Below are 72,089 nucleotides of genomic sequence, written 5' to 3'. Positions count from 1 at the left end.
GAAACCTAATTCTCTAATTAAAACCTTTCTACTTGACTTATATTCAACCTGTACATATCAAGTAAGGTAACTGGGAATTAAAATAAGGAATAGAAAAGACACAATGACTTACTCGATAAGTCGATTCGAATTTCCCAACTCAACAATATGGTAGAAATAACATTTCTTATAGAAACTCACTCTCACAAATTAACAAAGTTAATTGTAAAAAATAAAAACTGGATTTTATTGAATGAACTAAATTATTGTGTTTAGAGCCTAAGGTGAGGCCTTTACATAGGTAGTCACCGAATTAATTCTATATAAACTCAAATACTTGAATTAAACTCAAACTTTATCTAAATTCTTTGTTTATCATAATCTTAGGATTAAAATAATAATAAAAATACATTAAAATAATCACTAGATAATAAAATAATGCCTAAAATATTTAAATAGATAATTGTCTTCTCCTTAGTCAATCCTTGTGAATTATCCCATGTGAATTTAGATGTCTTTTAGTTGCAAAACATGAGAAACATATGATAAAATAATATAGAAGTCTCCTCCTTGAATTCCACTTCAATCCACACGGATATGGCCTTCAGGATTGTCTTGTCGCATGTTTGTTTTGTGTTAGGACTCTCCCTTCTTATTTGATCTACAAATCCATGTAAACTTTATCTTTAGGATGAATTATATCTGAAAAAGAAAAATTAATCATAAAAATCATATGGGGAAAAAGAATAAGGAAGTATTCCTCTTCTATATTTTCTCCCACAAGGGTGGGAGCTTTATCTGCATGGCCTAGTCTTTCTATGTGTGTGAAGAAGCTTGCAGGTGCAGGCTTCCCTTCATGCATAGGTGCGTTCCTGCACATATGAGCAAAGGGGCTCACATGTGCGACTTCTCTTATTCGCAGCATCCTAAGGCTATATGGCCTTGAGCCTGTTGCTTATTGGTCCAGAATTTGGCCCTCCTTCATATTAAGTTCCCCCTTAAGCTCGCGAGCTACTGCAAGCTTTTCACTTTCGTGACCTTGAGTCCTTCTTAGGCCTGGTTAGGTAGACCTTTCTTTTGTTGTTGAGTTGGATTAGGAGGCCCGTTGGGAAAAGACTTCACTCCTTCTTAGGAAAGGAAAGTTTTGAATTCCTGGTGGGGGAAGGAATCCTTCTCCTCGTGGGAAAAGGTTTCCATTCACAAGAATTTCCTAACACACCCTTGGGGTGTGTTGCTGCGTGCGCATGATATGTGATGTGATCACAGACGAGAAAAATTCCTATGATAGATAGGAATTCTAAATAAGGGAATATTCATGATCCAAGCACTCGCGGATGTGCAATAACAAGAAGCCATAACCAATCACGTAGTAGCGTGCCTCAGGAGTGTGTTAGAAAGTGCCCCTGAACGAAGGTTGTTCGCAAGGAACCTCACCAAGGCCACATCAAGAAGGAAAGAAACTTTGGGTATATCTCATTTCTTAAATGAAATCATCCCAAATAGGAATGTAAAGCCAACCCTAGATACTTTCCTAAATAGGGTTGTCCACAAAGCAAGCCTAAAATAAATCAAGGAGGTGGGCTAGTGGCCCAAGAAGAAATTCGTGGTTTAGAGACTTGCCTTGAAGGAAAAGGATCAAACATTGGTAAAAAACAAGGATAAACCAAGGTCTCAAGGCCAAGGAGCACCTTAGCCCAAGAATACCGTGCTAAAGGGAGGAAGGCTAAGACATATTGCGAACTTGGAGGCCCATTGGGAGCACCCACGATTGTGTATATATGCAAGAAAAATAGCTCGCATTCATTGGCCACCTGCCCACATGGAAGAAGCTTGAGCATGCGGGAGAAGTTGTGTTGCATGCTAGGAATATGTGCTTGTATAGGATAAACAACATACACACCCAGGCATGCACATGCATATGTTGCAAGTCGCAGGAAACTTTACATGTGTGGCTGAAGCATGTGGGCAAAGGGAATTATAATCCAAGATGGACTCCTATCATTTTTCCTTTCTCTTATGTGATTCTTATGCTGAAATTCAAGAGGAATTCTACGTAAAGTTGGAATCCAAAAGTGGATAAGATCACATGGAGTTCGACCAAGAGAGAAAGAGTCCTCCTCAAGCAATTATCTTAATTATTTTAATTTTTCTATTTGAGTTGATATTAGGATTAGAATATTTTAATATTTAATTTTTTATTTCCTAGTCTAATTAAGATTAAGAATTCAAGTAGGAATTAGTAATCCTACTTTTAGTATCATCAGAAATTTAAAGCTTATATAAATGCTTCTCTATTAGGCTTGTAAACATAACTTCTAATTTTGAGATTAATAAAATTTTCAGTTTATCTTTAAGTTAGTTTTTGTTAATTTTGTGAGTATGTGTTCTGCAAGTGCCTTTAAGCGAGGGAGCTTTAGACCGTCTTGTTGAGCTAAAGAGTTAGAATCAACTTATCGGTTAAGCCGTTGCATCTTTTCTAGTCCTTAAGTTTTTTTCAGTTGCGTTGCTTTAATTCAATTCATTGAGTGTGGTTCAAGTAGGGAGGGTTAATTAGGTGATTAAGCTTTATGATTGTAACATTGTGTGAGGTTTCGAGAGTCAAAATGATTATTCCATATCCCTCCCATGTCAATTTGCCTATTACATGCCTTCATGTGTAACTTCTTATTATCACATACTTGTAGGTGCCTCTTCCATGGGATTTTTTCCCTCTATAGAAATACCACTTACTGCGGGAATGTCTTTCATCTGGGGTCACATCATAGTATGTATAATAAAATATATAAACAAGCTTTTAATGATCTCATGGAAAAAAAAAATATAGCAATGGTCTTAGCCTTATTCAATTTAAGTAACAGCTACTGTTGGAATCTAATGATTCTCTAGAAGGCATATGAATGTTTTTTATGTAGAAAAGAAACCTAGTTATATCCATTAGTTAAACCTTTTTAGGTCGAAACCTTTTACTTTTCATGTATGAAAAAAAAAATTGATGTCTCTTGTGTTTGCTTTCAAATGGCAATACCATTTGATGGAACAAAAACTTATAATACTAGCGAATCATCATAGTCTAAACTACTTGTTGGAGCAGAAAATGGCAGCAAGAACTGAACTAAGGTGGTTATCTAAGCTAATGTCTTTAATTATGGGTTAGCATAAAAGAAAGGCAAAGAATATGTAGTTATATATGCACTTTCCAAGCGAGTTACCATTTAGAAAATGTGAATACAAGTTTCTTTTGTTACACTAACACTAATGCAAAGCATTCAACAAAATTGGCAACAAGACTCGAACATATAAAAACTATGTGCCAGTTACAACAAAAAAAATAGTAGAAAACATGATTCACTCTCAATGAGGAGTTCTCAAATAATAGAAAGCATTCAAAAGGAAGAATAATTGTATGTTCTAATACAAATTTGAGGTAGAAAATTATGAAGGAAATTCATGCAAAACTAGTGATTAGTTAGTAAGTAGTGCAGATAACTTTTGAATTACTCTCACTATTACTTTGCTAAAAAGGAATAGAAAGACATCCAAAATTTTATTAGAAAGTGTGATGTATGTCAAAGATACAAGGCTCACTTGGTAACCTATCCTAACTAATCTCAACATCTAATAATTCCTTATAATCCTTAGTCTAGAATTTCTATGAATTTCAAAAAAAGATTAACTAAGTCGTATAAGTAAAGGCTTTATTTGGGTTGTGGTTCATCGTTTAAAAAAATATGCTCATTTCACTCATCCATTTATAATGAATATAGTGGCCAAAAATTGTCTATGGATATTGTCTTTAATTTCATGATTTTCCAAAAACAATAGTGAATGATTGAGACCCAATTTTTGTTAACTCATTTCAGTAAGAGTTATTCCAATTAAAAGGAATAGAAATTGTTGTTTCCACTACCTATCACCCACTAACTAAATGGATAAATAAAAACGGTTAATTGATATTTAGAAACTTATTTGAGGCGTATGTGCCACGGAAAACCTTCTACTTAGTCCCACTAGCTTTTTTTGGTTAAATATTAATATAACACTAATTTTTTTATACCTTAATTCAAACTACATCATTCGAGGCTTTATATAGGTATCAACTCTTATTCACATTCCTTACATTTAAGATGATTCTAAATTCTAAATTTAGACATGTTTTTACAAGAAAGAAGAGCAATGCATAACATAAAGTTTCATATTTCCTTAGGACAACGTATGATGAAACAACAAGCAAGTAAGCATCATCTAGAATGTGGAGTTTCAAATGAGAGACCACATTTATCTCAAACTTCAACCTTACAAGTAGTAAATAATGGCACTTCATTTTAATCCTAAGTTGGATTCTCTATACAAATATGCCTTCTAATATTAATGAAAGCAACAAAAATGGTGTACAAATTATATATGCCCTCATGAAGTAAATGTCATCCAATCTTTCATGTCTCTAAAATGAAGCGTGCACTTGATAATGAACTTTTTCCAAACATTCTTACTATTGAAAGACTATTCAGAAAGAAAACTTATTGCTATTTTCTACATGAAATTAGTCAAATACCAAAATAAGCATCTTGTTCAACTACGGGCTCAGTGGTTTTATAGTCTTAATCCATTGTAGGAAGATGAATCCAAATTTACATATTTCTAATTTTTCCTTTCAAAACTAGGGATCTTAAGATGGGAGAGGGCGTTATGACATGTTTGTCATGACAGAATAAACAAATGAAGTGTGTTTGGGAATAAATTATTAGAGTAATCATAGTCAGCAAACTATAGTTAAAGATTAACCATAGTCAATTGAGTAGTTAGTAGTTAACTGTAGTTAGTTATAATTACTCTATAATTAAGAGATTAGTTATTATTAGTTAGTTAATCAAGCTCATTAATTATGTTTTATAAATACCAAAATGTCATTAATAAAAAATAGAGCTTTTAGTATGATTTCATCAAACCTGAAGAGCTCTATTTCTCTATACTCTCTTGAGCGTCTCTTTAGCTTCATAGCTCATCTAGATTTTCTACAAATCTTTAATTGTTTCCCATTTAGTTTTTCAATACGGTGTCAAAGCAATCTCTATATTCGATCGTTCAAGAATATTTTTGTTCATTCAAATATGATTATGAGGAACCTAGATTGATGTATTTCCTTACTCTTCAACAAACGCATAGAAACAAAATCTTTTGTTATAGATTCTTTAAGGAATGAAGAAACCTTTTCCAACCCCTTCTATCTCTACTCGAATAAAAACTCATCGTTACAGCTCACATTAGAGCTATTAATAGGAAAAAAAATTTATTTGTGGTCGAGATCAATGAAGATGACACTAATCTCGAAAAACAAGCTCAAGTTTATTGATAGAACTATCCATGTTCTATATAAGAATGATCCTTTGTAAGAGGCCTGGAGGAGTTGTAACACAATCATCCTCTCCTAGATCATGAAGATGTTGTCTCCGTCGATAGCTCAAACCGTATAAGGAGATTTAGTAAGAATATATAACCTACAAGAAGACATAATTTCGCTTGCACACCATTTCCAACGAACGAAACTAATAAGTATTACATATGCAGCGGAACTACACATTAATATGCATCCCATGTAATGAAATAATAATTTATTTGTAGATATATGAGACATCTAAATTAATTACAAATCTAAAGTAGAAACTAATAAGATTTTTTTCACAATCTTTTTTTAATCTTGGATTTGTTTTTTGTCTTCTCTGATATGAAATGAGGTGAATTGGGATGAGATTCACGAGCTTAGTAAGAAAAAATTCTATAACAGAGACTTATATACATACAATCATGTAAAATATAAAATATAATAATATTTATAATCGATAAAATATCCAACAAGACATCATAATCAAAATATATGACAAAATAAATCAGCACACGAAATATATTCTAATCATCTCTCAACTGGTCTAACTCTTGTTCCCATTTTAAATCACGCATTCATTTTCTTGCTTATCACTATTTTCTTTTACATACATCCTACATATACAAATTTTACACACACACATGGATTCACATCTTTCTCAAAACAAAACAGATTTGTTCACACACACAAAACTCTCTACTCGAATTTTATTCAAATTTCTCACCCAAACATATCACTCTACTTGAACTTATAATTTCACATTATTTAGTCTTTTAAACTTTATTTAGGTTACCATCACATGGTGACATTATATCACAATTGAGGAGAGGTGAAAAAGATCCCTCATCGCATGGATAACAGACACACAATCTCACATTAGCCACAACAGGTACGTTTGCTAGGTGGCCATACGCTCACAAATATTTATCCATATCTGGACTAAGTTTCACAAAACTATCCATGTGCAGGTTCACCATACCCGTTGAACTACAGCCACACATGCACCCTACCCTCCTTGAGTCACGATTAACGAATTAAGTATCTTATTAATTCTTTATAGTTTTCTTATTCTATTATAAAAAATTTCTCTTGTTCTTTTATCTACTTGCTATGTGATTTATTTCTAAATTTTCCTAAATTCTCTATTTCTAGAACTATTTTATATGGTTACCTTCTTAGTGGCTTATTCAATCTATTTCTCTAGCTAACTTACATTTCTCTATTTTTTTGTGTTAGTTTTTCAGATCTTTTCAACTTATTCAATTTCTTATTTCATAATCTAAAATTTATATTAATTTAAGATCTTAATTTCTAGATATGATTTAATACACATACGTATACAACATATACACGTGCACAATCTCCACAACGACATATTCAGATTAAACGGGTAAGGTTCTTAGGGTTCTCACACTCTACCCTCTTACCAAATCTCTCTCCTTTTCAATTCACTTATCTTATACTTAAGATCTTAATTTCTACACAATTAAACACAAATAGATATATTGTTACATACACACGAATTACACGTTGACACGCATAACATGTATATACACACATATATAATATAATACAGACATGTACCTTCACTACATGTCTCGCATAAAATATATATTTATATTCACTCACATACATAATCTCTACCGATAATAGACACCCATTTATACTTAAACACATACACGCACACACAATACACACAACATACCATACATAGTTATTCACACATTTATCCATACCAATTATGTTCTTATCAATCCATACTCTCTCCCTTATATATTCTTACACATACACACACATGCATAATAACATATATATACATCTACCTTTTCATACATACTAGCACACGTATATATACACACACATGCGTATAATAATTCATACATATTTACAAATATAATTTATATATGCAAATTATACATATATGCATGCATATAAATATTTATGCATTACATTGCACATACATTTAGACATTCACATGCACTACACCATATATATGCTTACATAAACACATACAACATGATCAGAAAAGCTTTGAGAATCTTTTTAATGCGGCCTACAGTTATTTCTCAATCCTAGCTACCGCTCCAATGTTTTTCTTGTTCATAAACGGAATACACATTTCATTAAATGATGAGTAACAATAAAAAACAATATAAAATGAAAAGAAACTAATTTTACCTTTGGACACGCAATCCCCGAACACTGGAGCCACCATATCCCACCACATGTGTCTCACAGGAACTGCCATGCACTTATGCATGCAGTATCGCCAGCACCACCGTGCACCATAGGTTCTCACTGAACAGTACCACCATGCGCGGTGCACTAGTAGTGGATCAGGTTACACGCTGTTTTTTTCTTATTCCCTCTTTTTTTTTCTTTTTTTTCTTTTCTTTTTTCTTTTTACTTCTTTCTTATTCTCTCTTTTTTTTTCTTTTTTTCCCTTTTTTTAAAATTTTTTTCCTCTTCTTTTTTCCTTTCCCGTGGCCTTGGGCTATTTCCTAAGGCCTTCTTCTTCTTCTTCTTTTTTTTTTTTCTTATTCTTATTCTTATTCTTCTTCTCCTCCTTCTTTTTCTCCTTCTCCTCCTCCTCCTCCTTCTTTTTCTTCTTCTTTTTCTTATTATTATTATTCTTCTTCTCCTTCTATTTTTTCTTCTTCTTCTTTTTCTTCTTCTTTTTTTCTTTTTCTCCTTCTTCTCCTTCTTCTTCTTCTTCTCCTTCTTCTCATTCTTCTCTTTCTCCTTCTTCTCATTCTTCTCTTTCTCCTTCTTCTTATTCTTTTTCTTTTTCTCTTTTTGTTGCTTCTCCTCCTCCTCTTCTTCTCCTTCTTCATCTTCTTCTTTTTCTCCTTCTTTTTCTTTTTTTTTTATTTTTTTTTTTTTCTTCTTCTTCTTCTTCTTCTCCTCCTCCTTCTTATTCTACTTATTATTATTATTATTATTTCTTTTTTTCTTTTTTTTCTTCTCCTTCTTCTTTTTTTTCTTCTTCTGCTTCTTCTACTTCTTCTTCTTCTCCTTCTTCTCCTCATCTTTCTCATTCTACTTCTTCTTTTTCTTGTCCGTTTTTCTTTTTCTTCTTTTCTTCTTCTTATTTTTTTTTCTTATTATTGTTCTTTTTCTTCTTCTTCTTCTTATCATTCTTCTTCTTCTTCTTCTTCTCCTTCTTCTTTTTCTCCTTCTTCTTTTTCTCCTTCTTCTCCTTCTTCTTTTTCTCCTTCTTCTCCTTCTTCTCCTTCTTCTGTTTCTTCTACTTCTTCTTCTTCTTTTCCTTCTCCTCCTCCTCCTCCTCCTTCTCTTTCTCCTCCACCTCATCCTCCTCCTCCTCCTCCTTCTTCTTCTTCTCCTTCTCCTTCTTCTTCTTCTCCTTCTTCTTCTTTTTCTTCTCCTTTGCTGCTTCTCCTGCTTCTTCATCTTCTCCTTCTCCTTCTTCTTCTTCTCATTTTTCTTCTCCTTCTTCTTCTCCTTCTTCTCATTCTCCTCCTCCTTATTGTTATTATTATTATTATTTTTCTTATTTTTATTCTTATTCTTCTTATTCTTCTCTTCCTCTTCCTCATCCTCCTCTCTCTCTCTCTCTCTCTCTCTCTCTCTCTCTCTCTCTCTCTCTGCTCGACTACATCTCTTCTCTCTCTCATTATCTTTTCTTTTTGCCTCTGCCACGCGTGTGGGTCTCTCTCTTTCGCTTTTTGCATGACCACATCTCTTCTCTCTCTCATTCTCTTTTCTTTTTACCTCTACCACGTGTGTGGGTTTGAGAGTTTCTTGTCAATCGTGTAATGTGCAGATCTAGGGCTACACACCGACAGCCGTTCGTCGTGCACCTTGGGCCGCCACTCGATCTTCACTTTCTTCTTCTCCGTATCTCTCTGTTTTTTCTTTATTTATTTTTTTCTTTTATTTAATTATATAAAAACATAAATATATTTGCCATATGTCTTTTTCTTCTACTCCTAGAGTGCACGCTTTTGAGTTCTTCTTTTCTTTTTACTTTTATTTTATTTTATTTAATTATATATATATATGTTACATGGGTCTCATTCTTTTGCTCTCAAAGGCATGCACGCCTCTTGACTCTTCTTTTTTTTCTTTCTTTTCTTTTATTTTTTTATTTAATTATATACATATGTGCACATATATATGTACCTGGCATTATAAATATCCCCCTTAAAATAATTTAGTTCTCCAAAATGCATGTCAAGCAATTGGAATCACTCACTTCCTTACTTATGGAATTTTCTTATTAGTATGGGATTTTTCTCCACTAGGGAGATACTTATCTTTGTTGGGAGAATTTCTGTCACTTGGAAAAATTTCTCTCTTGTGGCAATCTCCCTCCAATAACAAGGCACAAACGTACTCATATCATTTTTCAGCTAATGGGGTCCACAAAACATACATATGCGCAGCTCAAAAGTTTAAAACAAAACATCCCTTGTGATATATATAATATTTATATATATAAACATGAGATCAAAATATAGAGTTTAATAAAACGATGTAATGATCAAAATAAGAACAAAATGTACACTTATTAGGACACCCTCGTGTGTCCTTCACTCATCTGACAGCTGCTCCAAATCTTCTTGCTTTGAAAATATTCGGGTGAAATTTAATGAGTTTCACCAACTCAGTATGTATTCCTATTATTTTAAGACCCAAATCCAACATCATGCAAACACATTCAAACATGTAACTGATACAATATTAATATTTTTCAAATGAAAACTTATTTATAATTTTCACAATATTTTTAACTTCACAATCTTATATTTAGAAATTCACTTATCATTTACAATTAATTCTTATATCAAAATTTCATACATTTCAATCGAATATCTCAATTATACTCGGATATCATTTCAACGCTCGAATATCACTTATACATTCGAAATATCACAAATACACTCAAAATATCATAAATACACTCAGAAATATCACATATACACTCGAAATATTACAAATATACTCAAGATAAAATCTTTACACTCGATATGTCATTCATCTCACAATACCATTTATATCGTCATCGAGGAGAGGCGAAAAGGATCCTTTCATTACAGGGATAACACACATACACAATCTCATATTAGTCACAGCAAGTAATTTGATAAGTGACTCACATACTTATAACTACTTATCCACATCTGGATTAGGTTTCACAAAGTTATCAACGTGCATATTCACCATACCCATTGAACTTTAGCCACACATGCACCATCTCTTCTTGGATTCAAGGTAACGAGTAAGGTATCCAGGGTCCATACTCTCTTCAGTCACATCCACTCCTTTAACTTGATTCCCTCATTCAATTTAATTCATTAATTCTTATTTTAATCATTTTAATTATTTCTTAAAGTATTTATTTATTTTTCTTTTTCTTTTATTATTTTCTAATTAAACATCTCTTTTCTCATACTAATTTCACTCACTAATTTTCTCAAATATAATAACTTTCATTTTACAATCTTATTTTGTTCTTATCGCAATTCTCAAATTCTCAGTCCTTTTCATGCCAAGTCACATCACAGTCATGCAATTCTACAATTGTCAAGGCAATAATATAGGCAAACAACCAACACATATCAAATGTCTAATCTCCCTCCTGGCAGGTTCACATTGCCTGGATAGTTTTCAGATTTCTATTCTTCTTAGTTCATCAATGAAGTATCTATTTTATGTTCAAACAAACACAAAATCAATAATATGCATGCGTAGAATTTAAAATCCCAATTTAGGTTCAGAATATAGAATACTTATAAACTCCTTGTGTAACGACCTTTTTGAATCTACTTGAACGTCTTGATTCACTACACACACAGGACGCAGATTAGTTAATTTAATCTGAATATTAGACGAAGGCTAAAACTTGACAAGAATCATGGGTTCTGGTGATAACCCGACAGAGATGCTCAGGTCACCATGTAAGGGTGAATAGTATACACCCTTTCAATTCTCGATATCAAACTCGGTAGTAGTGGGTTCCCATACTCAAGGAAAAACTCCTCGACTTCTAAGTAGGCGAGTGGCCAAGCCAAGCTAGCACGGGTAGTGCGACATCTACTACCCATCCCTATCAACTTTATAGCAGAAAAATTATAAAAAAGGATTCACCTGTGCTGACGTTGGTGCGGTTCAACTTCAGGAACCACTGGTATTGCAGCTGTCCCCCCAATCGTGACTCTTCTTCTTCTTTCCTCCTCTGGCTTTACCTTTGCGACATTTCACTTCTTCTTCTTTGATCACGTTTCTGTTTCTTCTTCTGGTCGGGTGCCTCTGCAATGTTCGTCTCCTCCTCCCTCTCATACTATCATTTTCTATCTCTCCCTCACTCTCCCGGTCGATCACTCACTCTCCTTCTCTTTCTTTCCTTCTTTTTCTCCTCCTTCTTGGCTCAACGCTCCCTTTCTCCCTCTTGTTCAACTCGACTACTCTCTCTCTCTCTCTCTCTTTTGATTTTAGTGTTCTCTCTCTCAATGTTGGCTCTTCTTCTTCAAAATAAAAGAAACCCTAAATTGGTTTTTGTAAATATCAAATTTCCCAACCATTCAATCTCATTAGATCTAATCTAAGCCATTTAAATGGATTTGAGTTGTGAGCCATTGAATCGGCTTCAGACAGTGCAATCTTGGCCATCCATTTCTTGCCACCTATTCAATACTTCAATAATTGTGATTTTTGCCCATTCAGGGTAACAATTCTATAAATGAATATTTTACCAAATTGAAAATATTTTGGGACAAACTATTAAACTTGAGTCCATTACGTGCATACAATTATCAATGTGTGAGTAGAAAGTATCAAGATGAAGAAAATGTTATTATATTCCTTAAGGGATTAAACGATTCATTTTCTATAGTTAAATAAAAAATGTTAATTTTATAGCCATTTCTGTATATAAATAAGTGTTTGCAATGGTTCTTCAACATGAATGAAGTCTTGATGAAATTGTTTTTTCAGTAAATTGAATTTAATATATTGTATGCCAGTAGTAGTAGGAGTGTGTCTAGTGAAAATTTAAAAAACATGAATCCTCTTATTAGTCAAGGGAATCTTAGAAAACCTTATACAAATGGAAATGGGAAAAAGGTTACTTACGCACATTGTGGTTTGAATGACCACATTATAGATAAATGTCACAAAAAGCATGGGTACCACCATATTATAAAACTAGGCCAAGAAATTATACTAATGTGAATTAATCAAGTACGTATAGGAGAAGACAAGTTCCTAGATGTGCCTAATTCTCATAGAAGATCTAATTCTCAATGGAATGTTTTTCATGCATTATCCTTTCCATTTATTAAAGATCAGTACAAGAAGTTACTAGCTTTGATTCAACTATAAAACCCTTCAATGAAACCAACATCTAGAGCACCTAGTGGGATAACCAAATCACCGCAGATAAATACCATTTCAAAAACTTTCCAACCCATAATAGAATCAAGTAATACCTATTCTTATACTTACAATTACTGTACAAATAGATTAGATGTTTATAATAATAATCCAAATACTTGGATAATAGATTTAGGGGCTACAGACCATATAACAAATTCTCTTGAGTTGTTTGCTTCTTGTAGACCTATAAAAGGGATGTATACTAGACTACCTAATTCACAAATAGCAAAAGTAACCCACATAGGAGAAGTACATATATCTCTTGATTTTATTCTTTAGAATGTCTTATATGTACTTTCTTTTACTTTTAAACTCATATATGCTAGTAGCTTATTAGAACATTCACCCTATTACTTAATTTTCAATAATGAATATTATCTCATTCAGGATGTTCAAAATTGGAGGATGATTAGTTTAGCTAGGTAGAAGCATGGATATATCACCTCATGATACAAGAAAACAAAACTCAATACACTGTTAATTCTATTGTAAAATCAAACTTTTTAAACTCATAAATTCCTTATAAGAACATTAGTAAATAATCTTTGTGGCACTTCTATCTTGGGCATTTTCCTTTTCCAAGACAGTTATTACTTCAATAAATAAATAACTTGATCACTTCTTTTTCTTCTTCATTTGTTTGTAATATCTGCCAATATGCTAAACAAAAATTATTATCTTTTTCAGTCAATACTTTAGTATCAAAACAATGTTTTAACCTTATAAACATTGTATTTAGGGCCTTATATCTACTGTTTCCATATATGGTCACTATTATTTTCTTACAGTTGTTGATGATAAGAATAGGTTTTCATGAATTTTTCTTATGAAGACCAAAGGAGAAGCACGAAGTATTATAATCAATTTTTCCCATGAAGACCAAGGACTAAGAGAGACACAATTTAACAAAAGTATTAAGTGTGTTAGATTAGATAATGGCAAGAAGTTTATTATACTAGATTTCTATGCAAATAAAAGGGTTATACCTTAGACAACATGCCCATATACACCACAACAAAATAGTGTGGTGGAATGGAAACATCAACACATTATAAACATAATGTGAGCCATGAAGTTTCAAACAAGTATGCCCAACAAATTTTGTGCTGACTGTGTGCTTTATGCAGTTTACTTAATTAATTGAATACCTTCTCTTGCTACCAACAACAAAACTACTTTTGAGATCATATATGGTAAAACCCCAAAATTTACTCATTTAAAAGTCTTTGGTTGTTAGTGTTATGCTTCTAATACTTCTCATGTTTCAAAATTGGATCCTAAAGCCACAAAGTGTGCATTCCTAGGATATCATTATAATGTTAAAGGATATCGTACTTATGATTTAAACTCTCAAAAAGTATATGTTTCCAGAGATGCCATCTTTGTAAAGAACATCTTCCCTTTCTTAATATCCTTTACTCACAATTCAAAAAACTTTGTATACCCACATATTAATGATTTTATAACAGAGTAATACAGTGATCCTACGCAATGTTCAAATCATCAAGATGATGTTGATCATGCTGACAATGCTGAGGCAATAAATTCTGGTAATATATCTACTATTGATTTCATACAACAAATACATTCTAACCATGCATTTGAATCTAATCATACTCACACAAATACCCATATTGACCAAAATAATATCTCATAAATTCCACCAATGCAAGTACAATATACTAATCTAACCACCACTACACAAAATACATCATTACCCAGACGTTCCAATAGGGTTGTTGAGCAACATGCTCACTTATATGACAACTATATATATGGTCTTTAGTCCTAACAGTTCAAAAGCATCTACACCATATTCCATACTCAATGTCTTATCATATAACTACATTAGTCTAAAACATAAGCCTTTTCTCTTAGATATCTGAAATGATAAAGAACCAACTTCTTATAATGAAGCCATTAAACATCCTTGTTGCAAAGTGACAATGCTTAATGAACTAAAAGCATTAGAAAAAAATCAAACATAGGAGTTAACCATTATGTCTCTTAACAAAAGGCCTATAGGATATAAATGGGTATATAAAATTAAAAGAAAAATAAATGTTTCAATAGATATTAGAGATTCTAGGCATAATCATGATCATAATCTTCTCCTTGAGTTTTGGATTGTGATATTTTCTATGATTTTAGACGTTGGAATATATTATTTTATTAACGATAAATATTATCTCGGTGTACCTCTTCTCTATATATATTCACAACTCATGGGAATAAAATGAGAAGAAAAAATTTTGGCCCTAGATTATTTAGATTTTTTCATGGTATCAAAGCCATTAAATGTAAATCGTCATGGCTAGTGATGGGAAGAAAATATATGAAGGGGGACTACTCGAGCCAACGCAGTTTAAACGATGGTGGGAGAAGTCTTGTGACTAATTCTGATATAATGAGAATTAGTGAATTGAGTGACGAACAATGAGCCATTGCTCAGCATGTTAAACTCACACAAAGGTGATGTTAATGAGAGGTTAGTGGTAAGCAAATTTTTTTGCCTTGAATTATTGATACAGTTGCTTTGCATCACATGACCAAGACATATGAATGTTTGAGTGACTTGCGCAATATTACGCCATGTTTAGTTAGGTTGCCAGATGGAACTGAAATCATAGCTTTAAAAGAGGGAACAGTGATTATTACAGAGAAATTAAACTTATGACATGCTTTATTTGTGCCTAAGTTGAACTGCAATTTGATTTTTGTGTCACAGTTTCTTAATGATTCCAATTTTGTTATCCAATTTACTAATAAAATTTATGCTATACAAGACTGTAGTTCAAGGATGCTGATTGGAGTGGGTGAACAATGCGAAGGTCAAAGAAGTGACTCTTGTTCATGTTTACAAAATAAAAGGTACTGCACCGTTTAAACTCTAGCATAGTAGAATGAATCATCCCTCCTCTAGGATAGTAGAATTAATTTCTGAAGTTAATAGTAGCAGTAAAAGTGATAATGTTAAAAATAAGTTCTGCAACATCTGTTTTAGAGCTAAGCAAACAAAAATATGTTATTTCTTAGTAATAATAATGCTAAAAAAAGTTTTGACTTGATTTATTGTGATTTATAGGAGCTTATAGAGCTCTTGCTTCTTGTGGAGTTATTTATTTCTTAATAATCATTGATGGCTATTTTTATGCGGTGTTGATATATTTATTAAATAGAAAAGCTGAGGTTGCTTGTGTTCTTAAAAACTTCATCGTAATAGTTAGACAACAACTTGAGAAAGATGTAAAAATTTTTAGGAGTAATAATAGTATTGAGTTTTTGTGTTTGAACATAGAATTTTACATCAAACTTCTTACATTAGGACACCCCAACATAATGGACATTTAGTCAAAAAATATCGTCACATTCTAAAGGTGGCAAGAGCCTTGAATTTTCAAACACATTTACTTATTGAGTTTTGGGGTAAATGTATTCTTACAGCTGGATATTTGATTAATAGAACATTATCTATTCTATTGGATGCTAAAACACTATAAGATCCTATATGGACAGACACCTTTCTACAAACACATTTGCACTTTTTTAAGTGTTTGTGTTATTCACATAACCAAAATTGAGATAAGGATAAATTTACTAGCCGGAGCCAAAAGTGTATTTTTTTTGGGTATCCGTTTGGGAAGAAAGTTTGAAGGTTGCATGATTTAGAAAGTGTAGAATATTTTATTTCAAGAGACATTATCTTCATTGAAATGAAGTTCCTATACGCCAACAGTATTATAGATTCTTCCTTGACTAAGAATGGGGTTGCAAATTACTCCGTAGATGATGAGAACTCTTATATAAAGGATGACATAAAAGAGTAGGAAGCTTCAACCTCGAGTGGGGAACACGAGGTGAATACTAAGATAAGTCATGATAAGGAGATGCCTACTGATATGAATGCTGGAGTAGGAGACAGGGGGGCACCAACATAGGAGGACCTATGGTGTTTGATAAATAACTTGTGAAGGAAAAAAAGGTTAAACAACCTTCTGTTTGTTTGAAGGACTACTTAACACATACCATTTAAGTAAGCCCCTTAGCAAGTTCATCGTTCCAATAGAAGTCCTCATATACACCCTATCCTATAGCACATTATGTGAATTGTGATAAATTTTATGTGCGACATTGATTTTTTTTACAACTGTAACCACATAGTTTGAACCTAATACTTACGTTGAGGCAGAAAGGATAAACGTTGGAGAAAAATAATGAGAAATGAGATACAGACTCTTGAGGACAACGGAACATGGATAATAAAAGATTTTCCTCACGGAAAGAAAGCAATCAGGAGCAAAAAGGGTCTACAAGATTAAATATAATTCAAATGGAAGTATCGAGAGATGCAAAGAACACTTAGTGATCCTTGAAAACAATCAAGTAGAAGGCATAGCTTACAATGAGACTTTCTCCCCAACAACAAAGATGGTCATTGTACAAACTTTTTTTTTGCAGTTGCAGCTGTGAGGAATTAAGAATTGATGGATGTATATAATGCATTTCTGCACTAGTGAGTTGGATGAAGAGGTGTCTATGAAAATGCCACTTGGTTCTACTTCTCCTATGCCAGGTAAGGTATACAAACTTCAAAAGTCATTGTATGGTTTATGGTAAGCACACAAGTGTTGGTTTGCCAAGTTAGTAATGACCCTAAGAACTTATGAAACAAAACAGTCATATTCTTATTACTCACTTTTTACTTATAAAGATTGACATATTTTACTCAACGTTCTTGTCTTTGTTGATGATCTAATTATATTTGGGAATGATGGAACAGTTGTGCAAAAGTTTAAAAATTATTTGAGTAGGTGTTTTTATATGAAAAATTTAGGAAAATAAAATATTTCTTGGGGATTGAAGTAACACAAAATCAGAAGGTTTCTTCTTGTATCAGTGTAAATATGCACTAAACATTATTTTTGAGACCGGTCTATTGGGAGCTAAGTCGGCTGACACTCCTATTGAACAAAATTATAAATTAACACTTGCTGAGAATGCTGATTTAAAAGATATTAGACAGTATAAATGCTTGGTAGGACACTTAATTTGCTAGATAATTACTCAGTCCAAATTGTCTTACTGTGTGTATATTCTTGTACATTTCTACAACAACCAAAGATGAACATTGGGAAACAGCTTTGAGAATTGTTTGATATTTGAAAAGAAATCGAATTCAAGGTATCCTCCTGCGTGCTAATTACGACTTGAAACTGTACGTTTATTGTGAATCTAATTAGGTAAGTTGTCATTTAACGTGATGATCCTTGACCAGTTATTTTGTTCTTTTGGACAATTCACCAATCTCTTGGAAAACCAAGAAGCAATAGACAATGTCCACTCTTTGGCTAAAACAGAATATAGGTCCATGACAACTACTACTTATGAATTAAATTTGCTGAAAAGATTGTTATTTCTTGGTATGATGCATTCAAGATCTATACATCTGTATTGTAGTAGTTAGATGATTTTACACATAGCTACTACTCTAGTTTTTCATGAACGAATAAAACATATTGAATTTGATTTCTATTTTGTATGTGATGAAATACAAAATGATAGTATTCGAAGCAAATATGTGCATACTTATATGCAGCTTGCAGACATCTTTACGAAGGCTTTAGACAAGTGATAGTTTGATTTTCTTCTTTGCAAGTTAGGCGTTCAGGATCCTCATGCCTCAATTTAGGCGATGGGGGAGAATATTGGATATTCTAGGCACGGTCAAGATCATGATCTTTTTGTTGATTTTTGGATCATGGACGATCATGATCTTATCTTCTCCTTGATTTTTAGATCATGATATTTTCCTTAATTTTAGGCGTTAGTATATATTATATTATTAATTGTAAATATTATCTTGGTATACTTCTTTTCTATATATATTCATAACTCATAGGAATAAAACAACAAGAAAAACTTTTGGCCCCAAATTACTTAGATTGTTTTTAATAGAACGTTACAAAACTAGATTAGTTATTAAGGATCATACATAAAATTTGGTATAGATTATATTGACACTTTTTCTCCAGTTGCAAAATTAACCACATTTATATCTTTACTAGATATTGTAGCCTCTATAAGCTGGTTTCTACACCAACTACATCTAAATAATGCATTTTTACATGTGTCTTGTTTGAAGAATTTTATATGACTATTTCCCTTAGATTTCATGTTTCTCAATCTAATTAACTAATGCAAGTTGAAGAAACGTTTATACAGATTAAAGCAGGCCAGCCGAGAATGGCATTTTAAATTAACAAAAATATTAAAAAGCTAAGGATATATTCAATCTCATTCAGATTCATCTCTTTTCTTGAAATCCAGTAAGAATTACTTCATTGCACTTTTGATATACGTTGAGGATGTTATTATTTCTAGTGATGACATGTATCAAGTGCAAGCAATTAAGGATTTTCTACACCAAACATTTAGGATAAAGGATCTAGGTAAACTAAATTTTTTTCTAAGCTTAGAAATAACTAGTTCACAATATGGAATTAATGTTTGTTAAAGGAAATATACACTTGATCTCCTATAAGAGACTAGTTTTTGGGCTGTAAACCTACTTCCACTCTTATGGTATCTTCTGTTAGACTAACCTAACGGGATGGTACATCTCTTACAGACTTAAAAGGATACATAAAGCTTATTGGTAAAGTAATATACCTTACTAATACTAGACTAAATATTTATTATGCTGTGTAACAACTTTCTCAATTCCTAAAATCACCAATACAACATCTTTAAGCTACACACTAGGTCTTGAGATATCTCAAAGGTACACCAGTACAAGGAGTCTTTTATCCCTCTTAAAATTTTCATATTTTAAAAGCATTTAGTGGTTTCAGCTTGGCTACTTGTCCATACTCAGGTAAATCAATAATTGATTTTTGTTTATTTTTAGGTGATGCCTTTATATCATAGAAGTCTAAAAAATAATAAACAATTTCACGGTCTTCATTGAAAGCTTATCGAGCACTTGTAGTAGTTATATGCGAAATTCAAAGATTACTACACCCGTTGAATGTTTTGCAGCTTGCTCCATCGACCACTACATTTTATTGCGCTAATCTCTTAACAATTAAAATTGTAAAAAAATCATTTTTCCACGAACGCACCAACTACATAGAAATTAATTGCCAAATTGTTAAATGTAAAGTATCTAATGGACTAATCCACCTTTTACTTGTACTATGAACCTGCCAACTTGCAGATGGCTTCATAAAGGCATTACAACATTCTGTATTTTAACAAGCCATCAATAAGATGGGTCTATAAAACTTGTATACTCCACATTAAAGGGGTTTATTAGAGTAACTATAGTTAAGAAACTATAATTAGAGATTAATCATAACAGTTGAATAATTAGCAATTAATTTGATTAGTTATAATTACTATGTAATTAAGAGATTTCGTGTAATTAGTTAGCTAATTAAACTCATTAATTGTATATGTATAAATATTAAGATATTGATTATAGAGCTTTCATTCTGATTTTATCAAACCGGAAGACCTCTCTCTCTATGCTCTCATGACTCTCTCAGCTCTCTCGAGGGTCACTCCAACTTCTTCTTCTTGAGCTTCACAGCTCATTTAGATTTTCTACAAATCTTTAATTGCTTCCCGTTTAGTTTCTCAATAGAAATAGAAATTGAGGGTACAATTTGTAAAGAACTGACCTTTGTAAACGGGATAGGAAAAACCACGAGGCAGTTATGCACTTAAAAGGTGAAGACAACATGCAATAGTGAAGCGGTCCCTTTTTCAATCCTCTCTTTTTGTCGTCTTTAGTTTCTTTTGTCTCTCTCTCTGAATTTAATTTGCTTCTCAGTCTTCTGTTCTTCTTAACGGAAGCCGAGAGGAAAGAGGTGATTTAGAAAGAGAAAGCCGATTGGCAAGGAGGTGGGAGGCATCGAGGAGCCGAGGGAAAGTAGGAGTTAGGGTTTTTTTTTTCTTTATTTCTTCTAGCTTGTCAGGAAGAGAACAGCTTTGAGGGGTTTAGGGAATGCTAGTTGAAAGAGAGATTAAGAAAGAAGAGATTAGGAAACAATTTGGGGGGTGAATGAGAGCTTTTAAGAGAGGCTTGTGGGTTTTGTCAGAGAGTGAACCGAGGAGAAACCGGCGTTTGAGAAAACATAAAAGGAGCTGTGGAATCTGGGGAGCACTCTGTTCTCAGTTTCTGGGAAGGGTAAAAACTTTTACCTTTCACTTTCACTATGTAATTCACGTTTTCTGTCAGTACTTAATGATTTCTAGAATTTTGATTCTGAGATTAATTTGGAATATGTAAATTTCTGCATGTGATTTATTTCTTGGTGATAATCGGTATTGTTGGTTATTTTAGAGAGTTTTATGGGCTAGACGTTGTCGTCTATGAAGGCTGCTTATAGCGTGCTCGATGAAATGCTTCAAAGAGTCCTGATGTACCTGTATTGTGTTTTTTTTTTTTTTTTGTGTCGAGTTACATGAATGAATTCAGACGGTCCTCCCTGGCTAAAATTGCATATCTGCATTTGGTGAGGAAAGCTTCTCTTTTATGCTAGTGCCCTTCCTTTCTATTGCTTTGTCATACTAATTGGAATTGAATGGACTCAATGTGTCGATTTTATTTTGTTTCTTCATAACAGATTACGTAGTGGTATTTAATGAAGAATGCCATGGAATTTTCAATCTATGCACTAATGGATGAACATGATAGAGTGATGTCAAGAACTCATTTAGGGTGTAATAAATGAAGGGTAAGTTAGGAAATTCACACAAAAAGACAAAATAATAAGAAAACTAAAGTTAGGGCTTGTCAATCCTAGTCAGCTCATCAATCTCGCAGCCGACGCCTCAGCCATCCTCATCTCATCCTGTGGCAGACGCCGTGCTCACGACACCACGCAATTCCAGGTAAATGATTCCGCTAACAAGAATGTTTCCTTTATTGCATTTAGGCCTATAAATGGCTATTTTCCATCGTTTGTAAACATAATGGAAATTAATCAATAAAAATCCTCAATTTTCCCTCTCTTCAATATTCTTCATCTTCTTCCCTATTTTCTCTTCAGATTGGACCCATGTCTAAGGTGTCTGACAAGGTGGTATCAGAGCCTGAACCGAGGAATCCGACGCTGGGGTCGCACACCACACTCGGTCCAAAGGGAAGGTAGTGGCGGTCGAACCGGAAAAACCCGAAAAAACCGAACTCTCCGTGAAGAACGTCGATCGAAAACTTACCTTCCTCATGGAAGAAATGTGCGAGATGAAGCGCGAATTTCAACATCAGTTTGAGTACTTGGCAGTGCTGATACGTGGCTGAGTGCCGCACCAGGAGAAACCTAAAGAAGGCTCGGTGCATATGGCAACTGAAACCCGCTAGGCGAATGATCCACTTCTCCTTCCAAGCAACGCGAACGGGTTAGGGGCTTCGACATCCTCGGAGGATCAGCCGAAGCCAATGGATTTGCGCAGAGAGGGAGGTCTGCTTCCTCTCCCGAGCGGCGGCCATCTCCCTGCTGCTCCCCCGAGCGGCATGCACGACATAGAAGGGTTTCAACCCTCATTTAGGCTCGGTTCACTGGACCGAACCGGACTAGTGGAGGAAGTGGATTGGCCCGATCCGACCCGATCCTGTTTGGACTAGCCGATCCGATTCGACCCGACCCTATTTGGGCCAGTTCGACCTGACCCGATCTGGTTTGAACCGAATAAGGTCTGTTCTAGCTTGAACCGACCCAATGGATCCTATGCCTAGAAACAGTTCTCAACGTGGAGATTCCACTTTCCAAAGGAATAAACCCTTGTGGATGGGTTTGAAGGTGCAAGAAATATTTTTATGATTCACAATATTCCTGATGAGTAGAAGGTGGCGATTGCATCATTGTACTTAAGAGAAGTTGTCGATATATGGTATTGTGGATGACAAGTCAAAATTAATGTCATAAATTGGGAGTATTTTGTGGAAGAGTTCTGTCGTAGATTTGGGGGACCATTGCGAAAGTATTTCATAGAGGAATTTACCAAACTATCCCAAACAGGTACTGTTCTTGATTATCTAGAACAATTTGAACACTTACGTTCTCTCATGGATGTAAATAACCCATCACTTTCAGAAAGATTTTTTATATCTATTTTTATTAATGGTCTCAGATCATAATTACCGCCCATGCTAAGACTCCTCAAGCCACAAACGCTTAATCAAGCATTCGAACAAGCTTTACTGCAAGAATAATCTGTTATAAAACTGTCCCGAAGTTCATATCCTATTGATAAAGTTTTTAAATTCGCGGAAGTATTTGAAACAGAAACAATGATCAAACATTTCGAAAGGATATGGAACCTAGAAGGGCAACAACTACTTGCTACAAGTGTGGAGACTGGTACTTTTTAGGACACTATTGTGCAAATAAATCCGTAATGGTCATGGAGGAAAATTTCATAGAAGGGTCTCTAGAAGAAAAAGTTTTCACAAATCTACATTGAGGACAAGGTTGATACTCAAGGGGAGAGTATTGTCAGGAATCCATTTAGAGTGTAATAAAATGAAGGGTAAGTTAGGAAATTTACACAAAAAGACAAAATAATAAGAAAACTAAAGTTAGGGTTTGTCAATCCTTATTAGCTCATCAATCTCGCAGCGGACGCCTAAGCCATTCTCATCTCATCCCGCGGCGGACGCTGTGCTCACCACACTGCGCAATTTCAACAAGCTGATTCCACCAACAATAACATTTCCTTTATTGCATTTAGGCCTATAAATGGCCGTCTTCCATTGTTTGTAAACACAATGGAAATTAATCAATAAAAATCATCTGTTTTCCCTCTCTTTAATATTCTTCATCTTCTTCTCTGTTCTTCTTCTTCTTCCCTATTTTCTCTTAAGATCAGACCCATGTCTAAGATGTCTGATGAGTGGTTCATCTTTCTCTTGCTTTCCTTTTTGTCATGTCTAATTTTATGCTGGTTTCGTATTTACTGAGAAATGATTGGGAGTAAAAAGATGTCATATCTTGGTACACTATCTGTTTGGTTTTGATTCCCAAATCTACATATCCATGTTATATGATGGAGGTGTATCCAAGAGGGATACGTGGTTGAAGTTGCTGAGAAAGGATAGTGTTTTGTTGTTTGTTGATTTGCACTACTAAATTTTCATTCAATCTCTTTTGAAAATAGCCTTAAGGACACATCTAAATTTAAAGCATGGTTGCCATGATGTCTAATTAAATAGGCTTGAGTAGGATGCAAAAATAGCTTGCCTAGATTGGATAGACATGACGCAGTCTTGCTTCCCTACAATGAGTTAGTTTCGGTGGAGGTCTATTAGCATGTGTTCCAAACCTTTTTTTACTTTGATGACAAATTGATTATAGGGCTATCCGAATCCTAAGCATGGTCTTGGCTTAGTCTTTCTTTGTTAAGCATATAACGATCATCTTCTTGTTCCTTCACTAATATTTTCCTATGTTTTTAATTTTCTTTCATTCACTATAAGATTTATGGTCATTTATATATATTGTAACCGTATATTCTGGTAGAATTTAATGGATGCCACTGATTGCACTCTTCACATCGATTAGGACACTAAATAATGCATGCAAGAATAATTAGTTACACTAGAGAGTAGGTGTCATACACATTCTTATCCTGTACAATTTAGGATCTTGAATTTCTGATTTAGACTGTTTCCAACTTGATGCAGAATGGGCTAGCATTAGATTTCCTAAATAAATTAGAAATTGTAATTATATTAAATGTAAAAAAACAATATTATTTAAGAGTATATATTATAATAGTTAAGAGTGTTATTATAGTTTTTGTAATTTAGTATTTTATTCTTATTAGTATTTTTCTTATTTGGATAAGTATTCCTATTTCTACTATTTACTATTTTTAGTTTCGTTCTATCGAGGAAAGACTACTTAGATATCATAAATAATAGTTTTGTGATTTCTCCTATTGGAGCATTCAGTTATTTAATAATACATTTTCAAAATTTTTCAATTTCTGATTGTATAATGCAATCAAACCTTTAAATGTGATGCTTAAAACTTGTTAAATGTGATGTTTAAGAAACTCTGGGTGTGATATCTATCTTTTTATCCCTTAATCTCTGATTGAAAAAATTAATGTTATTTGTCCTACATTAGTATCGGAGTTAAAAGAATCTTATGATCAAGTTCTCAGAACACTACATCCAAACAACCCTGACCCTTTTTGAAAGTAGAAAACCAAAAATAACCGCTAGCACCATTCAGCAGCCACCTGCTAGAGATGGTTGACACTGCCACTATCACTAACTCCAGAAGGTCCCGATCAGCCAACCCCCAAAGACTCGCTGCGAAACTCCAATAGAAACTGCCACACTTGCATGCACATACTCCCCCAGCCGCTGCCTCTCACAAATCTGGACTTCAGCACTGTCATGTTCTATGCCGGCCTTTGATCTGAGACCAACACCTCTAGTTGAGTCGATTGCCAAATGGCCGCCACCTTTTGATGACCGGAAACCAGCATGTGGACCTAGCACACACTTTATTTTGACTTTTTGAATCGGGTTTGGGCAGATTAGTTCACCTAGATTGACTCATCCTCACCAAGACCAGTTTTTGACAGTTCAAAAAGAAGTATTCTTGTCTACTCCATTTGTTTTTTAGTCTCTTTTGCAAAAATGTGCTATGGTTTAAAAGATTAAAAGCATGTGGAATCGTAAAGAAGAGAATGAGTCATCCCTCAAGAATAATAGGATTGTTAAGTCTTTCTTGATAGTAGTTAAGTACGATTATGCAGTTAACATAGAAAAAATCCAAATTATTCTTCAATTTTCCATACACACTATGAAAATAAATATAACAAACTTGTCGTTCACGAAGAATGTTGTGGAAATCTTGTTTCAATACTTATAGTTGAACAATTCAATATTTGTATGCAACCATATTCCCAATCCTACAAACTAGCTTGGAGGAATAAATTGAGCATTTTATAACTCAACAAAGTCTTTTCTCTATCCATTATGGTACCTGCAGTGATCCAGTCTTAATTGATGTAGTTTTTATGATATCTACACATATTCTTCAAGGTCAGCCTTGACTTTATGATCGATACTTGGCATGATAAGACTACTAACAGTTATTATTTTATGTGCGACATAAAAATGTAGTTTTGAAGTCTCTAATTATAGGAAAGATGAACAATACATGCCAAAAAGTACTTGCAGTCAGTGGAAAATATAAAGAGAAGGAGCCTATCAAAGTTGAGAAACGAGAAGAACAGTCATGTCTTCCTAAAAGTAAATGTATTTAGGTTCTTCAAGATTTTTCACTATGTACAGAAAGTTCTATACTTTTTTTTGAAAGAAAAGAGAAGAAATATTATTCACATAAATACTAAGGGGGTATCACCTAAGTACAAAAACTAGTTGTAAGTCAATTAAGTGGTTCATGATCATTTCAAGATTCTCCCAAATATTAATGTCATGACCTAATAAAATAGAACCAGAAGTATGTATCCGTCTGTCTCTAACATATATAAAGTTAGTCTCATTGTTCTCAAAGGCTCTCGCGTTCTTTTCCTTCTACACAATCCAAAAAATGATAAGTGAAATAAGAAATAAATTCCTATTCTTTTTACAAAAACCAACCTAGGCCCACAATTCAGTTCTCACATTTTCAGCCATAACCCAATTCAGCCCCAATCAGCCTAAAGCAGAATTCCATAAGCTATAAATCTTCGAGCACCGCAACAGTAAGTGGTTACAATTTTCCTCATCAGATTTGCACAAATAACATCTGTTAACCATAGCGATTCCTCTTCTTTTAAGCATATCTATAGTCAAAATACATTCTTTCGCAGCTTCCCAAGTAAAAAAACCACTCTAGATGGAGCTCTACTCTTCCAGATCTGTTTAAAGGGGGCAACTTTGCTAAAACTATTGCTGTCCCTCTTATACAGGACCGTGAAGATAGACTTCATGGAAAAGCCTTTCTTCTCATATGGTTTCCACACTCTCATATCTCTTGTATCATTCAGTTTTTTGCTGTCAGGGCACTGTAACAGATTGCAAAACTCGTCAATTTCCCACTCCTTCAAATTTCTTACAAGTTTCACATTTCAGATCCACCCCTCCCCCACCTTAATATAACTATCCCTCACCTTAGCCTCGTTATCACAAGCAATTCCATAAATTCTAGGATAGCGATCTTTAAGCTTATAACAGCCCACCCATTCATAATGCCAAAAATTGATATCCTCCCCCTGCCCTGCCCAGCTGCCACCTGACAGAATCCATAAAAGAAACACTGTAATCACTAATTTCTTCCAAAGGTTCAATCCTTGCAATTTGAATCTTCCCCTCCTACCTCTCTCCTTCTCCCAGTTGCCCCACCTCGCCCTCACCAATTCCCTCCACAGCCTCCCTTCTTCTACAAGCGACCTCCATAATCATTTCCCTTGAAAAGCACGGTTTAACTCCCTAATAGATCTCAAACCCAGCCTCCCCTCACAAACCAGTTTCTTCACCTGCTCCCACCTAACTAGATGGTATTTTATGCTTCTCTCATCTTCAGTCCAAAGAAATCTACATTGGATTTTTTCAAGCTTATTAGCAATGCTGATCGGGATGGTTAAAATAGATAGATAGTAAATAGGTAATCAACGTGCTTTTTATCAAAGTAAGTTTTCCCCCTTTCGAAAGAAAATTTCTCTTCCACCTCGTCAATTTTTTATCAAACAACTCCACAATAGGCTCCCACGTTTTCACATCTTTGAATTTGGCTCCAAGAGGTAACCCAAGCATTTGATCGGGAGTGTAGTAGTTTTATACCTAAGTTCCATAGCCAATCTCTCCTCACCCCTTCTATCACCAATTCTAACCAACTCTGTCTTTCTCATGTTGATTTTAAGGGCGAACACCATTTGAAAATAAAGGAGAATGCATCCCAAATGTAACATAGCATTTATAGAAGGTTCACAAAAAAGGAGAGTATTATCCCCAAAGAAAAGATGAGAAATTCTTAGCCTCTCCTTCCCCGTCCCCACCTCCACCTCTTTCAATAAATTTAACTCCCCCACCCTCTCCATCAATCTATTAAAGGCCTCCACAACGGTAAGGAAAAGTAAAAGTGACAAAGGATCCCCTTGGTGGAGACCCCTAGAAGCATTAAAGAAAGAAGATGGACCTTTGTTCACCAAAACGGCAAAAGAGGAGGAAAATATATATTTCATGATCCAGCTGCGCCATTTATCCCCAAACCCATCCTCATCATCATGTAGTCCACAAAATTCCAACAAACATGATCATAAGCTTTTTCTATATCGATTTTACACAAAACACCCTCTTTTTTCCAACTCACCAAGTCATCCACGAGTTCATTGGCAATCATCACAGCGTCATGAATTTGTCTACCCTCAACAAAAGCATTCTGGTTTTCACCAATCACCTCCCTTAACATCTTAGAAAGTCTCCTTGCAAGCACTCTAGAAATCAATTTGTATAAACTCCCCACCAAACTAATCCGTCTAAACTCTCTTATTTCTTTCGCCCCCGCCACCTTCGGAGTAAGAACTAAGAAAGTCGAGTTGATGGAATTGACAAAACACCCGGTTTTATGGAACTCATTAAAAACATCAAACACATATTTCTTTATCGCATTCCAAAAAGCCTGATAGAATTTCATATTGAAACCATCTGACCCGTTGCCTTCTCTCCATTGCACTCATCAAGGCAACCCGTGACTTCCTCCTCCGCAAAAGAGACCTCTAAACTATTTCTACTCTCATCTCCTAGTCTCCTAAATTGCAGATTATCAAGGTTGGGCTTACTGGATTCATCTTCAGTGTAGAGATGTTGTTAAAACTATTTATCCCCCCTTCTCATACCCACATTGCCTTTCAATGTAAGTTCTATACTAGTCCAATGTGAGGAGGAACCTAAGCTAATAATTGGGAGTAATGATGTTCAACCTGAGGATGAACTGGAAGTGCATCCCTTAAGGATAATAGGATTCTCAAGTCTTTCTTGGTAGTAGTTAAGTACGATTGTGCAGTTAACATAGAAAATATCCAAAGTATTCTTCAATTTTCCATACCGTAGTATGCTATGAAAATAAATATAACAAATTTGTCATTTCCGAAGAATGTTGCAGAAATCTTGTTTCAATATCTATAGTTTGAACGATTTAATCTTTGGATGCAACCATATTCGAATCCTACAGACTAGCTTGGAGGAATAAATTGAGCAACTCAAAATCTTTTTTCTATCCATCATGGTAGCTATAATGATCCAATCTAATGTGATGTAATTTTTATGATATCTTCACATATTCTTTCTAGTCAACCTTGACTTTATGATTGAAATGCTCAGCATGATAAGACTACTAACACTTATTATTTTATGCGGCGTAAAAATGTAGTTTTAAAGTCTCTAGTTGTAGAAAAGATGAACAAATATAAATGCCAAAAAGCACTTGTAGTCAGTGGAAAATATAAAGAGAAGGAGCCTGTCAAAGTTGAGAAACGAGGACAGTCATGTCTTCCTGAAATTAAATGTATTGAGGTTCTTCCAGATTTTTCACTACCTACAGAAAGTTCTACATAAGTCCAATGTAAGGAGGAACCTAAGCTAATAATTGGGAGTAATGATGTTCAACTCGAGGATCAATTATGCAAATTGGTCATGCTAATTTTATCGTATCATTAGGATGCTACACTCATAAACAGTTTTATGTTTCTATCATGCTTACTGTTGAAAAGAATGATTAAGCAAAAAGGTTGCTAAAATGGGAAAGCTCAAGTATTAAGATTTTATATCATTTGCCATGTCAAAACACGTAGGTAAGTTTTATCCAACCAAGGAAGAATAATACAAAATGAACGAGCATTAGATTTCTTAAATAAATTAAAAATTATAATTATATTATACTTAAAAAAACTATACTATTTAGGAGTATATTATTATATTATTTAGAAGTATTATTATATTTTTAGTAACTTAGAATTTTATTCTTATTAGTATGTTTTCGATTTAGATTAGTATTCCTAATTTTATTAGTTATTAGTGTAATTCTATTTAAGAAAGACTACTTAAAAATTATTAAAAATAGCTTTCTAGTTTCACTTATTGGAGTATTCAATTATTCAGTAATATATTTTGAGAGTTTTCCAATTTCTTGTTAAGTGATGCAATCAAACTTGCTGTCACCTACTCCTTAGATGCCCTATTGTGTATGATTTATGGTGCATGATATATAATTTGTTAGGTATGCAATGGGTTTCCATGGGCTCGATGTTTGCTGAGGTATGGGCTTGGGGAGGGATTTATTCGGGCAAGAGTAAAGATTATTTCACTAACTATTTTTTGGGTTATTTGAAAAAAAAAAGAAATTTGAGAGTTTTTGGGGGTTTAGAGGTTGATAGATATAAGCAAAGAGATAGGTGGTTCAAATATTTTGGGTTTTTTATTTTGGGGCATGAGATTATTAGGGATGAAGATTTGGGGATGTCATTGATACTCTTACAACCTTGTAAATTCTTGTGTATATGGGTGGTACCCCCTTTGGTACCATACTAATACATAGTTAACTTTTTCTTTACAAAAAAAGCTCTTAAATGTGATGCTGAAGACTTCTTAGATATGATGTCTAAGAAACGATAACTTTTTCTTTTGATCTCGCATTCAATAGAATTAGTGATGACTCAAAATTTTTAAGATTTTAAAGACATATTTTCAGAATCTTTGGCTCTATTTTATCCAAATTGGCTTAAAAATTATTTGCTTAAGGTTTGCTTAGTTTCATTGTCTTTTTAAATCAAACATTTATAGTTTTGAAATAATGCTAATAGTAACATGCCCTAGTATTTTATGTCATATCCAACTACTCACTTAAATTGGCCATAAAAAAATTTCATTTTCCAAATTCATACCATCAAGATAAGTCAAGTAAACGTTACCTTAGCTATGTCCAATATAATTGATTTTATTGGTTTTACTATCAAATGCTATGTAGTTTGTGGAACCAAAAACACTTTCTTTCCTTTATTGCATACTTGACTAATGCTTAATAAAATATTTTTGAATCCATGCACAAATAATGCATGTGCTATAAACATTGAGATTCATGACCAATGAACCAGTGCCAATAATTTTCTCTTTTTGTGTCTCAAGGGTGAGGTTTCATTTTTCTTGTGTTTCAGTTCTTTAAATAGATTTTTCTCTAGTGTTCTTTCTAGCGTCTGTTTTCAGGTCTCCTTATTTGAGTATTTAATCCCAGCTCTTTTTCCCCTCCTTCTTAAGCTAGAAAACAACTAGGAGGGGGCATGTCTCCTCTCAAAATCCATTGCTCAAAGTGAGAGGAAAGAGAAGTTTGGGGGTTCAACGATGGTATTCTGATCGAGCAGGATTGAGCACGGCTCACTAGTGTTAGTGTCTTCATATATAAACAGAGCAGAGAGTAGGGCAATTGGAAAAACAGAAAGTAAGAGAAAATCAGGGGTGAAGGAGAGAAAAATCAGAAGCAGAAGAAGACAATAATAAGAGGGGAGAGATGAGGTGAGAATAGAAAAGAAAGCCTAGAGGAAGAAGAGAAGCCCGATTCTTCTTTTCTTTTGGGAAGTGAAAATTAGAGAGAGATCAGGGAGCATTTTGGCGAAGAGGGAGAGCTTCATTTTGGGATTAAAATTGGGCAAAGAGCTGAAAGGTGAGGGAGAGTTATTGTAAACAAAATGATACAGCGGAGATTCTGATTATAGTCAATAGCTTCTTGCTTCATTGTAAAAATTCTCTACTCTATATGTTCCTTATTGCTATAAATTCATGATTATCAGCATGAATTATTGTTTTTCTTCTCTATTTAGGATGCTTGAGTACATTAATAAACTACTATCACTATAATCTCCATGTTGTATTCTCCATGTTCCTTATTGCTATAAATTCATGATTATCAGCATGAATTATTGTTTTTCTTCTCTATTTAGGATGCTTGAGTACATTAATAAACTACTATCACTATAATCTCCATGTTGTATTCTTCCACTCTTCCCCTTGAATGGATTTAGTTTGGGATCATAAATATGTTTTCTTTATGCATGGTCATAGTTTCTGAATCTTAAATGATGAGCTTTTATTGTTGAGTAATCCTACTCTTCTCCTCGTTAACATTTTATTTTCCTCCTGTTACCCAGTAACTGTTTAGAATGCTGTGATTTGTTTAATTTGTTAGTATTAGAAGATGACTTTGGTTTTGAACTGATTTAACCTTAATTTTTTACACGATATTTGCTGGAGAAAATTCCAATGAAGCATCACTCTCCCTTTGTTCAAGCAATCTGTTTTGAGGTGAATTTGAGCAGATTGAGGATAAGTTGTGGTAAATAAAATATAGCACCCGTGTATTTTATGGCGTTTTGGCATTGGAATATTTAGGCTGAAAGGATTCCTCAGCTTTAAGTTGTGATCTCCATTCCTAAGTAAATAGGTAAATTTGGACAAGTTTTCTTTTGGCACTTTGAGTATTATGTTTGAAAGATCTTATTTCTCAACATTTATTCATGGGTATGGTTGAAGTGGATGGTTGTTAGTTAATCTCATGGTTTTATTTTCTTCCTGTTAGTTAATCTCTTGGTTTTTGTTCCCTTCTTGTTTACCTGTATCACTGATTAGTTTTATTGTCAAAATGTAAAATGATTTGAGGAAGGTCTCAATTTTGCATGATACATACATTAGGATATGACTGTCATAGTTTACCTGTTCTATCAATTGCGGAGGTTTCTTTTTTTCTTAAGGGATAGAAATAATGTATTTTGAAACTTTCCAACTTGGCATAAGTTTTTCCCCTAATGCAGATTTAGTTCGTCCCTCACTGTCAGTGGTTTTCTTCTTTCATTTTGAAGTTTATTTCATTAGTCAGTGTGTAATGGGTCTAGACCATTCTATGAATGATTGCACTTTTCTTGTTCAAGATTATGTAGTGCCCAACATGCTTCTCTTTGTTTTAGGTAAGGCTTTGCATTAGATAAAGCTGATCATGAAATTCTACTTGGCTATCATGTTATTAAATATGTTAATGCTGTCCTGCCTCTTCGTGCCTAGTTTTGTAATGCAAACATGTGATGATAAAGTGTGGATAGCAGTGATTAACATGTCTTTTGAAAGTCATAAACTTGGGAGAGAAATCAGTTATTGGCAGCAAAAACTTTGATTAAATGAATGGGTTTATTTAATAGTGCATTAAAGGATGAGATGGGAAATTTCAAGGATGAATGGGTAGCATCCTTTTGGCAAGTATGGATAGGCTGCTACATATACATTATGGTTTTATATTTGAGTGGGCAAATGCGGATATTTTAGAAGATGTAGATGTTTTAGACGAGACAATTATGAAAAGTAATAGAGAGTTGTTTTGTTTTTATCCTCTTGTTTTGAAATTTTTTTATTTTCTATTGTTAATTGTAACATCCCGCCCATCACTGTGCTTAATTTGTATTTGGAAAACCCTAATTATTTTGGCCTAAGATCATACTGAATTTATTTATTTTATTCAGCAGTTTATTATCGTAATTTGTAAATTATACTGATTTTTATTTTGATTTTATTTAATTTTATTTTAATCTAATTATTTATTTTTAAACAAATTTCAAAAAAACAGAAAACGGGAAAGAAATCTTGCGAGAAAATCCCGCTGGAGTGGCTGCCCGTGCGGGCGCTTGTGCACTGCGTGTGCGCAGTGCAGGGTCAATCCTGTGCGCGTCTTGTTACACACAGGTGGGACGTCCTTGCGTCACCTCGTGCGCGGATAAGTACCGCTAACTGTGCACGCACCGTCCGCGGAGTAGGCCTGCGCGGATAGGCCCCTGCGCGTGCGGCAAGGTAGCCCTGCACCTATAGGCTAGACTTGCAGCGCACCGGGTGGGTGAGGCCACTGTCGCCTCGGGCAGTGTGCCGTCACCCACCTCGGGCGGCGTGTCGCCCTTCTGGCGCCAATGGCGGTGGAGTAGGTCTTCCTTCTCAATTTTTCGTGCCGAACATCTTTTTTTTTCTTTCTTCACCGGATTTCGTCACTTGACACAAATCCAACGGTCCTTATTTTCTATAAATAAGGGCCCTTCCTTCCCATTTACTCCACACTTCCATTTTCCACCTTTCAAGAATTTGAGAGAGAGAGAGAGAGATTTAGAGAGAGAAGGAGATGAAGAAAAGAAGAATGGTGTAGAAGAAATTATCGAGATTTCGATAAAGAGTTTAGTATTTTTTTAAACGTTTTAAGGAGTATTTTTAGATAAAAAGAAAAGATTAAATTAATAATTTGTGATATTATCTGTTTTGCATGTTTTGTGTTTATAGGTTTAATAAATTGAATTATTCTTGATTTCAAGCATGTTATATGAGTGATAGATACTTGATGATTTACATGTAATTTTAATAATATGATACCAGTTAGGTTATCAGGAAAAATGAAAAAGAGCAAAAAAAAAAAAAAAACAGTGGAATGAAGCATGAATGGTTCGCAGTATGTATCTGTATTGACATGCATAATACATCAAGTTTCTCGTTAAGCTTTTCATCTCTAAGGGGTATCTGTTCCCCAAACCTCATCTGAGGTTTCTGTTTCTCCTTCTCCCATCTGGTCTGCAAAAACGTAAGAGAATTGCTCCTTATAAATGACGGTGTACCATTTGATGAGAGTGGTGACGCGAATATCTGTTAGAGGTCACCTTTGGTTAAGTACTGTTGTGACTATAGAATATCTTATAGGACCATTGTGGTTGGTACGACCGTGGTTGTAGATCGTACCATTATTTAACAAGCTGGAAATATGCCTGAACAAATTACTGTTATCTGTATCTGATCTGTCATTTCATATAAATAGTCGGAAATCTGTATCTGCCTTCAGAGATAGAAATCGTAATGACTTTGCGAAGTATGACACGAAAATCTAAGCATTTCATGATTTATTTAATTTTCTCAATTATCTGGTATGCTGTATGTTTGTCTTGATTATATTAACGTGATGTTTTCTCTAATGAATAAATTGTTTTCATAAGATAAGATAAATATACGAAGTGACGAAATGGTAGGTAAATTATTATTATAATTCACCTTCAAAATCTTACAATGTTATTTAAATACTGTTTTCTTACTGAGTATATGAAACTCTTTCCATGCCCCTCCTCCCCAGACGAGGAAGAGAATGAAGAACCACTAGCTAACCTACCCATTGAAGTTTTTGAGAATCCTGTGAATCCGCAAAACTTGAGTGCATGATTGTTCTCGCACTCTGATGAGTCCAATAACATAGTGAAAGAAATGACCATCTTTTGTATTTTGACATTGTATTTTCCAGCCACTTTTGACCTCAGTTATATGTATGAAATTGGAACTCATATATTGGTAAGAGATTTGTATTAATTTGCTCCACTGCATATAATTTTTATCATGTACTCATAATTCTATTTTTATACCTGACACCCACATGTTTTAATTAGTATTTGGGATGTCACATTAATTATCTCTTCATTCATTATACAGTTTGTAAACACCCTAACTTTATAGTTAGTAGATTTTCAATGATCCCTTAATTCCATACTAGCACTGTAGTTAGGACACAATGAATTTTTCTAATATTTGTGTCCTAAATAAAAACTAAAATACTTGCTAGTACATAATTTACCACAAAAAAGCAGTAAGAATGCTGGTTTTGCATCTAGATGAGTACTTGGCCCGCCCTAACTTTTCCCTGAACCTGGATGTTGAAGTAGTACTACATTCTTGTTGAACCTAATTAAATAATAATATAGTTCTATTACATTTTCTCAACTACTAAGCTTTTTGGTGATGCTTTAGGGTTAGAGAGATCATATTGAGGAGTCAAGGATGGATGATACGATGAAGCAATTTCAGCAAAGATTGACCGAGCTTGAAACAGAAGCTGAGCATCTTATTTTGGGCCGACGTCAGGTGATTCAGAGTCAAACAATTTCCTTTTACTGAGAATATAACTCGTTATTAGTTCAAAGCTTGTGGCTTCTGAGCTGATTTATTCACTTTCTCTTGAGAGAGATTCTTAGTCATAAGTAAATCAATTTCACATTTATTCACTTCTCTTCAAAGGAGATTTTTTTGTCCTAAAATAAAGCAATCTTTGGCTGTTTCAGAAAACAAAACAAATGTAAGGTTGAAAGGAGGAATGAAAAATATTTGAAAATATTTGAGGGATGATTCAATTAGTTATTTTAAACCTAATGATTTTGCATGTACAGCTCGTTGAAAATGATAAAGAGAGGAATGCAAATAGGGAAGCTCTTACTGCTCTACGGAAGAGAGCTCAGACAACAAAAACTAGTGTTCCTTCTCCTTTCGAGTCCATAATGAAGGATATTGGGGGGCCTGGGTTAAGGCCTCTTGTGAAGGAGGTATGTTCAACCTGTGGCAGCCATGATGCTAATGAACTTACATGGATGATGTTCCCAGGAACTGATCTTTTTGCTAAAATTCCATTTCATGCTGCTCATACCATCTTGGAGGCTGGTTTGTTCTCAACCTTCTATTTCTTTCTGATTCATGTGTTTGATCTGGTTTTAGTAGCATGTTATTGTTGTACATCAAAATAAGGTTTCACCAAGAGATGCTAGATGAATGCTTTGGTGGGTATGAGACATGTATAATAGCGTATTGGCATGAACTTTGGTTCTTCCATCAACATGGGCTTCTTTATGATAAATATAAGGTCAAACTAGGGCTATTTTTCATAAAGACAATTCTGTGCATAACTAAGTTTCAGTAGGCATATTTACCAGAGAGCTTTTCACATTGAAATCTACTCTCCTGTACCGTTTCAGCTGCATGAATTTAGGACAATCTTTCTGCTACGCCCCTTAGCGTGGAAATTGTCCTTCGTCCTCCTCAGATTCGGAGAAAAGGGACCTAGCTAGTTCTCGAACACCGTTTTGTATACCAACAGCTTCTCAAGCAGCGGATGAAGTCAGACCTTGGGTTTAATACCAAGTGATGTCAGACAGGAAGGAATCGGAGAAATTTAGGGTTAGCAAAATAAAAGAATAGGTGAAGATTACGGAGTTCTTCTGAAAAAAGGGAAAGATTACGAAGGAAACATAATGCTGGAGGAATGAAAAAGAGGGATTGGAGAAAACACACAGATACAGAACAGTAGACTAGGGAAAATAAAAAAGAACCTGGAAGAACAGAAACTCTTGAACTGAAAATATTTTTCAACTTAACTTACTACCCAATTATCTTGATTACTACCTTTATAAATAGGTGCTAATCGCAACTAAAAAGGAAAATCAGGATGATAATAAAATGTTTTCAAATCCTACACAAACCCAATTCTCCTAAAATAATTGAAATGAAGTTTCCTCATTTAACCACGACTCTATTGTGTTAATCTTTTTCGTTGGTTCTGTATCAATTACAAGTAACTTGAAGGCTGATACTATATTAAGGGCATTTCTGTATGCGTATGACATGGTGTGTTTTTTGGTATGCTTGTAAAGAGTATTTAGATTTCTTCTGTGTCTTTTTTTTTTTTTGGTGGAATTCTTTTATTCACAACTCATTCATCCTCTATGCCTCATTACCTAAGGAGTTTTCCCATGGAGGCTTATATGGAAGCTTAATGGGTCCCTCAGGATTGCTTTTAGTTTTATTCAGAGGCGGCAAGAGGTAAAATTTCCACCATTGGCAATCTAAGGAAGAGGGGAGATCACCTCCTTTTGTTATTCCCTTTCTCCTCTTGCCTTCTGCGCAGTTTTCTTGACTTCTTGATGTTGTTTTGGATGGTAATGGTTTTTTTTTTTCTTTTTTCTTTGGGGATAATTTGGGTTTGGCAGGGTATCAAGGGTGATAAGAGAAGATAGCACTTTTCTCAGATTCGTTTTGCTACTTTATGGGTACTGGAAAGAGAGAAATATAAGGGTTTTTCAAGAGAAATTGTCCTCTCTTGACAGAATTAGAGATTAATAGTTCCAGACTCTGTTTTCTTTTTTTGTTTTGTTTAAGGATAGCCCTCGTACTTCTAATGAAGAATTGGGGACCTTATTGAAATTTTGATCAATTTGTAAATATCTCTTTTTTTATACTTGGGTGACACTCCCTTAATCCCTTTCTAATAATATTACTCTTGTTTCTCTAAAAAAAAGGTACTTAGGAAAGAAGTCTTGTTAGTGGTTATTCAGTTAAAGCTGAAGGCTGGCATGGGATGACCTTTCATAGAATGGAAGATTTTTTTAAAAAAACTGAGAGACACGATGTTAGATTGAAGAGGATGCCTAAATACTAACTAAATTTAGTCATAGCTAAGTGAATGTCAGATATAAAAATTAAAGTTTTGCTCATAGATTTGAGTCAATACAGCCATTTCATGGTTGAGGTTGCTGTTCATTCATATCCCTTACCGCATTCATTAAACTGACCCCCAAATCCATATTGATTCTAAATCACAGTTTCGTCCTTGTTTAGTGAATAGTAATTACCTTTATAGTGCAGACCTCTTTGGAGTCTATAAATGTCGAATTCTGTCAATTCTGGAGTGGATGACATTTTTTAAGAGACTCCCATTCTAAGATTTACCAGTTGAGAACTATGTTATAAACAGTCAGCTCAGAACTTGTTCCACGCAGGCTATTTTGAAGACCAAAAACATTCTTCCAACATATTTTGGTTGTTAGGTGAATGATCTTTGTTGCTATTATTGGAATTTATAATTTCCCAAGTTTCATTTATAAGCCTCTCTAGTATTATCTTTCTGATTCTTGTTGATGCAGGACAAATTGGAGACAATTTGTGTACTTGAGGATTTGAAACAAAAACCTAGACATTACACCTAAATTTTTTTAGATATATGTAATAAGCCTTGAGCATAATTTTTAAGGAGCTTGACTGTATTAAAAAACCAGTAAATTAAGGAAAAATTCAAAATATTTCGTTGAATAACTCAGTTGTGCCAAAATGACATTATAAAGGTATTTACAGTGCTATCGAAGTAATTTTTCTGAAATAGGATCAAACTAATAAATAATAATACTAATAAAAATGAGAAAACTGAATACTAAGATAATAAAATTCTAAAGGTACTAAAGTTATTATAATAGACTTTTAAAGTACAACCATTTTATATCTAAAATATTATAATTTCTAATCTATTTGGACATTCTAAACTTAACTCATTCTACATCTTTCTTTGTTGATTAGAGAAAATCCTCATCTACAAGTGTTGAACGATGTAAAACCTAGATCTCTATGCTTTGAATGAGAAATTAGAAAACTTTGTTCCAAATACTTTCTTCAATAGCAAAAATAATTGAAACATGCAATTGGTTTGCAGTGTAAAATCTTGGTAGTCGGATGAAATCAACATATTTACTAATTAGTGTGTCGAGTTTTTCTTTTCATGAAACTCCAATAGAGTTGTTTGTAAGGAAAAGATATTAAATAATATCAAAATCTTTATTGTCATGGGATACGATTGGTAAGTTTTTTCTTGAACCTTCAATATGCCCTTCGATTGAACTATGCGAGTGTCCATCTTTACTTCTTGACGCTCTTGTGAGTTTTGTTGCTTGAGCATTCTGGCAAGTTGTTCACGATTTAGGATTGATTGTTTCAATTCTTTTAAGCGGAATTTTCATCACTTTATCATTTTCATTGATTGGAGGCGCTTGTTATTTATGCGTCTTTGTTATAGTCATAGGTTTCAAAATACCATAGTGTTCATGATAAGGATAAGATTATGAGCATTAAATAGTCTTGTAATGCTAAACATATCAATTATAAAGGTAATGTTGACCTAGAAGAATATTTATTAAGTATTTCAGGAATTATAATGCGCAAGATTGAATCACCATAGATATCATTGATAATAAAAACAAGAATCTATCGGGTGACCAAAATACTTGTATTTTCTGTCCAAATTAGGTTGTATGGTTGGGAATGTTGTTGCATTGAAAGAATCTGATGTGTAACTATAGAGTTGCAACAAGGTTCTTATACCAATCTTTATCAATGATAAATTTCTTACCTTTATTTCCAAATGGCCCGAGGTTTGAAAATTGAAGAATATTTCCAATCTTCCTTCACTTTAACTTCTTGGTTGTTCTTAACTATAGTTAAGACGACATGTCAATTTTATCATCTGTGAATAAATTTTTCTATAAGAGGATAAGAATGCAACTTTGATAAAGAAGTGACGGAGGACAAATAAGGTTGATGTATCCAATTAGGGATTTGGAGATAAAAGATCTAGATATCACAACTAGGTTTTATGAGATATTACATTTAAACATCACAATTAAGGGTTTGATTATATTATAAAATCAGAAAATTGAGAAACTATCAAAATATTATTGAATAACTTGAATGCTCAATAAGTGAAACTACAAAACTATTCATAATAAAGTTTAAGTAATATTTTCCAAATAGAATTCAGATAAGAAATAGTAAACTAATAGTATTAGGAATACTGATCGTAATAAGAATAAGTAACTAATACTAATAATATTAGAAATACTAATCCTAATACAAATAGGAAAATACAAATAAAAAAAATCCTAAGATACCAAAGTTATAATAATACTTCTCAGTAATATAGATTCCTAAATAGTAAAATAGTTGTACATTTAATATAATTACAATTGCTAAATTATTTAGGAAATCTAATGCTAATCCATTTTGTATCATTCTCTCCTAGTTGGAGAAAATTTGTCTACGAGTTTTGAAGTGGCAAATAATATAAAACCTTGACCTTCGAGTTGGAGAAAATTTTTCTATGAGTTTTGAAGTGGCAAATAATATACAACCTTGACCTTCGAGTTTTTCCATGAAAACTTAGCAAACTTGTGTTTGGTTGTCTTTGCCAATACCTAAAATAGTACAAATGTACAATTGTTTAGGAGTGTAAGTCTTGGTGGGAAGATGAAATAAATATATTGACCAATTGGTTTGTTAAATCCTTTGCTGCATGGAACTTTCATAGAGTTAACTCTTGGGAAAAGATACTGAAAATCAAAAGGCATAATGGTTCTTCTTGCCTATCCATAAAGGTTACTCTTGGGGAAAGATCTTGAGGAATAGGAAGACATAATGAATCTTCTTGTTCTTCCTCTTTGGAGTCTAATGACATGCACCTTAACAAAAGAGAGGTACTTACTTGTCCACTAGGGGCTATCATCATTTTTGTAGGGTACATAAAACATCATCCCTTTCTTGCACCTCCCCCATTTCTTTTATTCCAACATGAAAGTTCTTTGGACGTTCATGACTCATGTGCCCGCTTAATCCATAACTAAAGCACACAAGTTCCTTACCTTTAGTAGTTTTGAAATTTGATGCTGATCCATTTTTTAACTTACATTTAGGAGTGGATTCCACAATGTTTACTGGGATTGGGTATTTTAAATTTTCTTCCACTGCAAGGGCCACTTGATAAGTTTTTGCTATAGTTGCAGGAGGTTGTCGAATTAACTTTCTTTTAATATCAACTCATAATCCCGCACTGAATCAAGATGCTGCATGACTATCATCTTCGACAAATTGACTCCAAATCTTTAATTCTTCAAACTTCTGTTTGGACTCAGTTGTTTACACGTGGCCCTGGAATAAAGTGTAAACTTGGTAATGAAGTTTATCAAAATAGTTGGGAGGTAGATACTTTTAACGAAGAATTGTTTTCATCTCATTTCATGTATCAGTTATTGGTTGTCTACTAGTTATATTTTCATCAATGGTCAACCACCAATTTTTTGCTAGTCCAACTAACTTAATCTTGGGAAATCGAACTCTTCGTACGTTTGACATATCATACTAGTTCAAATACTTTTCCATTGAATTAAATCAATCAAGAAACAAATCGGGATCTCATCCATCAAAATCAGGAGCTTTGACCTTTACTCTCTTGGTAATATCTCCAACATTATCTTTAATGTGTCTTCTATTGGCAACTTGTTCAACTTGTACATATTGAATTGGTGGATGTACTTGTTTGTGCATAAGCGTCTCAAATTTTCCAGGATTCTTTCGATAGTGCTATGCATTGCTTCCAATATGGTATTAGTGGTTGCCTCATATGCTCAAATTTAGCATTTAATTCAGTGTTGGTCACCAACTTGAAGCTTAATTTCTTTCTAGAAAAGTCTGGTTGAACTGGAAATTCATTGAAAAAGCCAAAACAGAACAGATTGCACAACGTCTACTTGCGGCTGGCTGCACATGGGCTTCACTTGCTGGCTTCTGGTCAGCGGATGGGGGTGGCTATTTGGCAGCGGCTCAACTAGAGATGTTCGGCATGGAGGCCTGTGTAGAACACGACAGTGTAGAAATCCAGATTCACGAGAGGCAGTGCAGTGGGAGCTTGTGCCAGCGAGTGTGACAGTTTTGGAGTTTTATGTGGGTCTTTGGGGTTTGGTCCACCAGTACCTTCTGGAGTTGGCGGTGGTGGCAGTGTCTTCCACCTCTGGTAGGTGATTGGTGAACGGTGCTGGCAGCTATTTTAGGGTTTTTTTATCATTGTATTTTTTTTTCAAATTTGGGTGTAGAATTCTTTTACCTTTTTAACCAAATTGATGGAGGACATACGGAGTTAATCTGTCCAATTAGGAATTTGGGGATGAAAAACTTAGATATCACATTTAGAGTTTTTTATACATCACATCTAAAAAGTTTTAAACATTACATTTAAAGGTTTGATTGCGTTACGCAATTAGAAAATTGAGAAACTCCCAAAACATTTTTGAAAAACTTGAATGCTCTAAGTAAAATTACAAAATTATTTGTAATAATTTCTAGCAACCTTCCCAAATAGAATTGGAATAAGAAATAACAGATTAGTAGAGTTAATGTTACTAATCCTGATAATAAGTAACCAATACCAATAATATTAAGAATACTAATTGTAATACAAATAAGAAATTACTAATAAGAATAGAAATAGTAAGTTACTAAAAATATAATAATACTCCTCAATATGGACTCCTAAATATAGAAGTTTTACATTTAACATAATTATAATTTCTAAACTATTTATGAAATCTAATGCTAACTCATTTTGTATCAAGAAGATTGGAAAAACAAGGAGAGCAGACAAAAAATACTTGGGACCTGTTCTGAATCGTTAAAAATTGATCTGGGAGAGGCTGAACCATTATGAATGTTTTGTACATAACTCTAGCAAGCTGATTTGCCAAATCTTGGTTTCAGCCATGCTGATGGCATTGAGATTTTAGTAGCCTACTTGTTTCCTGGTGAGAGTTTGAGATGAGTCAGTGAGAGGTTTTGTTGTCTTGACAATGGGGATCTGGTGATGCAGCAAGGTTTCGAGCTCTTTCGAGCTCCAGATTTTGGCGTGTCAAAAGCTTTTGGTGTCCAAGGTAAAGGTGCATCAGTCTATGTCTGCGATGGCTGGTGATTTAAGTGGCAGCCGGTTTTTGGGTTTTGTAATTTTCTTGCAGATGGATTTGGATCTGTTTGAATGTAGGATTGTTTTGACTTGCATAAAATTATCTAAAAAACCTCTTATATCAACTGATGTACGACAGGTTGGAATTAGTTTCTATATTTGGGAATAAAAATTTAGATATTACACCTAAAGTTTCTTGGACACTATAGCAACGAAATCTTAAATATTATACTTAAATGTTTCAGATTACATCACAAATTCTCAAAATGTTTTATTATAACTGAACTATTCCAGAAAGTAAGATATAAAGGTTTTCACAGTGCTTCTTATGCAACTTTTTTTAAAGAATGATTAAACTAATATTTATTAATACTAGTAAAAATAAGAAAACTAAACATTAAATGAATAAAATTCTAAAGCTACTAAAATTATAAATAATATTCCTTATAGTAAACTAGTTTTATATTTAAAAAGAATTATGATTTCGAATTTATTTATATATTCTAAACCTAATCCATTTTCCATCACCTGTTTATTGCTATATTGCATCTGCAAATTTGGAAGTTTTGAAGTCAGAACTTCAGGAATCCTAAGTTGTGCTTCACAACATATTTCTTGCAGTAAATATTTTTTCAATTAAGATATGCATACTGTGATAGGTTTTGTTTGTCAGTTCCTTGAATGTGATCTTTGTTTCTTCGCAGATCAAGCACAAATGAATTATAATGAAAAGAAACTGCAAAGCTATGTCAAGGAGAAGTCCTTCTCAATATCAGAAACGGGTGCCCTTTCAGACAAGCTTAGTCCGGCTGTACTCCGATCTTTGGTAACATTAACAGACAAATCAAAGTAAGTCACTCCAAAAATAATACTGGGCATTATTTTCTTGAACGTTGCACATTTGGATTTCATGTCTTATTGTCTTGATAGAGTTGCAATGTTTACATTTATGTATTATTAAATGGTGAAAATGATAAAAGTCTGATCAAATTTCCCAGACACCCTACTCCAAAAGTGAGAAAATTGCATATAGTACAGCCACTTGCGGGGAACTAACGATGGAGAAGGATTTTATTCTGTTTTTCTAGGAAAAGTTTCTATTGTTGTGTTCGATATATCATCCTACTCCAAAAGTGAGAAAATTGCATATGGTATAGCCATTTGGGGGAAACTAACAGTGGAGAAAGGATTAATTTTTATTCTGTTTTTCTAGAAGAAGTTTTCATCATTATGTTCGATATATCATCTTTTATTTTTGTTTATCATATTAACAGTACCCACTCTCATGCAAAACTGTCTCAACAGAAGATGTTTATCTTCCTTTTGCGGGACTTCCCATAAGTCATCTGGTTTAATTCTATGTTCTGTTATTCATGATTCTGAGAATGTTTTCTATAGGATTCAACTATAGCCTTATTTCTCTTATTTCTCTCCAATGATTGTATAGTCCTATTTCTTCACATGGCTTGGCTGTTCAAGAATAAAAAAGAAGTGCTTCTCCCACATGCATGCACACCATGGTAACTCGGATTTAGATTTACATGAAAAGTTCTCTCTTGGAAGATCGCTTCATATCTCCTCTCCCTGTGTAGCTTTTAGCTTGTTTGTTTTTCTCTCTTACCTGGTATTTCTTTCCCAACCTGCACTGTTCAGTGTGACAGGCCAGGAAAGGTTAGGCTTAGCAACTAGTTTGATTCTGACCTTCACTAGAAACGTGGTCCTCTCTTCTCTTCTCCTCCCTCATACTCACTAGTGTCATCTGCTTGTTTGCGTTATCTTTGCAATAACAACGGAGAGTATTCTTCATGCCTTCAAGTGCCAAAGGATATTGTTGTTTTACGTGTTTCCTAATTTCAGATAGCAGGGTCCAAAAGAGCATTTTTTTCGTATGGAAGACTGGCTGCTGGACAAGAAAAGCTTTAGAAAATTTGAGAAGATGCTACAAGAAGCAAACATACTACTTTGCATGTCCTGACAAGGATTTTTTTTACCTGTTGCAATAGGGAAACGAGTTTTCAGATTGCTGTAGCAGAAATTTTGGTGTTTGAAACGCCATTTTGTAACACGCATTTCTAGATTGGGATAATATCTTTAATGATGATTGAATTAAATTATTGTTTGGTGGTTCCTCAGTTGTGGGTTCAAATGAGTCCTGTTAGATTATGAATACTTCTGTAGAGATAGGTAAGTTATTTTATAATCTTTTCCTTTTAATCAGGTTTATTTTTCTTAATGTTCTATTTAATTTCGTCATATCTTCAAATTTCCTTTTCAGAAAATTTTTGTTTTAAGCATCTCAATAAATACGTGTTAAAGAAATTGTTAACTAGGTTAAATAGTATAAAAAGAAAATACACCTATATAGTTAATTGTCTTTTTTTCATATTAGAAAATTTGTATTAGGGTTATAACATTCAATAAAATAAACATTGAACTCTTTTTAATATTGTATTAGAGTTTATGTTAAATTTTTTTTTTATAAATCTTATTCAATATTTATTACGAATAAGAAAATTTTAAATAGGGCAAGCCTTCATTGCTAACCATCACAATCTTAGTTGTTGGCCACCACAGATAAGCCATTTCCACTACAAGCGACATCGTAGCCTATCATCTTCGCCAAGACTAGCCTTCATTTTTGGATGCAGTTTGCCTAGCCAAGGTGAACACAGCCTAGCTGCAGTCACACATAGCTTAGTTGTGGTTGCATAATTGTGGAATTTGCTTAGACATGCAACTCTAACCACTATCATTTGAGCACCACTCAGTCATAATCACCTTTAATCGCGTAATTTGCACATACGTCAGCTACCACTTCCCTTAGTCGTGTAAATGTGCAAACTTAACAGTAGATCTAGCGACAATTGTAGATAGTTTGCTACTTTGTGACCATTTCAATCTAATCTATTGGTCCACTATAGTTACCAAATCTTCTTTTGCTTAAGCTTCATGCACATGTCTTCCCGAGCTAGAAGTAGCTATCTGCGACGTGTCCATCTATTTGGGAGTTGCAAGCATCTGTCTGGGAGCCATGTGCATAACCATACACATGTCCATCATAGCAGCTTTAGCTCCTCTAATTAGATATACACAGAAATGTGTCCTCTTGGTAAAATCCTTCTTATAATTTTTTATTTAATCGTAATTGTCGAAAAAACACTCCAAGAATGTAAGAAATAATATCTTAAAACACTATAGCCCACTTTAACCATGGGAGTGCCACTAGTGAATTTCAACCAATCCAGATAGCCTATCGCTTCATGAGAAATGATTATTTGAGTTAGTCTCAAATAATTCGAACCACCATAAAGGGAAATGAGAAACTCAACCAACTTTTTATACTATACCAAAACCCGAATGTGCCACGTTCGATGCTTGGGATGAAAAGGATTACATGATCGTGACATTACTCTGAAACTCCATGGCTTTAGAAATAAGTAAGATTGTGATGTTCCTGTCCACATTAAAAGTAGCATGCGATGCAATTAGTAAAACCTACTATCAAGGATGCGACACAAATTTATAACTTAACTATCAAGTGATAGTCCACCAAATAAGAGAAAAGGTCAGTCTATGAATATTTTAACATATTACAAATTTAATGGTAGGAATTGGACTAATATCACAACCTTACTACGTAATACAATAAAGTATAGCTCGTCTTAAGAAGTCTGTAGAAACATATTATACTTATTTATTTCTGGCAATACTAAATTCTAAATATGATCAAGTATGAGTCTAAATTTTAGAAAAAGAGAAAATGTCATCATTTAATGAGGTATTTTTCACTTTAACAGTCGAAAGAGAACAAAAGATGAATCATGCCAAAATCTTACTCCAATAGTTCAACCATGATTTCACAGGTTCTAGACCTTATTTGATAAAAGATATAAGTCACTATAAAAACTCGACATCAAGGGTGGATAACAAGGATAATCTTTAATGTACCTTATGCGAAAAACCAAAATGGTAAAGACAAATGTTAGAAATTGATGGCAAACACAGTACTTCTAGAAAAGAGTGGAGATACAAAACTACTTTATCGAAGATTCCCAAATAGGTTCACATAGCCAACTAACTAGAAGAAGACACATTTATAGATCTCATTACTTTTAAAATTGAGATTAAACTGTGAAGTCAATTGGAGGACCTTAAGAAACCCATAAGTATTTTTATAATAGAACACTCAAGTATGCTTTCCTTTTCACGCGGTTTAAAAACCTCAATAAACTCTTTAAAAATTCTTGGATTATAGACTGATGAGTCATTTATCATATGATTAACACTTTTAAATATTTTCATACATATATGTTCCGCCCAAGTAATAAGAAAATTATCACTATTGATGGCTCTGTCAATATTGTTGTTGGTGAACACAACCTTAAATTTACTCTTAACATAGTCTTGGAAAATATGTTACGTGTTCCCTAATTGTTTACTAATATTGTGTCAGTTAATAAGTTATTATAAGACTTGAACTGTGAAGTAACATTTAACTCTTTTTATTATTACTTTTATTACTAGAACCCTAGGAAAATGATTGAACGTGTTAAAGTCAGAAATGGAATGTACTACTTAGAGACATTTGGGAGATCCTTCAACACTATTCCTACCGATCACACACACAAAATATTTGGGCACCCATTTTTTTCAATTTTGAATTGCAAAATAGCATTTGACTATTTTCACTATGACTTTGAGGACCAAAACTCAGGGAAGATGATTGAACGTGCTAAAGTAAAAAATAGACTATACTATTTGGATGGACCTGGGGGTCATTCTATGTTGTTACTACTAATGCCATACATATGATTTGACACTACAATAAAAGATTTGGCCATCCATATTTTTCTATATTGAACATTATGTTTTTCTTATTTTTTTTTAAATTTAGAATATTTAATTTTGCACTGTGATATTTGTAAGTTTGTAAAATATAAACATGTACCATTTTCTATTAGTAATAAAAGAAGTTTAGTTCATTTTTTATTAATCCATGTGATATTTGAAGATTAACTCATGTACTTAATATTTTTGAAACTCTACAGTTTGCCTTTTATTAACGGTTGTACTAGAGTCAATTGACTATTTTTTACTCAAAGTGTATATAATTTTATCATATCATACTTTAGTTCTACAACATGATTAAAACCTAATTTATTAAAAAGATTCGGCACCAACAACACCAGATTTTTTTTAAGTACACGCTTTTATCATTCTTCTATTAGGAATAGATTCTTCAAGAATCATCTTGCATCCACATTCCACAACAAAACAAAGCAGCAGATACAAGAATAGTCACCTTAGCCATCACCAAAGCTTTTCTTTTCCAAAAATAATGTTATAATATAATATTAGGATAAAGTCATCCTTATCGACACCTATATTACTAATTAATTCTCCTCTAGTGTTCTTAACTTCAAAAGTATTCTAGAAATTCTTCAAAAGTTTTACTTAATAGTAAGAATCATAAACCATCTTGTCCATTGGTTATTTATGTGTGTTGTTTTCGTTCTTATTCATTTCCATCAAAGAAGAAAACTTGATCCACGGATCGTGAAATATATTTTTGTGGAGTACTCATATTCTCAAAAGGAATATAAATGTTATCATCCAACTATCTAAAAATTTTATGTGTCTACGGATGTCGTATTTGTTTAGTAAGAATCATACTTCACCTAACCTTATTTTAAGAGGGAGTATATATTAGAAGATAAGGATATGAAATCCTCAACAGACTTAATCCTACAATTTTTTTCGTATGCCCGACACCATCGCCACAAGAAAACCTTTAGAATCCACCAGAAAAGCCATAAATTTAAAAATCATAGTAGATCCTAGGTTTTCTCATGTGTGTAGAAGAGGAAAATTCCAAGTCTTGAGCCTAAGTAGGTCCAAATATCCAACCTCGGTCCTGAAACTGAGGTAAGTCTTGAAAAACTTATATAATCTGACAGTGATATACCTATTGCACTCCTAAAGGTACTAGAGAATGCACTAAATATTGTTTTCCATCTTATATCATAATTTGTATCATTTGATAATTGTTCATCATTCCATAAAAATTTATTCACAAATTTGAAATTGAGTCTATTCCTAACATAGTATTTGAGACAATATCTTATGAAAAATGAAAAAAATTCTATAAATATAAAAATATAGACACTTGAAAAAAATCTGATAAGGAAAATGGTAGATCTACCCAAAGAAAAGAAATCAGTGGGATATAAATGAGTTTTTAACATCAATTACATGTCCAATAGGACAATTAAGAGGTGTAAAGAAAGAATAATGATAAAAGGCTATACAAAGGTTTATAACATAGACTATTTGGAGACATTTCCACTAGTATCCAAGATGAATACTATGTGAATTTTGTTGTCATTAGCTGTTTGATTTGTAACTACAATAATTTAATGTAAAAAATTTCTTTCTGCATGGAGATTTAGAAGAAGGGATCTACATAGATATCCCACCAAACTTTGACAGAGAAGAAGGACCAAGTAAGGTCTATAAATTGAAAAAGATATTATATGAACTTAACTAATCGCAAAGAACATGGTTTGACAGGTTCTGAAGAATGACAATAAACTTGAGATTTGAGTAGTCTCAAGGAGACCATAATTTGTTCACCAAGCATTTAAAGACAAAGGGAGTAACAACCCTTCTAATATCCATTGATGACATTATTATAACAGAAGATGATGAAAAAGAAAAATTGATTTTAAAATAATGTTTGATAATTGAATTCAAAATCAAGGAATTGGGTAATTGAAGTATTTTTTTGGAATTAACGTCGTCCACTCAAAATCTAGTTTCTTTATTTCTCAATAGAAATACATTTATGATCTGCTGATAGATACTTGTAAGTTAGTGATATAATTGAATTTTATAGATATTTTTCTATTTTATTTGAGCTGATTTTGATTGATCTTTGCCACATATGCTGTTGGATCGTCTTTGGAACTTTTTAGGAAAGATATTGGAACTTTGAAGCAAATTAGAGTGGATTGGAATAAGATTTGAGTGAAAAAGGGTTGAAACATAAAGATGTGGGCGAAATGGCCATAACACACAGCTATGTGTTACGGAGCCAGCATTTCTATTTCTGAGGAGGAGAGAGACACGACCATGTTCTTAGAAGACACGACCATGTGCCCTATACTAGGTTAACAAACGGTCATGTGTTAACAAGGCAGCTTTTCTATTTTGTTCGGTGAAAGAGACACGGTCGTGTGTATAGGAGACACAATTGTGTCATGTCTAAAAGCTGGAAATTGGCGTAATTTTGAGGAAGACACGACTGTGTGCAAATTTGACACGGCCGTGGGACGTGCCAGATTAGAAGATTAGGTCTTGAATGATACAAAAAGAGGAGGAGCCCAAAAAGAAGAGGGACCAGAGGAGTAGAAAAGAGAAGACGACTACAAACATCAAGAATTTCTTTTAATCGGTTATTCTTAGTTGTTTCATGTTTCCTTTAGATTTCACTCTTGTAATTTTCTTTAGGATGTGTAACTAAACTTTTCTGTTGGGATCTTTTATGAAACCCTAAGGGATACTTTGTGATTTCCTTATTCAATCTGTGAAAGTCTTTTTTCCCAATCCCTATGTATTATCTTGTGACTTAATACATAAATAGATTGATCGCCTATTTATTGATTTATGATGAATGATTGGATTGAAAGATTGATTGTTCATTATAATATCAAATTAGCACAATAGATTGAATGTGAGTAGAGATACTTGGCACGATCTACATATTTGATGATTGAATGTTAATGCATCGATTTATACTAATCCATAAATATATATGTATTATTATGAAGTAGGTAGGATAATTGATCTTGAGAAAGAGATTACTACATGATTGAATGAAAATGGGGGAAAGTTCTGGTTGTAGATTGAATTAAGGAAATTCATAGTTGAACTTAGGGTGCATTCTAAGATCTTAACCATCATTATATCTTGATTGTTAATTAATCCTAATTTATTATTTTTTTGTTGTTAAATTTTAGTTTATACTCATTTTCTTAGTCGTTGGCCAAATAATATCAATTAGTTGAGATTCTAGTAATTGTTATATTAGTACTCGTGGGACGATATCTAAATTTACCGCTATCATATGTGTTCGAACTAGTGCACTTGCTTGGTGAGTTCACATCACAACAAGTTTTTGACATTGTTGCTGGGGACTAATACTAGCAATATTAGAGTTGACTGATTTTTATTAATTTGGTACTTTTACCTTATTTATTTTATTTTGCTAGCTATTTGCAAGGGGTTCTGTAGTGCATGACCAGAAGAAGCAAAAAACTTCTGATTTTTCATCCATAAATCGAGAGAACTTGTTGTAAACTGAGAGCACAAGCAAGAAGGAGACGACTCCCATCTCGTGTCAGAAATTCATTGAGAAGAGGAACAACAACAATGGGTGACGAACCAAAAGGGAGAAGAGAGACATAATGATGGATTATGTTATTCCATCCCTTACTGGAATTGAGCCAAGTGTCACAAGGTTGGTTGTATCAACTAATAACTTTGAGATTAAGCCAGCCATCATCCAGATAATTCAACAGAGTGTACAATTTTCTAGGTTCCTAGCTGAAGATCCTAATGAATACATTGCTAATTTTTTGGAGATTTATAACACTTTCAAGCATAATGGATGCTCTTCCCTTTCTCATTGAAGGGTAGAACTAGGGCTTGCTTGAATCTGTTTCCAGTTAGTTCCATCACTACTTGGGAGGACATGGCTAACACTTTCTAGCCAAGTACTTTCTCACTTCAAAGACATTTAGGTTGAGGAATGACATCACCACATTCGCACATATAGATGGAGAATCAATGTATGAGTCTTGGGATCATTATAGGGATCTGCTAAGGAGAGTCCTTTACCATAATCTACCTATGTGGCTTCAGTTGTAGACATTCTACAGTAGTCTCACTGCCAACATCAAGACCATGATTGATGCTGGAGGAATATTGAATAATGAAAAACCTAAGATAGCCTACAAGTTGATTGAAGAAATGGTGAACAATAGTTACTAATGGGAGAAGGAGAGATCCTCATCAAGAAAGAATGTCGACTTGCATAATATTGACAACTATTCAGCTCTATATGAAAAATTGAGGCTTTAACTAAGAAGATAAACAACATAAATATGGTGATAGCACAAGTAATGCAAGTTCAGAATTCTGAAGTTCAACAAGGGGGGCCGTCTTAACAAATTGAACAAGTGGAATATGTTGTTAATGCTCCAAGGCAACAAGGAAATCCTTATTCTAATACTTACAATCTTGGACGGAGGAATCGCCCTAATTTTTCATGAGGCAACTAAAATAATCAGAAACAAGCTGCCCCACTAGCTCTGCCCCCCATTGAACGAGGGCAAATATAGAGGATATGCTTGCCAAATTCATGACAACAACAGACATTAGGCTGCAAAGTAATGAAGCCTCCATCAAGAGTCTAGAATTGGGCAATTGGCAAAGTTGATTTTCGAGTGTGCTAAAGGAACTTTGCCAAACAACACAAAACCCAACCCGAGAGAGCATGTGAATGCTATAGTGTTGAAGAGTGGAAAACAATTAGTGGAGTTGGAACCAAGGAAGATAACATAAGCATATGGGAGCAATCCAAACAAGGAAAAAGAAGAAAAAAGGAAAAACACCTAGCAAGTTCCTAAAAGGATGGAGATCAAGAAAAGGAGCGACCCAATTGAGGAGGAGAATACTCCAACATTCCATATCCAGGGAGATTAAAGCAACAACAAAAGGATAAGCAATTTGGTGAGTTTTTGGATATTTATAAACAATTGCATATTAACATTCTTTTGGTTAAAGCTTTAAAACAGATGCCTAGCTATGCAAAGTTACTAAAGGAGATTCTCTCAAACAAGAGGAAGTTGGAAGAGGTGGCCATGGTGATGTTTAACGAAGAATGCTCAGCTATTCTGTAAAACAAGATGCCACAAAAGTTGAAGGATCCAGGTAAGTTTATTATTCCATGTAACTTGGGTGATCTTTCAATTGAAAAAAATTTATGTAATTTAGGAGCTAGAATCAATTTGATGTCGTACGATACTTACAAGAAGTTAGGATTGGGAGAACCTAAGCCTACTAGGATTACTTTGCAATTAGTAGATAGGTCTATCAAAATTTTCGTTGGAATAATAGAAAATGTGTTAGTTAAGGTTGATAAGTTTATATTTCCAGTAGACTTTGTAATCTTAGATATAGAAGAGGACTTTGAGATATTAATTATCCTAAAAAAACCATTTCTAACAATTGTTAGAGCTTCAATTGATGTTCATGATGGTAAATTGACTCTTAGGGTATTTGATGATGAAATTACTTTTTATATGTCTAAATCCATGAAATATGCACATACTTCAGATGATATTTGTTTCATGATTAATACACTTGATTCGGTCGTGTAAGGTGTTTTTCAGAAAAATTACTTTAAAGATGCATTAGAACAAAGTATCATGATTGGAGAAAGGAGTGACATTAAAAATGAAGAAGTTAATGAATAAGTAGGTTTGCTATAAGCTAGACCTCAATTTAATGCACCAAGGAACTTCATATTTGAAGAGATTCGTAGCTCTAATATAGAGAAACACAAGCCATCAACTAAGGAACCACTGTACAAGTTGAAATCAAGGTGGTCGGGACCCATAGATAAGGTTGAGCCTAGCTCTCCCCAAGCTGATGTAGGAGCAAGTCCTAATTCAAGTTCCATCATAGAGGAGAGATTAGAGCAACTAAGTAGGGGACAAGAAATAATTGAAGAATATAAAATGCGAATGGAGTATTATATGATGGTGTACTTTTAGCATATAAGATTCCAGCCCCCATCCTACCCACCATCAGATAATTAGTCTCAATTTTATTTTATTTTATTTTTATTTTTATTTTTTTTTGTTTGTTTTTTAGTATATCTTTACCTTTTATATCTTTTAGTTCCTTTCTCTCATTTACCACTAACTTGTTTGCTTAGTTTTCCTTTAGCATTTGTCGATACATTTTTAGATTTTTTTACAAGCTTCACCAAGGTTGTGTGGATGCTACTCCATCAAAATTTCAGGGAAGTTTTGTTTCTTTGGTCATCATTGTCTTTCATCTTTCTACTTTACGAACTATGGGGACATAGTCACATTTAAGTGTGGGGGAGTGGTATTCTAATTCTTTATATTTGTTGTTATCCTCTAAATCTTAATGAAGTTTCATGGTTTGATATTGATGTGTCCTGTTGCGTCATGACTACCTATGATGATAATTATAGTATTAAATCTATATGTATTAGGACAAAATTTTCTGGGGGAACAGTTTAGCAATAGAAGTATTTGACCTTTTTAGTTTATTAAAGTTTTAAGAGTTTAGAATCTTTTACATCCTTTGAGTTGTGAAATTCGTTCTTTTGTCTAAACTGAATAATTGTTTGCAAAAGTAAGCATATTTTGGTATAAAATTAGATATATTTGTATACAAAAAAAAACTACTCCGCTAATCACTCTATTTTATACCACCAAAGGGCGTACCTTAGCAGTTCAACATTATGCTAGCTTAACCAGAGGTCTCCAATTTAAGCCCTGGGAACGCAGCTGCCTTTAGTAGGGAGAGCTTTCTCCTTAGTGGTCTGATCTGGCTCGAAGAATAAAATGGTGGTTATGAATAAAGCTAGTAGAAGAAAAAAAACTACTCCACTAATCACTCAATTTTACACCACCAAAAGGTGTAGCTTAGCAGTTCGGCACTATGCTAACTTAACCAGAGGTCTCAATTTTAAGCCCTGGGAACACAACTGCCTTTGGTAGGGAGGGCTTACTCCTTAGTGGACCAATGTAGCTCGAAAAATAAAATATTGATTATGAGTAGAGTTAGTGGCCATTTAGAAGTGTGACCAATTGAGTAACTGGGGTTGGCATCACCAATGTCTCGCGTAAAAAGGTTGACTAACGTTCCGAACAACTAATAAGGTGCTTTAAAAAAAGTAAAAGATAAAGTTGCATGTATGCCTACTCTTTTGCCAACTGAGCTTGATTATGTTTTGGATTATAAAGTTTGGATATTACGAATGATTGAATGACTCATAGAATATTTTGGATACTTAATTTCTAAGAATAAGATCAGACTAGATGGTCTATATTATGAAGTTGTTAAATTGTCTTTTATAGATGATTGTGCTGTTGTACATATTATTTTGCATTATTCTGAGTTAATATAGTCTTGATGAGGAGGATTTCATTTATGGTTTTGCTGTGGAATGGAGTCAAGATTGCTTGAGGACCAACAAAAATTCAAGTGTGGGGGAGTTGATATAATTGAATTTTATATGTATTTTTCTATTTTATTTGAGTTGATTTTAATTAATTTTTGCCACATATGTTGTTAGATTATCTTTGGGACTTTTCAGGAATGATTTTAGTACCTGGAAGCAAATTAAAGTGGATTACAACAAGATTTGGGCGAAAAAAGGTTGAAACATGAAGATGTGGGAGACATGGCCATAACACACGTGTATGTGTTACGAAGCCAACATTTCTGTTTCTGAGGAGGAGTGAGACACGAACATGTTCCTAGAAGACACGGTCGAATGCCCTATACTGGGTTAACACACGGCCATGTGTTAAGAAGGTAGCGTTTCTGTTTTGCTCGATAAAAGAGACACGGTCATGTTGTGCCTAAAAGTAGAAAATTGACGTAATTTTAGAGAAAACACGATCGTGTATTAATTCGACATGACCGTAAGACGTGCCAAATCAGAATATTAGGTCTTAAACAATATAAAAAAAGGAGGAGCTCAAAAAAAGAGGGACAGGAGGAGTAGAAAAGAGAATACGGCTGCAGACATCAAGAATTTCTTCTAGTCGGTTATTCTTAATTGTTTCATGTTTTCTTTAGACTTCACTCTTGTAATTTTCTTTAGGATGTATAACTAAACTTTTCTGTTGGGATCTTTTATGAAACCCTAAGAGATACTTTGTGATTTTCTTATTCAATCTATAAAAGTCTTTTTCTCCAATCCATATGTGTTATCTTATGGCTTAACGTATAAATAAACTGATAACCTATTTATTGATTTATGATGAATGGTTGGATTGGGAGATTGATTATTCATTAGAATATCAAGTTAGCACAATAGATTGAATATGAATAGAGATACTCGGCATGATCTATATATTTGATGATTGAATGTTCATGCACTGATTCATATTAATCAATAGAGATATATGTATTATTATGAAGTAGGTAAAGTAATTGATCTTGAGAAAAAGATTACTACATGATTGAATGAAATTGGGGGAAAGTTCTGGTTGTAGATTGAATTAAGAAAATTCATAGTTGAACTTAGAGTAGATTTTAAGATCTTAAACGTCATTATATCTTGATTGTTAATTAATTCTAATTCATTGTTTTTTGTTGTTGTTAAGTTTTAGTTTATACTTATTTTCTTAGTCGTTGGTAAAATAATATCAATTAGTTAAGATTCTAGTAATTGTTATATTAGTCCTCATGGGAAGACATCCGAATTTACTCCTATAATACGTGTTCGAACTAGTGCACTTGTTAGGTGAGTTCACATCACAATATTAACATATAAATTAACTAGTATTCTGATTCATTTGAATTAAAAATTATGAATAACAGAAGAAGATACACTAATAGAAAAAGAAATATTTTTAAGATTAGTTGAAATTAATATACCTATCCCACATAGAAATAGACATTGCTATGCAGTAAGTGTTGTAAGTCAATTCATGGACAACCTAAAAGAGAAGCCTTCATACTATTGCATTTCTAAAATGGTAACATGGAAAAGGAATCATATTAAGAAAAATGATAGATTTCTTCTAAAAGCTTATAAGGATGTAGATTATACATGGTTAGTTGTAAATAAAAGATATATAATAGGATATTATATCTTTTTTGGGGCAACGTAGTCACTTAAAGAAATAGGTAGCAAAATTTAGTTGTTAGATCAGGTGTAGAATCAGAATTCTAAACAATGACACAAATGACATGTGAACTATTATGAATATAAAGAATTTTAGAATATCAAATAATCAAGTGGGAGAATCAGATTTGCTTATACTGTAACAAGAAATCAACCATAAACATTGCATAATCAGGTATAATGCGATTGGACAAAACATATCGAGATTGATAAATATTTTATATAGAAAAAAAACCTGATATAAACCTAATATTTACTACATATGTGCCTATTAATTCACAACTGCAGATGCGTTGACTAAATGCATAATAAATCTATCAAGTTGAGATGAACAACATCTACTCTCCAGGTTTAAGAAGAGTGTTAAAGAAATGGTAAATAAGATTAAAGATTATAAAGGTAAAATATATATTATATAATTAATTATTATTTCTTTTTCTATTTTAAAAAACCTATATATATATATATATGATGCTAGAATTTTCAATAAAATACAAATCAAACTATTCTTAAAAATATGTACTAATTCAATATAATAAAAATAAGAAGATGCAGTATCTTGATGCATTTGGTAAACTATTTGTTTGATTAAATGTTTGGTAGTTAATAAAAAGTATATGGTACAAATTATTATTATCTACTTTTTATCTTGTCTCTTTCTTTTTTGTGTTTGTATAAGAGAAAAACGAAAATAAGATACTATTGTACATAATATATTTCATTAAACTAGTATGTAGTTGATATATTTAAAGTTTCAAATAATAGTATTGTAAATAAAAAAAATAGTATTTGTCAATTACCATATATTAAAAATTCATTAAAACTTTCGGATTCATAAAATTCAAATCTTACCAAAAAAAATTTCTTTTTATTTTTTCAATTGCATCCAATCGGTTATGATACTTTGAATGAATCACATAATATTTTTAAGTCGTATTGAATTTGTGTGTTAAACAAAAAAATTCATTAATCAATCACCGTCCACTTCTTTGTAACCTCTTCCATTTTTCCTCCTTTCTCTCCATTGAAGATTCTTGATTTTTTGCTCCTTAAAAAGACAAAGAACTTTAGCCAGCTTCAAGAAACAATTGGTGAGGAAAAGCACTAAAAAAAGAGAAGGTTATAGAGATTTCTTATAAATTTTATATAATTTGTGATGCTAATTAAAATAATTACATTGTACATAATATATAATTTAAGTTATATGGAGTTGTTTAAGTTTATATATATATATATTCATATGTCATTGGCGTTTGAATTGATGAAGCGAATGATGTTGAAAAAAGAATTCATGAGATTCTTAGATGCCATTTTGGTGGATTAATATTATGAAGGGTAAGGATTAATTCTCCCATAAAAATTTTATTACATGAAAACACAAGTTGGTACTTGAATTCCACTTTTAATTATCAACACAAATTTCAAGGTTTAAATTATCATTTTAGTCTACGAAATATTAGTTATGGTAAAAATGGATCCAATTTTATTAGTATTATTATTGTATGGTCCTCCAAACTTGCAAAATTATTTTATCTTAATTTATTTATGCAATCTTTTATTTTATTCATATTTTATTTTTTATATAATTTTAAAATTATAACAACTAAAAGATTAAACTTAGTAAACACAATAAATACAATTCTTCCGTTTTTTTAAAAACATATAAATGATAGTAACAGATATTAAGGAAGAATAAGGGATATGCAATTACTATTTCTTAGATTTTATTTTTCAACTCGTAGTTTTCAATAAAATAATTATATTTTGAGTCATTGTTATCTCACCGAAATAAGAAAGAAAAAATGTTGTTATTTATAGGAATTATATAGTGAAACAATGTTGTAAATTGATGAAATAAATTATAATAAAATCTTTGGGACTAAATTGCAATATTGTATATGGCTCAAAAACTAAATTGATAATTTACTATTTTTGTAATTCAGTCTATACTTATGTGAACCTTGACCAATCAATCATTCAATATGATTCAAACTATCTATAATGATGCTAATTAGTTATGAATATATCATTTTTAGTATAAAAAAGACAGTAATTTATAATTGTGTATTATTGATAATGGTGAAAATTTATAAAAAAAAAGATAGTAGTATATGAAGAAGGAGTTTCTCTTGCAAGCCGTAGTTTGTGGTATAAACCGGATACCAAATGGGCCTCCGTTTCTGGTATTAGGTACTCACAATTATGTTGTGGATTGGAAGATGTTTTGGCTGTTTGGGGCACAAATTGATTGAAGGGGGGGATTATAATAATTGAGCAATTTGTTGATGTTGAGAAATTACTGACAATATGTAACTTTAGTTGTACAACTATAATTTGGTAGAGAGAGAGATATATAGATATATATATATATAGAGAGAGAGAGAGAGAGAGAGACAGAGGAAACCCTAAATACAATGAATGATTGGAACTCGTGTGCCTGCGTCATAAAAAGATTGTATGCATAGATGCATTATTGCTCTATCTTTCTTTTATAACTTGGGTTTGTTTCTGGGATGTTGACATGACAAAGAAAGAGTTGGGTATTGCTTGATTCAACAACCATTCATGCCCTTCTTTTTAGCTTATTTTACTCTTCAATCTTTTTTTTTTTTTTTTTCTTATGGAAACATGAGGTAAGGCTCTCGTAAATTGACACAGTCATTCAAGAAATTTGCTCAATGCAAAATTATTTGAAAATTATATTATTTTTATTTTCTTTTCCTTCTTTCCGTCTTCCTTGAGGTTATTATTATTTTTGTTAGGAGCGTTCCCAACACATGAATTTCTAAGAAAAATTTATGGAATTTATTTGTTGTGTTTTATGTAAAATTTTAATTTTTTATTTCAAAACCTAATTAATCTTTATATTTTTGTAAGTTTAATGATTAAATTTTAAATACAAGAAATTTTTTTTTGATGATTTTGTTTTGCAAAATTTATTTGAAAATAAGATAAGTTTCATTAATAAATTTAATATATATATATTTGAGAGGAGTGTAATATCGGGGACTTAGAGCAATTAAAATTTCGTTATTTAATGAAAAAAATTATTTATTCACGTCTTGTAATTTTAAGCACCTAAATTAACTAATTAAAAATTTAGTTTCACAAAGACATGAAAAATAACCAAAATAATTAATTTAGGGACTTTTTGAGATAAAATTTCAAAATCAGGATCATTTTATAATTAAAATGACTCATTTAAAAGGAAATTAAGTTACTAGGAGTCACTCAGCAAATTCAAAGAGACGAGCCACGTGGGTGACCGACTCAGCAACACGGCCAATCAGGTCATGTTGCATGACAACTGCATCAGTTGACATTCCATGTGAAACCACCACGCTGGTGATCCGCGTGCTTAAAGATTGGACGACCTTCATTGAAGATGTAGATCGCACGACTCGCATGTGTTTCAGAGATCAATGACCCATATCTATTCCCTCGTGATCCAATGGTCAAGAAATTCAACGTCCAGGTGGGGCGAGATTTGTATTAAATGGTTGAGATTCATTCAATAAGAGAAATGACCGATTTACCGTTAATAAAGGGTGATCAAACGACTCTCCTCACACCACGAAGGTCTAATTAGACGACTAGAGTTTTCTCAAGGGGCTATTTAAACTCCTCTTTAGTTAGCCCCAAACCCGAGCTGACCAAAGAGAAGAGGAGAGGGGGCGGGAGAGACACGGAGAAAAGAAAGGTAACAGCGGATCAAGGTGGCACCGTCATGTCGGAGACTCAAACCAACTTCGTTAAGGAAAATTTTCTCCGACATTCCTCTTCCACCATCATTTTTAATAATTATTTTATATTTTAGCTAGGAAAATCACAAGCAGATAGTGAAGAAGTTTGTGTCTGTGATCGCGAACTAGACCCCATTCTAGTAAGTGTGTTTCCTCTTCCTTCCTCTATTATTTCTCTCTTGTTTTCCTAATGGTATAGTTATTCTTAAATTTTAGATAGGAAACATAGAACCCGAGAGTGGAAAGGTAGGCCATGTCCAGCAACTGCGAAAAGCTATGTGTTAGGCTTCCGTTTTGAGGTAAGGATACTTTAACCCTTCTTCGTAATCATTTAATCAAAGTTTAACCTAAAAATACCTAAATTGTATGTTATTTTGAAATGTATAAGTGATGATGGAGGTAATTAAATTTGTTTCCGTGTATTTTAAACGTATATTCATTTATGTATAATTTAATTTAAAATTTTACATTGTTTAATTGTAAAGTGTGCATAATGATGCTTGAGGATGTAATAAGCATGTATGTGTGGGAGTGCTAAAGGGCTTGTGTGCGGGTGTGTGTGAACAAAAGTGGGAAGGAGTTGTGTGCATCCATTGCAAGCTATGTATGTGTGTAGAGAACTACGTAAGTGTGTGTGTATGTGAGTGATTGAAATGTGACCATGTGCAAAATGATAATAACTGAGGAAAAGCCTAATGATAAACAGGAGATTCTTGTGACAAATAAAGGGCAGAAAAGGTCAAATAATAGTGTGTTTCTTGGACACACTTGAAAGTATTCTCGAACAAAAAGTACTCAGGATGGAATCCACTCAATAATTTGCATGTAAATAAAATAATATGAAATTGGTAAGGTTTTTTAGAAAATAAAAACAAAAAAAAAAGTGAAATGGAGCTTGAATAGTCTGAAGTACGTATGTATCTGTATTGGCATGCATAGTGCATTAAGTGTTTCATTAGGCTTTTTGTCTTTGAGGGGTATCTATTTTTTCCTCCTCTATCTAGTCTAAAAAGACGTGAGAGGCATGTTCTATATTTAGTAATTTTTAATAAAGTAAATTATTCTTGATTTCAAGAATGTTATATGATTTATAGGCACTTGATGATTTGCATGTAAATAAAATAATAAAAAAATCGGTAAGTTTGTCCGGAAAAAAAAATTAGAATGAAACTTGAATGGTCAGAAGTACATATGTATCTGTATTGACATGTATAATAGATCAAGTGTCTCATTAGGCTTGTTATCTTTGAGGGGTATCTGTTTCTCCCTCCTCTATCTGATCTGAAAAGATGTGACATAACCACTCTTTTTAGATGATGATGTACCTTTTGACGAGAGCGGTGAGGCGAATATCTGTTAGGAGTCACCTTTGATTAAGTACTGTTATGGCTATAGAATATCTGATAGGACCACTATGGTCGGTACGATCATGGTTATAGTCGTACCATGGTTTGGCAAACCAGAAATGTGCCTGAGCAAATTGCCGTTATCTGTATCTAATCTAATCATTCCACATGGGTAGTTAGATATCCATATCTGCCCTCAGAGATGGAAGTCGGAACGACTTCGCGAAGCATGACACGAAAAATCTGAAAATTTCATGATTTATTTGATTTTCTTTATTGTTGCGTGTGATGTTTGATTTTGATTATTGTGACTATGGCATGATGTTTCCTTAACAAATAAAAATATTTTCATAAGGTAAGATAGGACTCTAACGTGACCTAATGGTAAGTATTAATGATGTTATTATTCACCTTTTAAACTTTACAATGTTATCTAAATATTGTTTTTTTTTTACTGAGCATATGAAACTCAGTCTTTCCATGTCACCTCCTAGATGAAGAAGATAATGAGGAACCATCTGATGACCTACCCCTTGTATGAAGATTCCGTGGATCTGCAAACCTTGAGTGTATGATTGTTCTCGTACTCTAATGAGTCCAATAGCATAATGATAGAAGTGACCCTTTTTGGATCTTGATATTTTGAATTTTGCAGCCACTTCTAGCCTCAGTTATATATGTGTAATTAGAACTCATAATGCACTCGTAATTTATTTCTGTATCTGGCACCGTCATACCTTAATTAGTATTTGAGATGTCATGTATGATATCAGAGCAGTTATGTGGACTAAATCCCTTACAATTGAGGTTGTAGGTAGAAAAACCCTTAATGTATATAGGAAAATGAGTCATCTTTTCCAATAATTACACCGCCAACTCGTGTCTTCCTTTCTTTTGTAGTAATGATACAAGGATGACCTTCCATAGAACGTACCAAAAGACCCGAGACCTAGGATCATCTAACCAAGGCTGAGTTTACCGAACTCTTCCGAGCTATCCAAAATTAACCGCAGTTGTAGGATAGAACCTAGTCAATCCCTATCAACACCCTGCACTGGAGTACCGAACTGTTGAGAGCTCTATCTCTCATAGCATAGTGGAGTTTAAGAAACTTAACCCGCCACACTTTGAAGGTGGCCCTGACCCTTTGGTAGCCGAAGCTTGGATCCTATAGATAGAGAAGCTTTTCTCTGTCTTAGACCTAATCAAGGAACATAAGGTTCCCCAAACAGCCTTTATACTGATCAGTGAAGCAGAACACTAGTGACAACTTAAGAAAGAAGTTCTACCTACCCCTACCACCTGAGAAGTTTTAATGGATGTGTTCTTTGATAACTTTTTCCTAGCTTATGTTCGAAAAAATAAGGAGGAGGAATTTCAGGACCTCCGTCAAGGAAATTTGACGGTTGCCCAGTATGCAGCCTGATTTGTCCAACTGCCTAAGTTAACCCCTCTAATGGTCACCCCTAAAAGTCGTAAAGATAAGAAGTTTTTGAAAGGCTTTTGTGTTAATATCTATGACTGGGTTTCAACGCTAATACTCAGCTCATATGTCGAGGTGCTACAACATACCCAGTTGACCGAAGACTTCATCTTGGCCAGACACCAGCGTGTTACTCGAGTTCGTAACCAACAACAACAACTTCAACAACCCAGAAAAAGATTGTCTGACCTAGTAAGTAGCCACCCCGATAAATGAAACTGAGTTACCCTTCCTCCTGCTCTAGCTCCACCTACTGGACAGCCTACCTGACCTTTCTTGCCATGTCAGCATTATGGTCATTCGCATAGTGACCTACCCTGTCGATATATCAATCATGTCTGTTATCGTTGTAGAAGAACCAAACACTTTATAAAGGACTGCCCTCAGCGGTTGAAGGACGTGGCCTAACCTATAGCCCAGGGACGTGTGTACCACCTTGATGAACCCAGTGCCCTCCTAACTCCTATCTTTATCTAGGGTATGCTTTCTATTCATGATACTTCTGCCAATGCTTTGATCGATATAGGTGCTACTCACTCTTTTATCTCATGTGCATTCGCTTGTAAATTTGATATTAGGTCTGAACCTTTAAGAGAAATATTAACTGTAGAGACTCCCTCTAGGGGATTATTAAAAGCTCACTATGTATATAAAAATTATAAGATAAAAACTTTAAAAATAGAAGTATTTATAGACTTAGTACTCTTAGATTTCTTAGGATTTGATGTTATTGTAGGAATGGATTAATTAGAAAAATATAGAGTAATTATTGATTGTGAAAGTAAAGTTGTAACCTTATGATCCCTGAAAGAGAAATAAAATCTATATTTGTTTTCTAACAAATGAATAAATAAGAATATGGATGTTGATCCTGCTGTGTATTCCATTCCCATTGTTTGCAACTTTTCAGAAGTTTTTTCCATCAGACTACTTGGTCTACCTCCCCCGCAAGAGATAGAATTTTTAACCGAACTGCTACCCGTACCCAACTAATTTCAAAACTTGCCTATCGCATGAGTCGTGCTGAGCTCACAAAACTGAGAAATAAGCTTTTCAAGCTCCTTGGCCAGAAGCTTATTCGCCCTAGTCAATCCCCTTGTGTCACTCTGGTATTATTTGTGAAAAAAAAGGATGGCTCCCTTAAACTATGCGTGGACTACCAAAAACTCAATTGAGTAATAGTAAAGAGTAAGTATCCTCTACCTCAAACCGAAGATATTTTCGACCAATTGCAAGGAGTCATGATCTTCTCCAAGATCGACCTCAGATCGGGATACCACCAACTGAGAGTTAAAGAAGAAGATATTCCAAAGACTACTTTTCGGTGTAGATATAGATTGTACGAGTCCAAGGTGATGCCATTCGGGTTAACTAATGCCACTGCTGCCTTCATAGACCTCATGAACAGGGTTTTCTGGCATGCACTGGATCAATAGATCATCGTATTCATTGATGATATCTTAGTGTACTCCAAGAGCCCGGAGGAACATGCAGTCCACTTGTCCAAAGTGTTGGGGATACTTTGCTAGAGCTAGCTGTATGCTAAACTTAACAAATGCTCCTTCTGGTTGGATCGAGTTTCCTTTCTCAGTCATGTGATTTCAAGTGAAGATATTTTTGTGGATCTAGCCAAGGTTGAAACAGTGATCAACTAGAATCCGCCCACCAATATAATAAACATATGTAGTTTCTTTGACTTGGTTGGTTTCTATCGATGATTCATCGATGGATTTTCTAATATTGCTACTACATTGACTTGACTCACTCAAAAGGGCATACTATTTGTCTGGAATTATGAATGTAGTGAAAGCTTTATAGAATTAAAGAGTCGTCTTAACTCTACCCTGATGTTGATCCTCCTTGACAACACTAGAAGATTTCAGGTCTATTGCGATGCATCTCATATTGGCTTGGGATGCATTTTGATGCAGCATGGTAGAGTGGTCGCTTATGGATCTCAGGAATTGAAACCCCATGAGTGGAACAACTCTACTCACGACCTGGAGTCGGCGACTATTATCTTTGCCTTAAGGATATGGTGTCATTACCTGTTTGGACATACCTTTGAGATTTACACTGATAATAAAAGTTTAAAATATATTTTTTCGCAGGAGTTAAACATGAGACAGGATGCTGGATGGATCTCCTGAAGGACTATGACTGTAAGATCATCTACCATCCCGATAGAGGAAATGTAGTCACTGATGAATTAAGCCAAAAGGAGTCCACAATGTTGGCTCAAACCATGGCCTCTAGTTGGAAGTTAGTAGAAGCTATACAGTCACTCCGTCTTAACTATTATGGAAATGGTACCTATATCGCTAAGATCCGAGCATTACTTGATCTTTTCACGAAGATTTGGAGATCTCAGTCCACAGGCTAGGAAATCACAAAGAATCTGAATAAGTTATCTTCTGATGAATTTCTTGATTTTAAGATCTCGGATGATGGGTTGTTTAGATTTTGGGACCGAATTTGGGTTCTTGTCGCTATCAGGACAGATGTTCTAAAGGTTGTCCATGCCTCCAAACTATCTATCCATCCCGATAATACCAAGATGTACTAGGACATGAAGTGCCAATATTGGTAGCTGGTAATGAAGAAGGATATTGTCGACTACATCTTTCGATGCCTTACTTGATAGAGGATTAAGGTAAAACACCAGAGACCCGATGATTGGTTATAGGGCCTCCCAATTCCATAATGGAAATGGGAGCACATGACCATGGATTTTATCATCAGACTACCCATGACCTGTTTCAATCGTAATGCTATTTGGGTCATCGTTGACAAACTGACTAAAACAACCCATTTTTTCCCATCAAGACCACTGACTCCACCAGAAGATTAGCCTGCCTTTATGTTGACATGCATAATGCATCAAGTGTCTTGTTAGACTTTTTATCTCTGAAGGGATCTGTTTCTCCCTCCCTTATCTGGTCTGAAAAAATGTGAGAAGACTACTTTCTGTGGATGATGGTGTACCCTCTGATGAGAGCAGTGATGCGAATATCTATTGGAGGTCACCTTTTGCTAAGTACTATCGTGGCTATAGAATATCTGATAGGACTACTATGATTGGCACAACCATGATCATAGTCGTACCATGATTTGCTAAGTTGAAAATGTGTCTGAACAAATTATTGTTATCTATATCTGATCTGGTCAGTCCACACGGGTAGTCAGATATCCGTATTTACCCTCAAAGATGGAAGTTGGATGACTTCGCGAAGCATGACACGAAAAATATGAGCATTTCATGATTTATTTGATTTTCTCTATTATTGAGTGTGATCTTTTTTATTATTGTGACTATGACATGATATTTTCTTAATAAATAAAAATTGTTCTCATAAGGTAAGATAGGACTCTAACATGACCTAATGGTAAGTATTAATGATGTTATTATTCACATTTTAAACCTTACGATGTTATCTGAATACTATTTTTCTTACTAAGCATATGGAACTCACTCTTTCCATACCCCCCCCTTAGATGAGGAAGATAGTGAAGAACCGTCAGCTAACCTACCCCTTGAAGTCTATGAGGATCTTATGGATCCGCAAATCTTGAGTACATGATTATTCCCACACTCTGATGAGTCTAATAGCATAATGATAGAAGTGACCCTTTTTGTATCTTGATATTTTGTATTTTATAGCCAGTTCTGTCTTCAGTTATATATGTGTAATTGGAACTCATATATTTTGTAAGGAATTTGTATTAATTTGCTCTGGTGTAAATAATTTTCATCATGTACTCGTAATCTATTTCGGTATCTAGTACCTTTATGCCTTAATTAGCATTTGGGATGTCACAATACATTAGCCTTTTCCTTAGTCCTTTTGGACTTCTTTCTTGCTTTTCCAAGTCTCCAAGGCTTCTAAGACCTCTACAAATTTTCCATGTGATTAAAATGCCACAATTGGTGGAGAATTTCAACTCAAATTGGAAGTTTAAGGAAGATCAAGCTATTTGCATATTTGGACAAGGAGAAAATAATATTTTATTAATTATTTTTACTATTTTTTATTATTTTAATTAAGTTAGGATAAGAGTTAATTATTTAATTTTTTTTATACTTAATTATGGTCTAAGAGTTTAGATAGGAATTTATAATCTTACTCCAATTAAAATTAGTCAATGAAAGTCAATATAAGGGCCTTAGTCCGTAGGATGTACACAATTTAGTTTATTAATAAAGTTACAGTTTTTGCTTTCTCAAAATTAGCTTGGCTAATTTTCTTGAGTGTTATTCAAGTTCTTCAAAGTTAGGAAGCTTCCTGAAGTCTTGTTGAGCCAAGAAGTTGTGATCAACTTATCGGGTAAGTCGTGATGTTTTTCCTTCTTCTTTTTATTTCTCTATTATCTTGTTTATGCATACCATATAAGGCAATTGACACGTTGGTTGCATTCAATCAATTCAAAAAAAAAGTAACTGCCTTTTTGTGTGACGAAAAACCTTTAAAGTGTCAAAGGAAGAGTAAATCACCTATTAGGTGCATGTGAAAACTTTTGTTTTCATTCTATAGCATAAAATAAAGGAAGATTAACTCACTTTTGTGAGCAAAAACCGTTTACTTCACATTTATTTCTATTTTGCATCCTAGAACTTTGGCATAATATTGCATAAAGAAACTTGATTAGTCGTAGGTCGTAGTCATCATTGGGGTAGTATAGTTATGATAGACCTTTCGTTTATAACCATTGGGATTGATTAGATCCATATGCTTTAAGTCTGTAGTTGTTTCTTTGTGATCTACATTTCCATCCTTTCACTGTGCTTTTATTTGAGTATATATCTAAGTGATATATCGTTTCTGGTTGTTTAGTGTACAAATAAAAGCACACAATTCCTTCTTCTGTGTACTTATTTTTGAACTTCTATAGAAATTAGATTTTCTTAGGATTCTCTGTTGTGTCTTTAAGACTAACGTGTAGATCCTGTCTAAGTGTGTCTAATTCCGAACACTCAACTCGGCCAAAAAAACTGTAGTGTGGGAGATTGTGAGGTAAATTCAAGCAAAGGTGAGGGAGAGTTTAATTATTTTCACTAACCTTTGTCTTTGTAGGAACTTCACTATGTCTCACCAAAGCACCAACTGTAGACCCATCACTCTAGAAGAGAGGATCATGGGCATGTTTAACCAGTTAAGTGTTTAGATGGGGAACATGACTGCATAAATGGATTTGTTGGAATGGGAAAGTAATCCCAGACATACCCGACTCTAAGTAGTGCAAGATGAGACAAGGTCTTGTGGTGATGATGCTGGTGACATACAAGGAGGTTGACGAAAAGAAATGGATAGAGATCTCAATGAATTTAAACTACAAATACTAGTCTTCCAAGGGAAGAATGATGCCAAGGTCTACCTTGAATGGGAGCGAAAGATCAATCGCATCTTTAGTTGTTGCAACTATAGTGCAAAAAAAAAGCTTAAGTTAACAACCTTGAATTTACTAAATATGCCTCATTCTGGTTGGATCAATTAGTTCATCTCGGAGAATGAGATAAAGATGAGCTTATCTCAACCTAGAGAGAGTTAAGATCCATCATGAGGAAGCAATTTGTACCAACCCATTTTGTTAGGGATATGAACCTAAAGCTATAGCATCTGACTCAAGACTCCAAGACAGTGGAAATAGAAGTAACCATGATCCGTGCTAAGGTTGAAGAACGACCAGAAGCTACTATTGCTCGGTTCTTAGAAGGCTTGAATAAGGAGATCGTCAATATCATTGAATTGCATAACTATGTTAACTTGGAAAAAAAGGTACATAAGGCTACCAAGATTGAGAGATAATTGAGAGGTTAAGGAGCAACTAGAGGGTTTATCATTACCACTCCTCAATTCAATTAGAGATGGGTTAAAGGGGATGATAATAAAAGGTTTAGGAAAATAAGGGCGAATAACCTTCTACCAATCCAACAGGTAACCCTAAGGCACTCACTACAAGATAAAGCATTGTTAAGTGCTTCAGGTGTCTGGGACTTGGACATATTGCATCTTAATATCCCAATCAACATGCTATGATCATAAGAGATAATGGGGATGTCATCAGTGATCATGAGAGTGGTAGTGAGTAAGAAGACGTGCCATCATTTAGAGCTAGTGAAACAAGTATTGCCTAGCCAGTTCAGGGAGATGTCTTCGTGATCTAACAAACTCTAAATATGCAGATAAAGTCAGATGACAATGATTAGAGAAACCATCTTCCACTTAAGATACTTGGTTAATAAAAAAGTATGTAGTGCAATTAGTGATTGAGGAAGTTGTACCAATGTTGTCAACACCTTACTGGCTAATTTGCAAACTGCACCCTAATCCCTATAAGGCACACTAGTTAGATGATAGTAAGGAGATCAGTGTCACCAAATAAGTACGATTTTCATTTTCTGTTGGTAAATATGAGGATGAGATAGTGTGAGATATCATTTTTACAAGTATGACACTTATTGCTAGGAAGACTATGGCAATACAACAGAGATATTAGTCATGCTAGTGGAAAGAATCACTATTCTGTACTTATGGAGGTACCACCCATGTCCTGACTCCCTTGTGGAGAAGGGAAGCCAATGAAAACTAGCTTAAAATTAAGAAGTCTTATGATAAGTTCGCATAACGAAAAACAGAGGGAGACAGTGTCCCAATAGGGACTAAGAGTTGTCTCCTCGTGTATGAGCAAACCGATGTTCCCAATTAGTTCGTATATTGTTTGGTATTTTCCTTAGCCTTCTTGTCATTGAATGAAAAAGCTATAAAAAGTGCATGTTTGAGGACGAATCCTCTTCAAGAAGGGGGGATGGTGTAAAAATAATTAAGGAAAAATCTAGTGATAAACAATAGGTACATGTGAAAAATAAAGGGTCAAATAATAATGTGTTCATGCACATACTTGAAAGTGTTCCCATACAAAAAGTAATGAGGATGAATCCACCCAAATACAAACCTAACATAGTGAATCAGGATTAAATTGATCTGGACCTCAACACAAGAAGAGGTGGAATTAGAAAAGACAGGAAACGAGGAAGTTATTGGGCCTCATGGCTAATGAAAGACTTAGTCCATGAATCCCGACCTAAAACAAAACCTAAAACGTGATTTGTGTGTGGTTACCCATTGGGTACACATGCATGGCCTTTCACACGTATGAATCATGGCACCCACACATGTGGGCACCTCACCCGCATGGACAAGCACATGGGGCATAAAAGCTGCAACACTAACACACCACAGCACGCACACAGACGCATGTCTGCCCAACCACATACATAGCACCCGCGCATGTGCGAATAGGTCAGTTGCACGCCACAATGCGTGCCTGCATGCATGCAGATAGCAAGACACATGCGCACCCCAGGTGCATATGCACAATAGCCCAAGCACATGCCCAGTGCTGAGTGCGCGAGTGAGACCAACCCATGTGGCCAATTGACACAACTCGCACGTCCATCCAACATGACCTGCGTGCCAACACGGCTTCGCACGCAACCCGCACAGCTATCGCACATAACCTGTGCTTGCCCAGCAAATTGCTTGCGTGACAGCCTTTTCCTAAGTCGTTTTGGACTTATTTTCTTGCTTTTCCAAGTCTCTAAAGATTATAAGACTTCTACAAATTTTTCATGTGATTAAAATGCCACAATTGGTGGAGAATTTCAACTCAAATTAGAAGCTTAAGGAAGATCAAGCTATTTGAAGATTGGGATATGGAGAAAAAAATATTTTATTAATTAGTTTGATTATTTTTTATTATTTTAATTAAGTTAGGATAAGACTTAATTATTTATAATTTTTGTGTTTGTTTTGTACTTAATTATGGTGTTAGAGTGTGGATAGGAATTTGTAATCATATGCCAATTATAAAAAGTCAATAAAAGCCTATATAAAAGTCTTAGTTCATAGGATGTAATCACAATTTAGTTTATCAATAAAAGTTAAAGCTTTTACTTTCTCAAAATTAGCTTGACTAATTTTCTTGAGTGTTCTTCAAGTTCTTCAAAGTTACATAGTTTTCTGAAGTCTTGTTGAGCCAAAAAATTAAAATCGACTTATCAAGTAAGTCGTTGTGTTTTTCTTTTCTCTTTTATTTTCCTATTATCTTGTTGTGCATACTATATAGGTGGGTGTAGATTCAAGTAGGGAGGGGGATTTGTGTAGTTAAGTCTTCTGATTGCATATGTTGGTTGAGATTTTGAGAGTCAAAACGATCCTCCCTATACTCTCCCACGTCAATATGTGTGTGGTACTGGGTGTGTATGCTAAATATAAAATAATGATGAATATGAATGTATGGAACATAAGTTAGAGGCATAAAGATAATTGGGATATAAATTAAGAGAAATTATATATAGAAAAATAAATAATTCAAGGGAAGAAATTTATGAATATATTAAAATTTTAGAAATTTAT

At 33.8% G+C, this 72,089-nt stretch overlaps 1 protein-coding gene across 6 annotated transcripts; it reads left to right on the top strand.

Moving 5' to 3' along the window:
- Positions 1-20,240: 20,240 nt before the first annotated feature.
- Positions 20,241-45,289, top strand: LOC148265785 (P53/DNA damage-regulated protein). 6 transcript variants are annotated; one of them, XR_015819164.1, is made up of 6 exons: positions 20,241-20,948; positions 32,025-32,214; positions 35,580-35,693; positions 35,996-36,263; positions 41,882-42,204; positions 43,848-43,988. XR_015819164.1 is itself a non-coding variant. In XM_088220131.1 (5 exons), the coding sequence occupies exons 2-5, from the start codon at positions 35,610-35,612 to the stop codon at positions 45,002-45,004; spliced, it is 501 nt and encodes a 166-aa protein (XP_088076257.1). In that variant the 5' UTR covers positions 20,244-20,948; positions 35,580-35,609; the 3' UTR covers positions 45,005-45,289. The 6 variants fall into 6 exon arrangements, 2 of the variants coding, with proteins under 2 accessions (XP_088076258.1, XP_088076257.1); XR_015819165.1 differs by lacking the exon at positions 32,025-32,214 and adding an exon at positions 21,105-21,276; XR_015819163.1 differs by lacking the exon at positions 32,025-32,214 and having other exon boundaries at positions 20,242-20,948.
- The last annotated feature ends 26,800 nt before the right edge of the window (positions 45,290-72,089 follow it).

The sequence above is a fragment of the Carica papaya genome, chromosome 5 (genome assembly GCF_054855325.1).
Source record: "Carica papaya isolate Zhongbai chromosome 5, ASM5485532v1, whole genome shotgun sequence".
NCBI lineage: Eukaryota > Viridiplantae > Streptophyta > Magnoliopsida > Brassicales > Caricaceae > Carica > Carica papaya.
The sequence above is the reverse complement of the archived record's forward strand: the minus strand, read 5'-3'. Positions and strand labels throughout refer to the sequence as shown.

Bases quoted from the DNA above. Each gene is read 5' to 3' on its own strand.
- LOC148265785 (XM_088220131.1), top strand. From the start codon at position 35,610: ATGGATGATACGATGAAGCAATTTCAGCAAAGATTGACCGAGCTTGAA. The intron at 35,694-35,995 runs GTGATTCAGAGT...TTGCATGTACAG, and splicing joins TTATTTTGGGCCGACGTCAG to CTCGTTGAAAATGATAAAGA. The intron at 36,264-43,847 runs GTTTGTTCTCAA...GTTTCTTCGCAG, and splicing joins TCATACCATCTTGGAGGCTG to ATCAAGCACAAATGAATTAT.